General features: G+C 36.4%; 1 protein-coding gene across 4 annotated transcripts; it reads left to right on the plus strand.

The window, feature by feature from the left end:
- Positions 1-11,584: 11,584 nt before the first annotated feature.
- Positions 11,585-38,611, plus strand: LOC149829852 (uncharacterized). Of its 4 annotated transcripts, none has more exons than XR_016433756.1 (7): positions 11,619-11,888; positions 14,697-14,884; positions 16,359-16,475; positions 16,565-16,714; positions 33,600-33,658; positions 37,508-37,755; positions 38,120-38,611. XR_016433756.1 is itself a non-coding variant. In XM_090016121.1 (6 exons), the coding sequence occupies exons 1-6, from the start codon at positions 11,702-11,704 to the stop codon at positions 37,641-37,643; spliced, it is 837 nt and encodes a 278-aa protein (XP_089872247.1). In that variant the 5' UTR covers positions 11,585-11,701; the 3' UTR covers positions 37,644-37,840. The 4 variants fall into 4 exon arrangements, 2 of the variants coding, with proteins under 2 accessions (XP_089872247.1, XP_089872246.1); XR_016433755.1 differs by having other exon boundaries at positions 11,620-11,884; positions 14,687-14,884; XM_090016121.1 differs by lacking the exon at positions 38,120-38,611 and having other exon boundaries at positions 11,585-11,888; positions 37,508-37,840.
- The last annotated feature ends 33,478 nt before the right edge of the window (positions 38,612-72,089 follow it).

The following is a 72,089-nucleotide window of genomic DNA, read 5'->3' on the forward strand; positions in this document are numbered from 1 at the left end:
CTAATGCCTTTGTCTCTTGTCTTAGCACCTTAGAGTAACTTTAATGACTTCCCACACAAAACCCTAGGTGTGGAGAGAGGAAGAAGATAGAAAATAGAATATGAGAAGAAGAAGATGAGAGAGAAGTATAGAGGGAATAGGAGAGAAGGGCCTTAAATAAAGAAATTGGGGGGGGATCCCTTCTTTTTCTCTCATATTCTAGAGTTGTTTTCACAACTCTAGCCCCTCAAGAGGTGGGGCCCACTAGGTGGGATGTCCCACCTTGAAGACTCCCTTATGGAGTCTCTCAGTAGCTCTCAAATTCTCTCTAAATTGACTTTTTGACTTCCTAATCTCCTCGGTCCTTTAAGAGTTCTACCCATTTTTTTTTCTAACTAAATGTGAGGTCCACTAAGGGGGGCATCCCACCCTCTCTAGAACCCTCTCAATTGTTTGAAAGTCTCATTCATGAGGACTTTAGAACCTAAAGTGGCTCCCACCTAGGTGGCGTCCCACTTGGGTCCAATCCAGGCATACTGGATCTGAAAACCCTGAACTGTATCCAATCCCAATTGGGTTGGATTCAAGAACCATTTATTGTAATGCCCAAAAAAAAAATAACCTTAATTATAGTTCAAATATTGAAATTTTGAGACCATTTTTTTTATATAAGTAAATCAGATCTTATAATGTAGAGATGATTTTTAAAAACGGTTAAGACTTTGGGTGCGTTTACACTAAAAATAATAATCAAATCAAAATGTACGGGATATACACATTTCAAACCACGTATAATATAAGACTGAAATATGAAGAGTTTTAATTTCATTTCAAATTAGAGTATGAAAACAATACTTCAGTCTCTACATGATCAAGTACTTAAAACGAAAAGATCATGAATACCAAGATCGCAAGGTAAGAGTGGACCCTCGAGGATGCAGCTTGACCAGCCCTTCACACAAACTACGCATCATACTTTACCTGCATTACCTGTCCCCCATAAAATGGGGTTAGACTCGTTAAAGTCTGGTAAATCAACACAAACCCAAACTTAAAGAAAATACATCAAGCATTTAAAGGTAAAGATATATTATTCATCCATCGTCAAGTGATAGACAAGGGAACAACGTCCTATGAGTCATTCATTTCAAGCATTCAAACATAAAGCATTTAAAAGCATTTCATCACTTAATATTCTATTCAACCTTAACTCACGTAATTAAGCATAATCTATATGTATTCAAGTCATACAAGTCATCACATATATATATATATATATATATATATATATATATATATATATATATATATATATATAAGACATTCAGATCATTGCATCATTTTCATATGCATTCATAATTCTTATAAACAATAAATCAAATCACATTTGACAATTTCAACGTGAAATACACTCACATACCTTATAAGTAATTTAGTTAGATATTCATGATACACATCAATCATGATACATAGGTGTGATATATTTACTCAGACAATCATAATGCAATCATTTGCAATGAAACTATGTAGGTATGATGTATCATTCACCTAATAAGTCAAAACTAGTCATTTGTAGGTGTGATGTGTCATTCACCTATACGCTAACATAAGCGTCACAATCATAACCTTATATCAAGATCTAAAATTAATAAGGACCTGATTATCATATCTAAGTTCAATATATAATCATGCTATAATAGAAAAGCCAAATCTATAGATTCATAACTGGCTATCTCAATCAACTCAGAAGATCATCATAATTCATCATAACATTTCATTTATTCGTAATAAAGATTTACAAAATCTACGTCGGATCACCTGGTCTGGGAAATGTACAACCTTATAAGGAGTTACCGCTCTAGACGGATGGTCTGCCTGGTCTTGGACAATGCACTTCCTCACATGAATATACTGTCTTCGCGGGCTACCCGCTCTTGGATAATGCACTTCCTCACAGAGACTTACCGCTCTAGCCAGATTACCTGATCTGGTCATGCACACTCTCACCGAGAATCCTTTGTGAACAGTTCCTCAATGGGTACCATATCCAGTGAAAACTATTGTGATACATGCATTAATACAATTGACCACTCTCAAGGTCGATAGCCATCAACATGGGCATAAGCATGTATACAATCAAAGCATCACATCATACATCACTTTATATGACATTAAAATTATAAAACCACACATTTAACCAATAAGGCTTCATGAACCAAAGTTCACTATTAAACTTAAACATTTATCGCATGCATTCATAATTTCATTTCATGTGGCATTTAAATCATATCATACAAAAATATATTATCCTATGCATCATATCATCGCCACAAAGAACATTGCACTTCGTAAATTGAACCTCAAAGCATGCATAAACAAAACATGAGTTCTATGCATGCATATGTGAACATGCACATTTCATAATACGAAGCAACTAAACCTCAACATACATAACTCCTACGTAGTTCGAGATTTGCACACACGATAAAAGTGATATGCATTTTTCACCACATGAATCAATATATCACCTTAGATATAATTGTGTAAGGGTTGGTCAAAATCTCATTGACCATCTGTAAAGACCCCAAATTTTCACCCTCATCCAGTGTTTGTCCATTTCATGTGTCATTGCATATCATTGCATGCATTCGGCATACCATCTCATTGCATTGCATAGCATTGCATGACATTGCATCTCATTCTTGAGATCCAGCACTCCAGCTTTCAAAACATTCAATCCAGATTTGAATTTCAAAGCTTTTATTTCAAAAAAAAACAATTTCAAAACCTGGGTTTTTATTCAATACTCCGTCATTTTCCAACCCCAGGACTTTATATTTCGAAATATTTTCTCAGAAAACAATCTGGATTCATGTTAAATTCAAATTTCAATCGATTTCAATTCTCAGATGAGACCCATTGAGATGGTGTCGCTTCTGAATTTTTCTATTCATCAAATTTCTCAAATTTTTGAAAGTTTCAGTCCGATCAGGACTCTGTCTCAGAGTCCTAATCCGGTCAGGAGTCTGTTTTGAAGTCTGTTTTACTTCCATTTTCAATCTTTTCCGTTTGTTTTCGAAATTTAGGTCATTTTACAGAGTCCAGTTAGTTCAGGACTCTATTTTAGAGTTCGATCGAGTTAGGAGTCTAACCCTGACTGTGTTTTCTGACTTATTTCATCATTTCTTGATAAAATCTTTCAAAATTTTTTACATTTGAATTCTAAAATTTAAAATCTCAGAGTCCTAAGAGTTCAAGACTCTAACTCGGAGTTCCAGTTCGCTTGAGACCCTATTTTCAGAAATCTTGAAGTTCAAATATCGATTTTAACCCCTTTTCAAAGCCATTTTCAGTGTTATTTCAAAATTTCCAAAACTCGATGTGGGCTCACTCAGTTGGCACCATATCCAGAGAAATTCTAACTCAGTTAGAACCTTATGCCATTTCAAAAATTCTAGTTTTAAGATTGCTTTTAAAAAATCCTTTTGAAAACTCCTTCAATTTCAAGTTTTAAAATCGCTTTTTGAAAAAAACTCAAGTAGGGCCCACTCGGGGTGGTGCCATATTCGAGTCAGTCAGGGCTAGACTAGGGTTAGCTGATATCTTGGTTAGTGTTAGAGGTTTAGAAGAGTCAAAACCATTTTGAAAAACTCATTTTGAAAGTTAATTTTTAAAACTAGTGTTTTTAAAAGGTTTTTAAAGGTGTTTTAAAAAGCCAAATGTAGAAAATGCCAAGTGGCATTACATTTGGGGATCTTTTAGGAAAGTCTAGGGGTTAATTAGGCACTAGTTTAGATAATTTAGGCTAGGGGTAGTTAGGTCTTTCCACCCAAAAATCGCCCCCCCTTAGAAGAGTCCAATTTTTTTTAAAACATTTGATTTTTAACCTAAAATTTTTTTATAAATAGAAGGCCATAGGGTGTCGATTTTTCCAACTTGCTCTCCTTGGGATTCTTGGAGCTTCTCTTTCCTCTCCAGCCCTTCCTCCATTGCAGCCACCTCAAGGTAATTATTTTGTTTAATTTTTAGCTTTTATTTCATGTTTTTAATAGTTTTAAATCAATTTTAGCCATTAATACCTCCTACTTCATGGATTCAACCATGGTTTTCACCTCAAGAATCAGCAAGAACGATCCAAGAAGGTGATCTAACCCTGTTTTGGGTGATTTACAGGGATTTTAATCCATTAGAATTAATTTTAATATGATTCTTTACATTATTAACCAATAAAATACATGATTTACCCTTTTAATGGGTTAAATCTATGTTTTAAAGGTGATATCAAATTCCAGCCATTGATTCCCTGTTTTTATTTTATTTTTATGGTTTATTCATGTTTGTTTTACGTTATATAGCATAGAAATAATTTTTATTTACTATTTTATAGTTTATTTTATGGATTTACATTAGTTAATGCATGGTTTTTCAAGTTTCTTAAATTTCTGTGTGTTTTAGGTTTAGAACAGTAAAGATAATGTTATTTCGGATTGAAGTACTCATTGTTTATTTCTGATTTTTTTATATGTGATGCATGCATGAGTTATTGAGTTACTGTAGAAAAATTAGAGGTTTTGGATCTCGGAAACCCTGTCAAAAAAATCAGACATCAAATCGGGTTTTTAAAGCTTTAAAATCGTGGTTAAAATCAAGAAGGTAACTTGCTGTTATGATATTTCTCTCATATTATATCCGATTTTAGATCTGTAAAGTGCTATGGATTCACATTGAGTAGATCTATCTGCTGTGAAATTTTCGGATTTTTTTATCACTGTTTAGTATTTTTCCTCTTTCAGAGAATCTGTTTTTAAATTTAGAACTCGTTAGGGTTTACCAAAACCCTGATCAGACTTGTGTTAGTCATAAATCCCAAACCACAGATCCGATTCATGATCTGTATAAAGTGAGTATTGCAATTTTTCTGTCTACTGTTCACCACTAAAATTTCAGAGATTTTTGTTTAGGATTGTTATTTATGTCTGTATTTTCAATCTGAAGTAGTCGTTTTAATGCCTGTTGAAAGTGATATATTTTAGCTCAGATTGCCGGAAGGGTTTCTCCCTAACCGGAGATTATTTTTACGATCTGTAAATTGGGAAATTTCTGTTTTTCTTCTTAGTTAGTCTCTGTAAAATTTCATAAATTTTCATGGAGATTTGACCCCTGGTTCGGGTCTTGGATTGAAACTGGTTGATAAATTAGGTCAAAAATAGCATATTTTTAGGGTTTGATGAAATTTCCGGGTTAATTTAATGTCAAAAAATTATTTTTATAATTCTAAGTCAAAACTAGGGTTATAACAAGTGCAGGTACCAATTTTTATGGATTTTGGAATCCATTTGATGTCTGAATTAATAAAATTGTAAAACAGGGTACCCGAAGAATTCCAAAAACACTGTTAAAATCATATTTTTTGTGATATTCTTGGATTTTCGTGCATAAGCATATATTTTTAGGGTTTAATCATATTCATAATCATATTAGGATGCTTTAGGTTTAATTTTATGCTCATTTGATTTCATTTAGTGCATAAAACCTAAGTTTTTACCAAAATCTATTTCAGAAAACCCTGATTTCAAGGCCATAGTCTTGCTATCGGGGGCAATTTGGTCATTTGACCTCAATTTAGAAATCCCTAACCCTAATTTTCAAATATTTAATCATGTCACATCATATTTAGTTTAGCTTATTCCATTCAAATTTCAAAACTTGCATTTTATCAAAATATCTTTCTAAAAACCCTAATTTCAAGGCCATAGTCTTGTTATTAGGGGTATTTTGGTCATTTGGATCCCAATTTCAAAATTTCATATCTTATCTTCCTTATTTATTCAATTTTATTTCATACTTTATCATTTTGATTTAAGGGAATCATGACAAAAAGGCTTATATCTAGCAAAATCCAGCAATTTCCTGATATTGCTGGATAAATCTAGAAAAGCCAACATATTTTCATTAACCATGTTTTCTAGTTTTGCAGGTACATTGAAGACTTTATTTTTCATGTATTTAAATTTCAATAGTGATGTAAATTAAATTAAACTTTGGAATAAGAATTTACATTTCCTGCTTAGCTTAGGTTGCATTGCATATAGTTTATTTTTTTTATAATTTCAATGTGTGATGGATGATGATTCATGCATATTCAAACTCACTATGGTCTACACGAATGGCACATACACTAGCTTTTATGAAGTTTATAAACTTGGTGGAATTCGTATTTATGGCCATAGTCAGAATATGAAGGATATCTAGATTTATGATCTTCACATTAGCCACATTCAGCCTACACTCTTAGGCTAACTTCAAAATGCACTGCATTTCTCAAAAATACAAAAAGTATTTCTCAATTCCTCAAATCCATATTCATTCATTTCATGCATTTGCCAATTCCAATTCAAATTCCAAGTCAAAGAAATCAAATTCTTCAAATTTTCCTAAGTCTTATCAAAAATCGATTTTCTCAAAATATGGATTTGCCAATGATATTTCAAGTATTTCCCAATTCCAAATTCGATTTTTTAAGTTATATTTTCAATTTCAGAGTTTTGAATTCAAAGAAATCAAGTTTTTCAAAGTTATTTCATATTTCTCAAAATCGATTTTCACAAAATCCTTATATTTCTTCAGAAATCGATTTTCACTTTCTCAAATACAGTATCTCAATCATGATTCACGATTTTCAAAGAGTTCATTTTCCAAATATTTTCCAATCTTCAAAGCAAACATCATGTTTTCAAATATACATTTTCAGAAATTCATAGCACATGCCTGATTCTATGTGCATTTAAAAATTAGAATATGATTTAGACAAGTTAAATAGAGCAGAGCAGTAGATTGATCCTTGGTTCGATTACCCCTGTTAAAGGTGGCAGGAACGGTCGAACCTCGTACCGACAGGCGAGTCCCATTCTACGGAATTTTCCCGCATTTTAAAACGGAGGCGAGTTATTTTCAAAAAAATTTCAAAGGTCAGTTTGATTTGCAAAAGTTAAAAATTTTGCGATGATAACACCATCCTACCATACATCATACACATATATTTCTCAAGCAAATAAGACATACAAGTTCAAAATAATTTATAACATTCGCATGCATTCTTCATATAAGAATAAATGAGTCCATCATATGACAAGATAATATATATATAACATTCACATTATGCATCGAACACGACTTATACATATCCACAGTAGTTATATATGCACCATGTATCAAATTTATACAAACACACAAAGCAACATAGTATGTGCAAACCAAAGTATGATGGCACGCATTGCGTATATATTCTACATTCATAAGTGCACGGGCATTCAAACCCACACATAGGTGTATCTACAGCAAACACACTTCATATTCCGCTAACTACAATCATGACAAGTATGATCTCAGAATTACAATCACAAGAGTCCTATATATTTATATCTAAGTGAAATGTGTGCGCATAACTTATATTTATAATTCATTTAAATATTCAGTACAACGACATCATGCTTACACAATTAGTGACTAAACATGCCCTCTACAAATTCAATTAAGGTATCTTACCTTAATAATGTGAAGAACAATGAATCGAAACTCAAAAGACCGAGAAGTTTCAAAGTTTGCAAAGACCGCTACCTAAGCAATACAACAGACCCTTCGTGTGCGATTGCAAATGCCAAAAAACTCAAAAAATACCAATTATAACAAAATTAGCCAAAAATAGCAAATTACCCTATAAATTAACACACAAATACACTCCAATAATTTATAAATTCCATCACAAATATATTTATATATAATATATATATATATATAAATAGTGATTTCTAGCCCAAAATAATTCTATAAATGCAAATTATACCCTGATTGGCTTGAATGAACAAATGAATATGTAATAAATAAATAAATAAATTTCAAATGCTAGAAATACATTTCTAATTTGGAGATAAAAAATAAGTTCTTTATTTATTAATAATCCTTAAAAATTACAGGTTTTACATTTATTAATTTTAAATCCAACACTTAAATTGAAGGTCCATATCCTTTAATGAAGTCCAATTCAATATTGGATCCGAAGACTAAGGTTTGGATCTGAATATGACCCATCCAAGATCTATAAAAACCCTTGGCCACCTCCTGAAGCCCTGTCGACCACCACGTTAACAGATGGCACCCCATTGAGTTGGGCTTGACCCTCTGGGTCTCATAAGGAACTTGGCTTGAGTCCAAAACATAGCCCAGTTAATTTTGAAAAATCAAATTTTGAATCTGATCCAAGTTTGAAAACCTAAAATGGAAGTTAGTCTATTTCAAAAATTGCATTTTCTGAACCAACCCATACCCAAAATCGCCAAATCAGATCTTCTATGAGATCTACAGCTCATAATGGATTTAACTAGAGTTCTAGTTCAACTTAAACTCTTGAATTTTGCCTGAATTTAACCTGAATTTAACTTTAATTTTGCTCTAATTTAAAAGTTTAAATAAATAGAATTCATAGGTGTTACAGATTAGGGTCCCTAAGCTAGGTCTAATGTAGGCTCATACTAGGCTTAACCAATTGGTCCAAGTAGGCTAGGGGTTAATTGGAGTGGGCTTAGTTTCGGGGTTTATACAAAATAACAATGCTTAGGAATGGTGTCCAAATCTCCCATAAGGAGGGAAGGCCACCCTTATTTATAGGTTTTGAAGCGGATCTGAATATGTTCCTGCAAATCAGAGGTTTGATATAAGATCTAGGGTTATGGAGTTTGAATAGAAGAATGGATTTGATTTAGGAGAGTGGATTAGGGGATAAGATTTGGTCGTAATGAGTGTCATTAAGTGAGGGGATAGCATGAGCTGTAAAAAAATGGGTCTAAGGCTAGCAAGGATACGCCAATTTGAAGTTGCTGACATTAAAAAATGTGGGATGTTTTGAAAAGTAATAACGACAAATTGTTGACTAATAGCGATAATTAATTTATTGTTAAGTCTTCCATTAATGACAAATGATGGCATGAACCAAGGACGCTTTAAAACATGATATAACGACAAGATCATTTGTTGTTATATCTTATATATAATGACAAATGAAGGCATCATAAGACATAACAACAAAGATTTTTGAAAGACATAACGACACATGATGTCACGACTAAAATGATCCACTTTGAAAATATATATAACAACAAATTAAAGGGCAAAGACGATAATTCAAAGAGGTAATAACGATAACTGATTTGTCGTTATTACTCTGAATCAAGTTTTGGTCAGAACTTTTGATTCTCGTGCCGAATCGACCTAATTTATGGCTTGTTTGAAAGCTGAGAACCTTCTCTTCAACTTTTCTTTTGGTCAAAAACCTTGAAGAGCTAGTTTTTAAGGCTAAAAATCAGATTAAAATAAGCTTTATGAATTTTTGGTACAACAAAAAAATATTGATTTGAAATTGGGTGTCTACAGGGTGGTGCCAAGAACCAACTATTTTGAATGTGAGATTTATCTATGAATATTAAGACTTGTTAATTTGTTTTGATAAAATATTTACAAATAATTCATTTAATTGATGATTGATTAATTTGGTTCATAAATTATATGTCTTCTATCACGTATTCAGATTTTTTATTGTAACTGATTCACAATTTGGACCTAGACCCAAGTCCTATACATGGAATGATTTCAATATAATGTTGAGTTAGAATACCTGTAACCCATCCAAAATTCTAACCGGAACTTAAACAAATGTTTTCATTGTATTTAAAAATATATATAAAGGGTTCTTTTCCTTAGTTGTCTCATTCATGAACATAGTTCTATTGTACTAATATACGCTCACGCATGAGCTCAGGCGGCCCCCCTAATGCTGAATCTGGTTGGAGTATTGCCATCAATAAAGCCTTGCATCATTCACTTAAAAAAAAAGTTGGCTATATTTTTGGGTTAAAATTTTGGAGCATTGTAGGTTTACAAATTATTAAAAGGCAAAGTCAGTACACAAGTTTGGGTCAAGTTTGTTTTCAGGATTTGGGAAGAACAAGTTTTGTTGTCAAAATTAATTCTCCTAAATGAAAAAGAATCAAGATTTGATATTTGGTGGGTAGGTTAAGGACAGGTAGGGGTAATTGGGTTTAATTTTGGAGGTCTAGGTACAATTTAGGAGAAACGTTATTTTTAAGTTTGATTAATTTCAAAAAATTACAATAAAAGAATGTTTTTTGGTTTTGGGTATAACGAGTTTCTGGGAAGCTAAGATAGTGAGAGGCTTTAGAGAAAGGGTTCTAGAGACTTGCACGATTTAGGGAAGATGTCCTAAGGATGAGAGAGGGTCTGGTCCATTTAGGTATAACACAAAGACCATGTTTGGTGCATGGTTAGTTCGAGTCCATCGATGAGTTGATGCAATCCACATGATCACTACGTAGAATTGATTCTACATAGTACTTAGGCAATTTCATACCTTGAAAGGTTGATACTATCTTAGATAACCAATTGATGAGCCTTTATAAAAAGAATAGATGAGTTAAGGGGTAGGGACTCACAGAGGTAAGGAAAAGGGCTTAAGGGCCAAGGAGTAGAAGAGAGAGATAAAAAAGCATCCCACAAGAGGAAGGCAATTTCTTAACCAAGTGAGCCCCTTTTATAGGCCAATTATAAAAATTAAAGTAAATTAAAAGCATTCAAAAGAAAATACCCGCTACTCTAAGAAATAAGTAACCACTAATTATACGAAATTCTTGGGCTCTACGACCATAAAGGAGGGCAGCCCAAGGGTCACACCATTTTTAAGAGCCTTCAAGGACTCTTGGGTGGGGCCCACTAGCCAAGAGTAGCTCCCAGAGGAGACACCCCCGTGGTGCCTCCCACTTGGATGATGAGGTGGCAGCATGGCTGAGGTGCATATGGTCTGGGTGACTGGATCCTGTCTTGGTGGATCCAATCTATTTAGGTTCGCTTCTTGAAATGGATATTAATTGGGGAGACTTTGAATCTTAGAGCGGCTTGGTTGAGCTTCCATGACCTTGGTTTTGAATGTGTCCAGATCATGAAAAGTTTGAATAGGGTTCTAAAATGAGAACACATCATTTGGATCAGGTTCTAAATCCGCAAAAGTTGGGAATGCATCAACATCCTTACAGACATGTGCCATACATAGTAAAATAATAATTTTTATCCTTTTTTACATTAAAAAATACATATAGTTGTCGCAACTAAGTCAAGCCTGAGTTTGGTATAAAATATCACAAACCATACCCGGCTCCATATATTAATTAGACCTTTAGTTTGACTCAACCCTAACACTACAGGGTTTGGTTCCTAATAATATAGTGTTTGGTATGGGTCGTATCTGGGTCAAACCTTACATATTATTGACACCTCTAATTGCAAGTGTTTTTTTGAATAAGTGCGTGATCTTTGAACTAGTGCCTTAAGGTAGCCCAGCCCCCAGGTAGGTATTTGAAAACTAGTTTGCTAACTAAGCAAGAATGTATACTGTTTCGATGGTTGAGCCTGAATTGTAAATAGGTCTAAAGTTGGGCGTGTTTTGAAGGCGAGATAAAAAAGCAAGTAGGCTTTTTAGCTTTTGAACCTTTTCAGCACCTTTGTTGAATCGATAAAAAAGTAAAACAACCCAAAAGGCTGAAGGCCTTCACAGAGAGAGAGAGAGAGAGAGAGAGAGAGAGAGAGAGGCCGAAATATCTTTGGACTTGGAGGGAGGGTCATTCGTTGCTTTGGTTGCTGTTTGTGGGCATTGAACAGAATGACATCCCTTGGGCTCTGGCTGCCCGTAACAACAGCACCTTCCTCCTCCTCCACAATCAAGTCCCACTCCCTCGTCTCCGAAGTCCCCTGCTCCTTCAGAACCTTGGTTGGTGGCCCCAGAAGGGAGGTGAGGAGGACAATCAGGCACTCGCACTCCGCCGGATTCAATTCCACACATACTGTAGGTACTCTCGAGATGGGATTTTTTCCCGCTTCTTGCTTGTCACTTCCTTTTCTTTGTTGCGTTTTTTTTGTTCCCGTTGTTGGCAAAAAGTATGCTTCATGCCTAGATTAGCCTTTTCTCTGTGCATGTTCTGCTGATTTGCGTTGTGGGTTTTCTTTCTCTATATTCGCTGCATGACGTGATCTTTTTTTTTCCTTATTTGTTGATGAATCGACAACTATGGCAAAGTTACGATGCCCCAACATCTTATTCACCTTTTTTGGGTATTTGAAGCCATGAGACTTGATTGGTTTGCTTCATATGTGTAGATTCATGTACCCCATACATCTAAATAAGATTTATCATGTTTTGCCTTTGATTACTTGTTTTCTCGTATCTAGTGACCCAACAAAGATGCTAAGGGCGATGGATGGTACCTCGGTGTGCTTGGCCCCCATGGGCATGCTCTGTTGTGTAGGTTTCACCTTTTAATGCTCAAAACATGAGAAAATAGTGGGCCTTTACAAAGAAAGAAGAAAAAAGATTGAAATGAGAACAACAATCGGGTTTTTAAATCACAAAACCCTGTCAACACGTCCTCTTAGTCTGATGATACTTGATCCTATCATATCAGTTTCTCTACCTAAAATAATACTCTCAAAATCCTATATTCCAACTACTAGGGAACAGTTATTGTATTTTTTTTCGTATATATAAAAAGTTTTCAGCAGATCTGCTATTCTAATGCAATTCCTGTCTGCTGTATTGGTTCCCTTATATTATAAAACTAATAGACTTTCAAATCTTATATTTGAATTACTAAAAATAAAAGTAAAATTTGTAGTGCTTGTACGAAATAGAACTTCGGTATGTACGAGAGAAAACTGTGCATACTTCTGCATGAAAGAAGACATTCGTAAATGTGTGTTTCAACGTTCATAATGTTCAAACTTCAAAGAGGGTCATACTCTTTTTTTTTTTTTGGTTTCTTGCCACCTGTTTTTTTAGCATCATGTCATCACCTACTTTTTTTGCGGATATGATCTGCTGTCGCATCTGCAACGTTTAAGGTAACATATGTCACTAAATAACTTCTTTTTTACATATGTAAGTCATTGCCATCAAGGTTTCAAAAGAAAAAAAGAAAAAAAGAAAAAAAGAAAAAAAGAGAACATGGATGAGAAAAAAAATGAGAGAATAAGAATATGTAAATTCCTTAGTGCATTTTATGATAATAACCATACTCACAAATATTGGTATCGTCTATATCTTGTCAAGGCTATTTATCGCGATATTATAGGTTTGGTGATAAATTTCAGGGCTTAATTTTTTTTTAAAAATATATAAAAATAACAAAAATAACAAAAATAAATAAGAAAATATCATATTTAGATAATAAAATACATATATAATAAAAAACTAAGTAAAAAATGCAAAATAAAAAAGAAAGACACATTTAAGAGATAGAAAATAAATAAAACAGTAAAGATAATTGATAGTATTGCGAATCTGCGATATTAAAAAGCATGATAATTTGCTATATAATCAAATTGGTGATATTTTCAAAATATCACAATATTTTACCTATAGTATCGTTCGCTGAAAATACAGCGATAATATTGATATATTTTGAAATATGACCGATATCTGTGACAAAGTTAATAACAGTATTTGACAAACTTTTTAGTAGAAAAAGTGGGATAAAATAAGCAGTTTAAGATATAGCTCACTTTCAATTATTCGGATTTATTTTATAATTTTTACTGATTTTTCATTTATGGTTTTGGTTTTTCTCAATAACTGGTGGATTTCCATCATGATATTTCCTTTTTCTTATTATATGATATACTATGTCGCAGGGACTCTGCGAACTGGGTGCCGCACCCGCGTCGTGCGCGTGCGGGTGCAGCACCCGGTGCGGTCAACCTGACCCTGGGTGCGGTCAACGCACCCTGGGTCATTTATGTCCAACTTTTGGACTTTATATATATATATATATATAATCATTTATAAAATGGTTACCTTCCCAAGGAGATGAAATTAGATTGATGAGGTTCTTCACAAAGGATCATGCTAGTTGCTTCAGGTGTAAAAGTTCATTGTAATTATATATGCTTTTTGCTTAAACCTATGCATTATGTACTTTTTACTTTAAATAATGATGTAACTCATATTCTACTGTCCATATCCAAAATATGTGTTTTGTATTTTAGTCATTAAGGACAGGCAATGGGTTAGTGTCATTTAGAAAAGTTGTCTATGGAATAATTCTACTTGTACATTGTAAAACAGTAAAAAGAAAGAATGGATGAGAAATAGCTTGGAAGCAAAAGGACTTGCTAGTAGTACCAACTTGCAGCTTGTGTGTGGTTCTCCTATAGATGAGTGGCTGCAGGTGTTAGTGATCTGAAAGATACGAGCTCTTCATACAACAGAGGAGATGAAACAAAACAGCTAAATGTGATAGTGTGACAAGATCATGTATGTTATCTGTGATCAATTCTCTATGTACTTGTTTATTACGAAAGAGTGCAAGTTTTTAATAGTGTGAACAGTTCTTGTTTTAGGTGCTACATTAGCCTATGTTAAACGAAAGGGCTAACTGTGATAGTGTAACAATGTTGCGTGTGTTATGTGTTGAAGAGTTGTTTTGTTTCCTTTTGCAATGTGAAATATTTTTATTACCGAATATTTAATGAAGTGAATCGTGTATGCTCATGTTTATTGCAAAAGTATGCAAGTTTATGAATGATTCATTGTATTTTTGGTTGTCCACTTTTAATTTACTCCGGGGCCTATGCTTTTTATGTAATGGTATAGTGGGTCTCAGGATGCTGGAGGAGAGTTCAAATTTTGGATGTTAATGGAAGGGAAAGAGAGGATGGTGGAGCAAGGATGTTTGGATCTGATGAAGAAGTCACTCCTCAAGTACCAACCCAGCTCCAATCAGTTGTTGAAGGTTCTGGTGCAGTCCTTGTATCAGAAATGAAGCCAATTCCTGACCTTGATTACTTGCAGGTAATATTTCATGGAATACTATAGTCAAGTGATCTTATGGTTAGAAGTTCTAACATTTGGGATGAAATAACTCACCGTTATTACCATGGTTACTGGTTTCTCGTTTTGGGTCATGTCCTGGAAATATTGTACTATGGACGTCCAACAGATGTGCATGCCATGATCTCTGTGTGGCTTCCTAACTTGGAACACATGATCTAGGTCTTTAACCCTCCTGATGAATGGGGCTGTGAGTACCACAAATTTGTTATCAATAAGTAATATCTCATTGCTCATGCATTTCTAGGTAAATATGACCATATCATGGTTCATCTCTCTATAACATACTTTGAGCCAATAAATTTAAGTAATAAAGTATGATTTTAAATAAGGATAAAATGGTTGGTCCAGATTGCACCAAGATCTTTTTCACATTCAAATTAGATTAAATTTAAAAGCATGAGTTGTCATACCCGAACCAGGTAAACTCATCCATTAGGTCCAATCTACTTGAAAATGCGTGGGTAGGTCAATATGGTATGCGTATCCATGTCAGTTGCCACAAGTTGTCTCATTTTTTTCATGGGTGCACATTCATGTTATTTTGTAATATATATAATGGAATATCCTAATTCAGGGTTCTAGTACAGGTATCCGTTTTATTTAATTTGGTTTCTGCATGAACTCGACTAAAAGTCTACTCAGACCAAGTAGAGACACAGTAGCTTAAGCCTTAAACCTTAACTGAGGGGTCCTGGGTTTAAATCTAAGCTGGGGATGTCTCCTAGCTTGGAAAGCAGCAAAAGTGCAACTTGGCTTCATCTTAGGCTGCTAAGTTGAGGTCACTTGAGCCTCTGTGTCACCAAGTCATGCAATTTGCCTCCGTGTTGGGCTGCTAAGTCCAGGTTACTTGTGCATACTGTACCCTATTTTACAAAGTTGTAATTTTGCAATTTCGTATATTAAAATTTGCAGTCTTCTGAAGTGGATCAGTTCATGTGTGAATTACTGAAGTCTTCTGAAGTGGATCGTCATGTTTAGTTAGAGACCTATCTGGGTTGAAAATGTGGCGGATTCCAATGTGAGCAACTTATTGGAGTTTATGCGAGCAGCTCGAGTCACCTTAGCCCTTGTATCTGGGATCCAGGTTGGCTAAGTTGGTTTATCTGATCCCACATAAACGTTCTCAGATTTTTGAACAGTCATTACTTTTGGTGTTTATCAGTCCTAAATACCTAGTGCTTGCTTTATCTTAAGACCATCTTAGCTTTTATGTCATTTTTCCCAATGTAACCAGTTTAATGCTTGGAGTCCCAACATTCACTCAGTAAATTTGGTCATTGTGAAGGGATTCTTTTCCACCCTGGTGCATTTTATCATAAAATTACTTGTTTATCTTAGGAAAGTATAATGCATATTTTCTTCATAAAGTAGCATATGATGGTTATCTTGCTCTTTTATGGATTTCTCTTATACTCAATTTCAAACATTATAGGAACTGTTAGCCATTCAGCAGCAAGGACCGAGAGCAATTGGCTTTTTTGGGACAAGAAATATGGGTTTCATGCATCAACAGCTTATTGAGATTTTGAGCTATGCAATGGTTATAACTGTATGATGTTTAAACTCTATATTTTCACTATTTTTTCTGAATTCTTTGCATTTTGCATGTGTCCCTAAAAATGTGATTGTTCAATCCAGAAAAATCACATATTTACTTCAGGGGCATCGGGGACTAATGCAGCAGTCATCAGAGGTGCACTAAGAGCAGAGAAGCCAGAGCTACTAACTGTAATCTTGCCACAAAGTCTGAAGATGCAACCACCAGAGAGCCAGGAGTTGCTGTCTAAGGTATGTATTGACAATGTATCATTCAGATCTATCCAAACGGGGATCAGGTGCAATCACATTGCATCCAAAATATGTGCCACTGCACCTGGCCACCCTCCATCTGCTGTTGGGCCCCACAGCTGACAGGCTGTATCCCAAAGATGGAGGGCGGCCAGGTGTGGTAGCACACATTTTTTGTGCAATGTGATTGCACCTGATCCATCCCCGTTCTATCCTATGCACACCAAAGCCACATAGTTTTTTGTTGTATAACATCCATTCTAGAATATTATGATAGGTTGTTTACTGTGAGATTGTTCATGCATGTCCTAGATGCTAGAATTGTTCAAGTGCCTTCACTTATGAGTTGATTCAGCTAATATTGAGGACTAATCCCTTGAACTATAGTCTATAGAGTACTAGTTGTGAGAATTCGATTAAAGATGTGTATAAGAAATAAGAATGGTAATAGAGCATGGGAAAGAACGACGGTCCACATGGGTTAACCATGCTCCACCATTGTATTTTCATGTATGTCTGCAATTTCAAATGAATATTTTAAGAACCACTTTTTAGCAGTGCAGTGAAAACATAAAAATAAAATGAGATACTGAGAAAGATATAACCAGATGTTGAAGTACTTTTCGGTTCTATACTTTGGGTACGCTCTGCAATCCAGTGACTATTCTGTAATCTGTATGATGGGTCTTTGGCACACAGATGCAGAGAGAGCTTAAGTGTATTTGACTGTTAATTTCACTACATTAGTTTTTGGCCATGCCGTAAAGTCATAAAATCAGTGAGCTTGGTGTCAGGTGACCAGGCAGTTCTCTCACTTCCTACTGGTTTCACACCTGCAACTGAAAATCTCTAGGATTTCTGATGCTCCAAACCTTGGGATTTGAAAACCAATGTTTCTATTTTGACTTGCACCAGATTGGTTGGAAAACCATCGCTAGCACTGCCTATCAAAGGCAGTTTCTGGTCCAACAACAGAAACACTCTACCACATCTTTATGTGTATGTGTGTTGCTTGGAACATTGGATTTGGAATTTGGCTTCTGAAACTGTTGCACTGTTGGGTTTGTGGCTACGTAAGTTGCCTAAAATTAAGTTGACTTATTTGTCAATGTCTAAGGTCAGCAAATTGCATCTAATTCAAATTGGTGTCAGGTGACCAGGCAGTTCTCTCACTTCCTACTGGTTTCACACCTGCAACTGAAAATGTCTAGTATTTCTGATGCTCCAAACCTTGGGATTTGAAAACCAATGTTTCTACTTTGACTTGCACCAGATTGGTTGGAAAACCATCGCTAGCACTGCCTATTGTAGAAGGATAGATGAGATGCGCAGAACCCTAGGTAGAGAGAGAGAGAGAGAGAGAGAGAGAGAGAGAGAGAGAGAGAGAGAGAGAGAGAGACGGCTGCACAATAAGAGAACTCGTTTTAACATGATTAGGGCTAATCTCTACGTTAAATAGAGAGAGGCCAAAAAGAGTAATTACACATAAGTCTCTCATTAAACTAAAAATTCAAATAACCTCTAGTCTAGGAAAAACTTAAACATAAAACCTTTTAATCTCAAACACTCCCCCTCAAGCTGGAGCATAGATATCAATCATGCTCAGCTTGTTACAACATTTTGAGAAATTTGGTCTAGCAAGAGGTTTTGTAAACATATCTGCAACTTGGTCCTCCGACTTTAGATATTTGGTAGTGATATGACCAGCTTGAACTATATCTCTTACATAGTGGCAATCAACCTCAATGTGCTTTGTTCTCTCATGAAAGACAGGATTGTTCGATATATATGTGGCAGTCTTGTTATCACACATCATGGTCATAGGAGAAAAAACCTTCACCTGAAGGTCATGAAGAACAGTACGAACCCACATCAATTCAGCAGCTGTTTGGGCCATAGCCCTATATTCTGATTCTGCACTCGATCTAGAGACCACATTTTGCTTCTTACTTCTCCATGAAATCAGGTTGTCTCCTAGAAACACACAAAATCCTGTGGTAGATTTTCTATCTACTACAGATCCTGCATAGTCAGCATCAGAATAGGCCACTATCTCCAGAGTTCCACCTTTCCTGAACAATAACCCTTTTCCAGGAGAAGATTTTAAATACCTGAGAATCATTATAGCTGCATTCCAGTGTACCTCAGTTGGTTTGTCCATAAACTGACTAACTTTGCTTACTGCTAAAGAAATATCCGGCCTAGTCACAGTTACATACAGTAGCTTCCCTACTAGTGAGCGATAACTTTTGCTATCAACCGGTTTTGACCCTACTTCAAACAATTGAACTTTATGGTCCATGGGAATATTTGCTGGTTTAGATTCCAACATTCCTGTTTCCTTTAATAAGTCAAGAACATACTTTCGTTGAGACAAAACCATTCCTTCACGGCTCCTGGCAACTTCTATACCCAGAAAATATCTAAGTGAACCAAGGTCTTTTGTAACAAAGTGTTTTTGAAGATGAGCCTTTGTGGCTTCAATATCTTTCACATCGTCTCCTGTAAGAATGATGTCATCCACATATACCACCATAACAACTATGCCTGAGTTAGTTTTCTTGATAAATAGTGTATGATCTGCCGCTGACCTGTTGAAGCCAAAGCGTGACATCACTTCAAATAGCTTTTGAAACCATGCACGCGGACTTTGTTTCAAGCCATAAATCGCCTTTCTCAATCTACACACCTTCTGACACTCCCCCTCAACCTCGAATCCTGGAGATTGTTGCATGTAAACTGTCTCAGATAGATCCCCATATAGAAATGCATTTTTCACATTTAATTGACATAAGCTCCAACCATGATGAACAACTACTGAGAGAACAAGACGGATGGTGCCCATCCGGGCAACAAGAGAAAAGGTTTCAAAGAAATCAATACCATATGTCTGAGTATATCCTTTTGCTACTAATCTGGCCTTGTACCTTTCAATAGAACCATCCGATTTGTACTTTATTGTATATACCCATTTGCATCCAACAATGTCAGCATCTACTGGGGAATCAACTAGATCCCATGTATGCTGAGACACTAAAGCATCCATTTCTTCTTGCATAGCCAGCTTCCAGCGGTTATCTAGCTCTGCCTATTGATAGTTCAGAGGAATCGTTTCAGCAGATAAGGCTGAAATAAAAGTTTTCATTTGATTTCCAATTCTGACAACGGAGACAAAATGAGATATGGGATATAAGGTACATTGTCGTGTCCCCTTGCGTAGAGCGATAGGCCTGTTATCATCATCATGAAGATCACGATTGTCAGTAGTACTTACCTCAGGAGAAGAAGATGATGGAGGCACTGGCGGAGGTGGAGCTCTACGCATATATACCAATGGAGGATTATTAAATCGTGAAGAGGATGAAGTTTGGTTCAGTAATGAGGGCACAAATTCCAAAGGAAAAGGAGGTATAGGTAATGGAAATGAGTCAGCTGGATCAACCTGCAGCGGGGAACTGGTACTAGAGAAATATGGAGTGGACTCCAAGAAAGATACATCCACACTGACATACTCTCGGCGAGAAATAGGATCATAACATCGATATCCCTTTTGATTTTTTGGATAACCTATAAATATGCATTTTGTAGCTTGAACAAATAATTTATCACGGTCAGGGCCAAGTTTGTGAACAAAACAAACACATCCAAATATTTTTGGTGAGAAAGAGAAGAGTGGGGCATTAGGTTTTAGGATATGTAATGAAATTTGATCACCCACAGAAGATGAAGGCATGCGGTTGATCAGATAACAAGCAGTGGTAATCGCATCACCCCAGTATAACGCAAGAACATTGGATTGAATCATAATGGTCCGTGCAACATCAAGCAGGTGCCGATGTTTTCGCTCAGCCACCCCATTTTGTTGAGATGAATAGGCACAGGAAGTTTGGGGTTGAATGCCATGATCTTGGTAAAATTATAACAGAACTTTTGATTTAAACTCAAGAGCATTATCAGTGCGAACAATCTTGACAATAGATTCAAACTGAGTTTTTATTTCAAGAATTAAGGATTTGATAATACTTGGAACTTCAGATCGTTCTTTTATTAAAAACACCCATGACAACTTAGAGAAATCATAAAAAACAACAAGATAATATCGACACTGAGTCCTAGTAGGAATCTTACTAGGACCCCATACATTTGCATGAAGAAGTTCAAAAACTTTATGACTAGACTGACTCTGACTCGAAGGGAACGGACTTCGATGATGCTTGCCCAGTTGACATGCTTCACACTGAAATGATGTAGTGGAAGGAATTTGAGGAAAGACAGAGCGAAGCTTTGACAATGAAGGATGACCAAGACGACGATGCCACTGAACAGGACTAGATGAGTGTTCCACTGCAGCATGAACATTACCCACTGGATAATGTAGGTAGTAGACTCTATTTTCTTCATAGCCTCCACCAATCTTCTTCCCCGTCAGCAAATCCTGAAAATGACAACTCATCAGATCAAATATTACTCTACAGTTTTGTTCTTTTGTAAGGCAACTAACAGAGAGTAAACTTTGAGGAAAGTGTGGAGCATGAAGAACATTTTTCAACTGTAAAGAGGAGGATATAGAAATATTTCCCTGACCAACAACCGGGGAGGAACTCCCATCGGCTAATGAGACTCCTCGATGAGCAGTAATATCCTTTAGATATGAAAAAACAAGCGAATTTCCACACAAGTGTCTGGATGCACCAGAGTCAATAATCCACTTACTGTCAGTCAAATGAAGATGATTTTCTGTTGAGTAAGCAACACCAGCTACAGGAGGGGTGGAACTCAAAGGGCGAAGAGCTATCAACTCATCATATTCAGCACGACTGAGGGTGATACTGTCACTTGCAGAGATATTATCATGTACATTTGTTGCCTCGAGAGCAGTAACATTTGCTTTAGGAGCATATGACTTTGATGAAGAAGAGGTTGGCCGACCATGCTTATCCCAACAACGATCTTCTAAATGTCAAGATTTTTCACAGAATGTACATTGAAGCTTTCCTCTGCCTCCCATATCTCGTTCATATCTCGTCCTCTGATATTCTGAATATTTTCACGCCCATAACCAGATGAGACAACTAGAGCAGATGACTGGGTCACAGGTTGAGATTGTGGAAGAGAGATCACAAGTCTACTCAGACGATTGTATGCATCAGCAAGAGTAGGTACATCTGAGCCAGTCAACATTTGGACTTTTGCAACAGAGAATTCTGAAGATAAGCCTGTAAGAAACCGAACAACCATAGTCTGTTCTTGATGATCCTTTTGCTTCGAACAACAAAGAGGCCTGTGAGCATTGAGTCTTTCAAACGCAGCTTTGACAGATGCATAGTACTGGGCCAAGGTCTGATCTCCCTACTGTAAATTATATATCTCCTGTTTGACTTGCAGGACACGACTCACATTAGTCTCTTGTGAGTACGTATCTCGAAGATTGTCCCGCATCTGTTTGGCTGTATTATAGTAAATTAAACCATCTGCAATATGGGGTTCGACACTATTCATGATCCATGACATAACTGTCATTATCTTAATCCCAAGTAACGTATTTTCCCACCTTTTCATTGGGTTCGTCTTCCAACAAAATATGTTTTCTACGATGTCCAGACACCGACATCATAAAACAACTGGACCACCTGGCATAGTTAGTTTCATTCAACCTTACAGAAGAGCCGTACGAGAAGGGATTGGCAAAAGCCTTATACTCCCCAATATGTTCAATTTTGGAATCACATTTCGAAGTTTCACCCATACTGAATATTTAATTCAATTCCAACTAAAAAAAATCATATTCACTCACTTGAACAACAAGTTTTATAATCCCAGCAGCCACACCAAAGATAAAATCTTGACAGACTTCAAGCGACACAGAAAATAGCGTGTGTTACAATCACGCATCAGCCAGAAACGACGACCAACAACTATACTCAACACATAATCCCACGACAGTCATTAAAAAACTTCCACATAAACAGGATATTTTTCAACACAGCAGAGAATCACGCCTGCTGCTTCCACAACAGAACGACAGTCATTAAAAACTTCCACACAAACAGGATAATTTTCAACACAGCAGAGAATCACACCTGCTGCTTCCATGACAGAAACACAACTGATACTAACATGCTTCTTTCACAGCATGAAAAAAAAATCATGACACAACAGGGAATCACGACTGCTGATATCATATTGACAACTGCTGTAAATCACGACAGTTGCTGCTCCCAGACATATAAAGCACGACAGCCAAAAAAGAATTTCATTTCTTCAGGGCACGATTAAAAACCAAGACTATATCTCGATCACAAACAACAGCACATGAAATGAGATTGCCGCTGCTCCCAAACACAAAAATCACGGCAGCTGTTTCCAGGAAGAATTCCACAACTCAAGGGCTCAAGGGTTACGACTGCCAGACCTGAAGACATGCATCCACCGTGTCCCCTAGATCTGATGACTGATCTGGGTCATGACCATAGTCAGACACCAGATCTGTTATCAGATCTTACGCAAAAAAAAATACACACCTGGTTCCAACTGTTTTTTTTTTCTTCGTTGGTGTAGATCAATCACGCTCCCGAGATCAGTGGCTCTGATACCATGTAGAAGGATAGATGAGATGCGCAGAACCCTAGGTAGAGAGAGAGAGAGAGAGAGAGAGAGAGAGAGAGAGAGAGAGAGAGAGAGAGAGAGAGAGAGAGACGGCTGCACAATAAGAGAACTCGTTTTAACATGATTAGGGCTAATCTCTATGTTAAATAGAGAGAGGCCAAAAAGAGAAATTACACATAAGTCCCTCATTAAACTAAAAATTCAAATAACCTCTAGTCTAGGAAAAACTTAAACATAAAACCTTTTAATCTCAACACCTATCAAAGACAGTTTCTGGTCCAACAACAGAAACACTCTACCACATCTTTATGTGTATGTGTGTTGCTTGGAACATTGGAATTTGGCTTCTGAAACTGTTGCGCTGTTGGGTTTGTGGCTACGTAAGTTGCCTAAAAGGAAGTTGACTTATTTATCAATGTCTAAGGTCAGCAAATTGCATCTAATTCAAATTGTCATTGGTCATGCTTATTTAAACTTGGTCAAAGTAAGTGCACCTTTGATGACGTGGTACTGGTTTTGGGTCAATGGATGCCAGAAATTTCCATCTTTCTTTAGCAAAACTAGCAAAGTTTAACGGCCCATCCATATGGTCGGGCCCTAGACAAGTCATGTTTACATAAATTTTGTTATGGCAATAACATAAATCAGGACATTAAATATAGTTACCATGTTAAAAAGTAAAAAAATACCTACCATAGTTCAAAAAGTTGAAAAAGAGCACCATCTGAAATAATAGGTAGAAAGTAAAATAAGTATCATTTTAAAGAGAGAGAGAGAGAGAGAGAGAGAGAGAGAGAGAGAGAGAGAGAGATTTTAGATAAAAGAGTGGTTTATGAAGATAACTTAAAATGAAAGTTTATCATCAGTTTCCTCATGTTAGTATCTCTATTAAGAGAGAGAGAAAGAGAGATAGGTTTATGAAGATAATTTAAGAAAGAGAGAGATAGGTTACATCAGTTTCCTCATTTTAGTATGGCTATTGAGAGAGAGAGAGAGAGAGAGAGAGAGAGAGAGAGAGAGAGAGAGAGAGAGAGAGAGAGAGATGACACTTTCTTTTTGGACAACTATGTACACATGTACAAATTACCACAAATTTTTAGTTACATTCTCAAACTACATGGCATAAATGTCATAAAGCATCTAATTTTTTGGCACTTATTACCCTCATTTTTGCTTTTATAAGTAGTAATCCTTCTTACTCATTTGAACTACAGGGAGCTTGAGATCCCAATAAATAGAGTTTATCTGCCTTATCTCTTATGGGATTCTTTTCATGGCATGATGCATTTCCAAGATGGATGGAAATTGTTCAATGCCATAAAAATTGTATTGGAGGGCATATGGAAGGGTCTAATATATGGGCGTGTCGTGCCGTATTGTGAGATATATCACCCAAAGAATTAAAAAAATCCAAGAAACTTATAGAGAATAGAAAAACATGCATGATGCATTATTACCTAGTGGCTTTTAGTCTACTTGGCTTGATTTTGTTTGCTTATCTCAAATTTTAGTTAGACGAATTAAGCATATTTTCTCATATACACCTAACACACGGTGTCCCCTTAATGTTATTGAGTACAAAATTTGAATGTAATGCAAATGATTCTTAAGAACTTTAGTTGGACCAATGTTCTTAGCTTGCACCAGTTAAAAATCACCTACAGCGTTAAGAAGCTAGCTTGTTCCTAGGGTTCTCTAGAAGAAGAGGTGGTTGCTTGCATAGTTGGCTCAACCACTGTCTTAGGTAAAAACCATTTGGAGTCTGACTTTTGACTTGTCGTGACTTGGGAAGTCAACTCGGATGACTCGGTTGATTCAAGATTTTTTATTTGTTATATATATTAAAAAAATAAATTTGGAACTTTAGATGGATTTTTTTCATTTTTTATTTTCCAATATATATGTGAAAAACAGCTATACTCCCAACCACCTCAAAGATGGTATAAAAAGCTGTCACATGGATACGGCTGTGGGTATGGGGATACAGCCTTTTTTTTTTTTTGAAATTCCCAATATGACTTGTATATAAAGGGATATGGGACAGCAGTCAATATGACAGAGATAGAAAGTATACCTAGTTTTTGAAAAAAAATGCGACTTACGGTGGGGGTAAGGCATGTAAGAGCAGCAGGTTTGAGTGATGTATAGGACAATGAGCATATAGCGCTACAACCAATCACAACAATTTTCACGTTATGCAAGTGGCAATGGCACCTTGCCATTAAGGTGATAACAAAATATGAATTTCAGATCCACATCATCTTCAGATCTTGCAATCAATTTATTTGACTGCACTACCACACATTGTTGATCTAATAAACTCATCTTGCTTCTGTTAAAAAACCAATGGACTGAGTACATCATCCATGTCTAATATAGACTGGTTTCTCAAAAACGTGTAGAACTAATTAAAACTGATGACCGAGAGTTCAAGTAATGGCAATCCGCACATTATGGAACATGAGAGAAAGAGAGAAACAATGAAACTACTGGTGATGGCCATAATGCATCATTATTGAATATGGTGATGGCATAAAGGCATTTCAGATAATGATTGCACATCTTTATAAGTCAAATTTATTGAGATTTGAAGTCCCTTTGCATCCCTACTCAGGTGTGGCAGGCCACTTTGATGAAGTGGAGGTACAAGTACAACGAGTATCGCAAACCCTTACTCGTTTGGGTTCTCGATCAAACAGAGTTTCCCAGTAACTGGTTTAAACTGGAGTTGTCAGTCTAGGAAGTGGGAGTGGGAAGCGATTTGGGAGACTTAGAAGTGAACCGGGAATCGTCTTGAAAGTGAACCAAGATTCGAAGGGGGAACGAATAAGGAAACGACCTAGGATTCGAGTGAGAAGTGAAAGGGAAGCGTATAAGAATCAAAAGGGAAGCGGAAATGTAATTATGTTTTTTCTGATTTACCAAAATATAAGATTTATGTTATCATTGACAAAATAAACCATGAGTAGATAACATTAAAGCTGATATATTAATCTCAAAACTCAATCATATATGCAAGTGCAACCATTTAATAAATAACTTGAGAGTGATCGCACATGCACACAGAAAAAAACAACCAGGCCAAATAATAAGCAAATATTCCCAAGCATGCTAAAATTAAGACGAATTTAAAAGGTGCATGTCAGCTCCGTATAGTTGCCAAACACAAATACAATTACTTTGGAAGAGAAGGGTTTGGAAAATACCCTAAAATCCATATCCAAGAGAGAGACATAGAAAGAGTGTGAGACAGAGAGAGCGAGAAGGAGAAAGGGTGTGTGTGTGTGAGAGAGAGAGAGAGAGAGAGAGAGAGAGAGAGAGAGAGAGAGAGAGAGAGAGAGAGAGAGGGCATACCTGAAGGCCCTGAAGAAGTCCATGGTCACGGAGGTTGTCGGAGCCCACTGAAAGTTGTCGGAGGTCGCCAAAAGCTGCTAGAGACAATCGTTGCAAGTGGAGAATAAGAGAGAGTCAAAAACCTATTGGACTTTCCCTTTTTATAAGGGATAATGACCATTATACCCTTAAGAAAAAGGGTATTTTACTATTCTTTTATTTTTTTGGTAAAAAAAACTTGAGGCTAAACATGGAATCTCGCTTCCCATTATTGGGAAGCTCGCTTCCTTATTTAGGGGAAGCACACTTTCCTATTTAGGAGAAGCACGCTTTCCAAATTTAAAGGCCACTTCCCTTGACGTTTCAGAAGCATGACATTTTGTGCTTCTGAAGCGCGTCTCGGGGAAGCGTGCTTCCCCACTCCTTGTAACACTTCTGGTAATAGTGGTTTGAACTGGTGAATTGACCAATCATGGTTGCTTGTTCAAATTTTCTGTACTTTGTTTGCAATCATCTTTTGAAGTCTTGGTGAACAATTCAACGAACTCAACCAGCTCAAATGTTTTAGTCCAATGTTCGTTCTAGTGGTCTTCCATGCCAGTGATGAGCTTACCTGAGGCCATCAGTACTTGCGTCTAGTTTGGACTGATCATGTCAGTATCTTGCAGTGACCAACTTAATAATTTTCTGAAGCATGGTGTTGTCTTTTCAATAATAGATTAGCAAGTCTACCTTCTGCCGTTTCTAGTTTAGATGTCAAATGCTGTCTGAATGACTTTGATGCACTGTAAACCTAATCTTCTGTTGCAACTGTAAGTTTTCTCCAAAATCAATGATCAGGAAACTGCAGAGAGGAAAGAGAATGAGGCTGCAACTAATCACGTTTTTCCATAATGGAAAAATCATGATCTCTTCCTTTAATATATGAAACAAAACCTAATACATGGTCTTTTACAAGTAACCCTAATAAGTTACAAGTATTTACAAGTATGTCCAATATATGCGGGACATGTTACACAAAAGTAGTTTGGATCCGAATCCGGATCCAAACTTAAATACAAATACAAATGCCCGATATCTGCCCTGTCTAATGGTCCCCTTCAAGTTGTGCATGATTTTGAATCATGGACAACTTGCTCTTTAGGAACCAAAAAATGACACTTTGTGAGTCCCTTAGTAAACAAATCAGTCACTTGGTCTTCTGTTCTAACATAATGAGGCTCAATCTCTTTTTCCTCAATCTTCTGTTCCTGATAAAATGCTGATCAATCTCAATGTGTTTGGTCTTGCTGTGATGAATAGAATTAAGAGATATTTGAATAATACTTTGGTTGTCACAAAGGAGAAAACAACTAGCAATCGGCTCCTTTAACTCTGTTAACAAATGTCTAGTCCATGTTACTTCTGCCGTAGCAGCAACCATCGCCTTATATTCGGCTTCCGTGCTAGATCTAGCCACTGCCTTCTGTTTTCTACTACTCCAGAAAACAAGATTGGCACCAATGAAAACCCCGTATCCTTAAACTGACTTTCGATCATCAGGATCTCCGGCCCAGTCTGCATCTGAATAAGCAATGATGTCATAAGCAGTACTTATGGATCTGCTTTTAGTGTATAAAAGTCCATCTCTAACAGTACTCTTCAAGTATCTCAGTATCCTTTTTACTGCATCCATGTGTCCCGTTCTTGGCTCATGCATGAATTGAGAAACTCGATTGATTGAATATGTGATATCAGGCCTGGTAAATGTGAGATATTGAAGCATCCCCACTAAACTCCGATATTTTGGTGGGATCATGATACAAGTCTCCGTCTTGCGTACTTAATTTCTGGTTAAGCACACTAGGAGTTGCAAGAGGTTTAGAGTCCTTCATTCCAGCCTTTTTAACAGATCCAGGGTGTATTTATGTTGGGTCAAAGTAAGTTTATTTTCTTGATTATCCACCTCTACTCCAAGAAAGTACCGAAGATTTCCAAGGTCCTTCATTTTGAATCTTTGGCTCAGAAGATCTTTAGTCTCTTGGACATAGTTCTCACTACTTCCTGTAATAATTATATCATTGACATATATCATTACCTCGATGAATAAAAAGAGAATGATCCAATTGCGATTAATAAAAGCCATGTCTTTGAATTTCTAGGGAGAAACTCTCAAACCAAGATCGAGACGCTTGTTTCAGGCCATAGAGTGCTCAATTTAATCTGCAGACATACTCCTTTGAATCTCCTTCTGTATATTCTGGCGGTTGTTCCATGTATACTTCTTCCTTCAAATCTCCATGAAGAAAAGCATTCTTCACATCTAGTTGGCTTATTCTCCAACCATAATCTACAGCCAATGAAAGAACAATGCGAATTGTGCCCGTTTTCACGACTAAACTAAAGGTTTCATCATAATCCTGTCCAAATTCTTAGGTGAATCCCTTTGCTACGAGACGAGCTTTGTATCGCTCAACACTCCCATCCGGTTTGTATTTGATCTTGTAACCCCATCGCGACCCAACAACATTCTTATCTGAAGGTCGAGGAACAACTGTCCATGTTTGCATTGGTATAAAGCTTCCATCTCTTCATTCATGGCTTGAATCCATTTCTCGGAGTTAATAGCTTGATGAAAATGTCTAGGCTCAGTCTCTTTCTCAATCTGTGACAAAAATAACTGAAAATCCATGGTGAAATTCAAATAACTAACCCACCTTTCAATAGGATGCCAGGCTCTTTCTGATCGTCTGATCGGGAGTGACACTGTATTAGAAACTGGAGAAGTAGTGGTGTCATTGGGCGAATAAGACGTAAGAGCTTCTTGTTCAATATCTTTCGGGGTCAAAAGGGACCTTTCTCTTCTCCTATAAACTTGCCCAACAAACTTATTAATCTCTAGAGGATTGTCTATTTCAAGTTCCTATTTTCTACTGTTTCCATCTTGACAGGATATCTCTTGAGCACAGGAGAAAGAGCACTCATTGCTTGTTTCAGGGAAAAGCTCTGCACTAAGCCATGGATCATAGAAAAGCGCATTCATATTGGTTTAGGCAGAAACATATTCTCCATTTCCAAAATCATTTTCATCAAAAACTACATTTCTAGATATCTTGATTCGCCTGCTGTCAGGATGACAACATCATAACATCTGTACCCTTTATGGTGATATGCATATCCAACAAATCTGCACTTTGATGCCTTAGCTTGAAACTTATTTCGCAGAGAAGAGTCAATATGAACATAACACATGCAGCCAAAATTTTTTAGTTCATCATAATTAGAATGCTTCCCAAATAAAACGAAATAAGGTGATTTATTTTCTAAAATCTTCATGGGCAGGCGATTAATAATGTGAACAACAGAATGAAAAGCCTCTGTCCAGAATCCTATGGGAACACGACTTCTGTGCATCATGCTCATAGCGCTCTCCACAATGTGACAGTGTTTACGATTTATTCCACTGTCTTGGAGGTAATTGATAAATTCCCTAGAGGAGTATCCACCCCCCCCCCCCACCATCACATTGAAAATGTAAAATATTACAAGAAAAATGAGTTTTAATAAACGCATGAAAACAACAGAAAATAGAGAAGACTTCCGATTTATTCTTCATGAAGTATATCTAGGTGAAATGAGAGAAATTATCAATAAAAATAACATAATATCTGCTGCCAGAATTAGAGGAATCAGGGGCCGGTCCTCACACATCAGAACAAACGATTTCAAAAGGCCTTGAAGCTCTCATTTATTGAATGTAAATGAAGAACATGACTCTTACACAGTTGATAACTGGAACATATTTTATCATCTGATCTAGGAATCAAGCTAAATTCAGGAATAAGCCCATTAGATATCAGTCGTTCAACAAAGACTTGACCACAATGACCAAGACGAGAATGCCAAAAATCAGGCTTATTACATTTATTTGAAGATTGCAAACTAAACACACGAATACTCTTTGACGACATAGACTGAGGAGACTTCAAGGTAGGTCAGACACAAGTAGAAGGATCCTCCTGAAAGACATACATATTTCCTCGGCGTTCCCCTCTAGCGAACGCTTTTTTCGTTTGTAGATCCTTGACATAAACAAAAGACGGAGTAAATTCAACGTAAGAATTGATATGATCAATAAGCTTAGAAACAGAAACCATATTTTTCTTAATATCTGGGGCATGAAGGACATTGGAAAAATGAAGTGGGGATTTAGACAAGGGAATAGAGACATTTCCAATGTGAGTGATAGGATGGTGTGACCCATCTTTAGTGACGATGTTACTTTTTCCAAAATAGGGGGTTAAAGTAGAGAATTTACCCGCATTACCTGTGACATGAGTAGCTGCCCCTGAATCAATGTACCACACTCCTTTATCATAGCGCTTCAGATCAAGTTCAGACAACGTGGCCAAGAGAAGCTCTTTCACATCTCCACCAAACTTTGAAGGGTTCTCTTTTCGTCCTGACGAGCTCTCACCCTTTTGGAACTTTCCTTTGTTCTGTGGATTGTGCCAACAATTGGCTTTGATGTGACCTTGCTTGTTACAGAGATAACATGTGGGTACATTTTTCACATTATAAATAGGTGTAACATTCAGAGTAGGAAGTAACCCACGCCCCCCCTGGAGTACCACGTTCTCGTCCTTTGCCGCTTCCAAAATTACTATCCCCACGTTCTTGACCAAAAGAAATGCCAGTAGCAATAACCTGTCCACCAGTCTCATGTGACATCCCCTTCAAAGTCATCTCATATTGAAGTAGTTTTGTTTGCGAGTCCTCAAATGATGGTAAGTCGGATAGACATAGCAGTGAAGTCGAAAATACATGAAATTCCGGTCCTTCAAGTTTGCCTGACTTTGTCTTTATCTGTCACTTCATACCCTACAATGGCTAGTTGATCACTGATGCTCTTAACCTTGTTCAAGTATTCCATGACGGACATGGAGCCCTTAGTCAGGAGTTGAAATTCACGCTGAAGAAAAGAAATTCTAGCCTCTGATATCTGAGAAGTATGTCTTTACCAGCCTGTCCCACAATTCCTTTGCTGAACACTCGTCTGTAATTCCCACCAATACTTCTTGAGAGATAGTAGAAATAATAAAAGCAACTGCAGCTTAATCACGCTTCATCCAAATCTCGTATTGGGGATTTGGAATTTGTTGTATAAAATCAGCCTCATTTCCATCCTTAGTTTCTTGTATGATAAATTCTGGAGGAGCTGAAATTGATCCATTTAGATGTCCAGAGAGACCTTGGCTTTTAATGAATGGAAGAATTTGTCTTTTCCAGATCAAAAAATTAGAATTGGTAAGTTTTTCAGAAATGAGTTGGCCAAGGAAATTAGATGAGAGAAATGAATGAGAAGAAGAATCCATGACTTAAATTTTTTTTTTTGGCGTGTGCAATCAGTATATAAAATTGTCACGGATCAAGCTGCAACAAATAAGACTCATCTCCTTTTTTTTTAAAGGAGAAAGCTCGAGTATTCAACGTGAATGTGAAAAGTCAGATATGATACACAGATCTAATTTGATTGCATCAAGGAAGTGACAAATACGAAGATTTTTTTTATATGTGAGATTGCATACAACAGTAATGAATATGAAGAGTAACAGGTGAAACCGAGACTGCAGACTGATTCTAACCAATCGTCAGATTTAATGCACAGATCTGGGAAATACCGTGAGGTGTCAGATCTGTCACACAGATCCGATGAACAACGAGAATGAGTTTGACGCAAAACTGAAAAGGAATATCGTGAAACTGGTTTGGGTAAAAAAGAACTCTACCCAAATCAGTTTGACACAAATCTGATACCAAAAATGTCGTGAAACTGATTTGGGAATAAAAAGGGTTGTCGTGAAACTGATTTGACGCAAACCCAAATCAGTTTCAGGAAAAGAGGAAGATCTGAACCTGATTTGACGCAAACCAGATGGCTGAAAAATACTAGTCAGACGTTTGATCTGTGTATCAGATCTGAATGGAAAATGTCAGACGTCAGATCTGATCTGTGTATCAGATCTGAATGAAAAGATTAATAAGAACGAGAATCTAGAGAAGAAGAAATAGAAAACAGAATATTAAAGATGAGGTGCAGAATGAAAAAACGCAGAACAGTAGAAGATTAGAGAGGAGATAGAAAAGAGAATAAGATCTCTTAGAGACACACCTGCTAACTTTCAGCCTTCGGATCAGACTTGTTCTGATACCGTGTAAGTTTTCTCCAAAATTAATGACCAGGAAACTGCAGAGAGGAAAGAGAATGAGGCTGCAACTAATCACATTTTTCCATAATGAAAAAATCGTGATCTCTTCCTTTTAATATCTGAAACAAAACCTAATACATGGTCTTTTACAAGTAACCCTAATAAGTTACAAGTATGTCCAATATATGCTGGACATGTTACACAAAAGTAGTTTGGATCCAGATCCGGATCCAAACTTAAATACAAATACAAATACAAATGCCCGATATCTGCCCTGTCTAACAGCAACATCAGTAGAAAACCTGAGCGTGCTCATATCTATCTAAAGACTGGTATGGTATATTTAAGATATTCAACTCATCTATCATGGAATTTTCTTTCACCTAACAGGTGAGGTTTTGAGCCCCAGTTCATTGATGCTGCATTGAAAGCTCCAGGTTGTCTTGGCTGTGTGTCAGCCTGAAATCATTCATTGATTGTAGAATATTTGTCTCTTTTAACCGATTTTCTATTTTTGTATGAGTTTGAGGAGCAACTGAACTTGAGATATATCTCCAAGTCAACTGGGCTGCTTTTTCAAACTTCTTGCAATCAATTGCTTGCCTAATAAGTTTGTGTTGTTTTTAATAAAACTTGCTATCTCATCCTTGGAAATCATTATTAATCTACTAAATGTGCATTGTTTTTTATGCCTTGAACTGATTATGGTGCCTAATCATCAATTCCTCTGTCCTCACCTCCTTTTTGTTATTTTTCAGGTCAACAATGTGATCGAGAAACCGCAAAATGATCATTTACCTTTGATTGAAGCTAGCCGGTTAGAAATCTCCCTCTGGCATTCTCATCCAGTTTCTGGTTTTTGACAGTTGCTGCATTCTGCACATATGTTGTAGGGGTGCACACGAGCCTATCCAAATCCGATCCCTGCATGATTGAGCTTGGCTTGATGGGCTTGGAACTAGTTCAGGCTCTGCTTGAGATTGTTATGAACTTCAAAAATGATGTTCAAGCTCGGCTCAGCTTGTTTGACTTAAAGTCAGGCAGAAAAGGATCATCTGATGAGCCCCCTTTTTGGTGTGTCCGCAAGAGAGAGAGAGAGAGAGAGAGAGAGAGAGAGAGAGAGAGAGAGGCAGTGATGGACAGATGCTGATAGAGTTCTTTTTTAATAAAAGGTCTCCCTAACATGATTAAAATCTGGGCCATTGATTTAAATAAAATCAATGGTCCAGATTAAACACTAATATAAGCTTTAAAGTTTGCCCTGATGGGACACTGATTTAAATAAAATCAATGGCCAAGATTAATGCTAATATATATCTATATATATATATATATATATATATATATATATATATATATATATATATATATATAGAGAGAGAGAGAGAGAGAGAGAGAGAGAGAGAGAGAGAGAGAGAGAGAGAGAGAGAGAGAGAGAGAGAGAGACCCATATCTTCGAATGGGTTTCTCTTCGAACGCACACGTCGCTTTTTTTCAAAAACGGAACTTTTAGCAGTAATGAAAACCCAAAAGCGCATACAAAAATGATGAGGCGTCACCCTTAGTTGTCAAAAGCTGCGCTTAGGCCGCCTAGACTGTCTAGGCACAGGGGCCACTGCCTAGGCTTATGGGTCTAGGCGGTAGGGCCCTGTTTTTTACCTAGGCTGTTCATGCCTAAGCCGCAAGGACACAGTTGTCATGTTTTTTTAATTTTTTTTCTTCTTTTCTTCTTCCTCCCAACCCAAAAGCTTCTTTTTTTATTCTCTCATTTTCTTTTGTTTTTCTTTTCTTCTTCCTCCCGACCCAAAAGCTTCTTTTTTTATTCTCTCATTTTCTTTTGTTTTTCTTTTTTACCTTATTTTTTTCTTCTTCTTCCTTTCACCCCTCCGCTTAGTTGTCAAGGGCGGAGCCTAGGTGCCACCTAGGCAGCCTGGCCGAGGTAGTCTCTCGGTCAGATGCATAGTTGCACACATATTGAAATTGGATGATTAAAGAGTCGATTCTTATAAAATCAAGCATGTAGATAAAACACATTTTGGATGATTAAAGAGTCGATTCTTATAAAATCAAGCATGTAGACAAAACACCTGTACAGTCAGATTTAAGGAAAACATGGAAAAAAACAGTGAGATGGAGGTTAGCAGATACCACCTTCTCATATATATATATATATATATATATATATATATATATATATATATATATGGGGAGAGGGGAGGGGGGAGGGAGACAATGAGTAATGAGTAGATCCTAAACTGTCTTCGAAGGACAAAAGTATCATGTGTTTGCTTATCAGTGTGAAAATAGTGAGTAGGGTATTTCTTTGGGACATAGTTTGTATTTTGGTAATTGATTTATTTTTTTTGTATATAAAATTTTTATTGTTTCTTTCTTGTTCTTATCTTTTAGGCGCATTTTAGTCTTTGTAATGTCTCCTTGTAATGTAAGCCCAATAAAGAGGGTATACTCTCTTTTCTATCTTTTTGTTTAATGAAATAAGACAATTTAGAGTTTTGTCCTCCACTGTAGTGTGTGTTTGTGCTTCCTTCATATTGCAGCCAATGAAAGATGATATCAGAGTTAACAAAGATCATAGATTTGAGGCTTGTGTGAAGGAAGATAGTGGAAGTTGCTATAGTAATGCTGCTATCTGCTGTTGGTAAAGCATTTGAAAACAAGATTTTAGAGGCAAGTTTCATTTGAGTTAGAGTTGTCTAGAGGAAGTTATGATTTTAATTTTTTTTTAAACTAAAGTTCCCAGTCGAGGAAGCGGGAAGCGAGGCACTTCTAGAATTTTAGGAAGCGAACCAAGAAGCGCCTCAGAAGTGAGAAAAGAAACGAATCAGAATCGAACGAGAAACGAAGAGGGAAACAACCTAAGATTCCAGTGGAAAGCGAATAGGAATTGAGCTTTCTCGATATTCAGATAATTTTTTTTTTATTAAAAGATAAAACTGTCTAAGCCCCCCCCAAAAAAGAAACTCACTTCCCGATATTGGGAGGCGAGTGAAAAGCGAGCTTCTCATTATTGGGAAGCTTCCCAATTAAAATGGTGGATTTCCCGCACGTTTCAAAAGCACCGCGTTTCACGCTTCCGAAACGCGTACGATTCACACTCGCATCATGATACGAGTGTGTATCGTATCGCAAAACCAAAAAGTAACGATACGGTTTGATACTTACAGCATTGCTATAGATATCTTTTCCTGGTAGAAAACATATATGAGATTAGACACCTTTCATGTTTAGATATGCTTTTAGAGCCGTAAAAAAAAACAATGGCTAATATTGCACCAAAAACTTTATGAAATAGAAATCTGGGTTTCTCGTTAAATCGATTCGACCCAAACTGTGGTTTTCATTGAATAAGCAATGATGAACATATCTACATGTTTAGATTAAGGAAAAAGCACATGCAACTATGTTTTTAGGATTGTTTATCACATAAATTGTTTGGGATTTTATATATATATATATATATATATATATATATATATATATATATATATATATATATATATATATATTTGCTACTGTTGCTATTACCTACAAATGCCTCTTTTTTATTTTTTTCATTTGTTGGTTGTTTTTCATAAACTAACCTTATGGATATGATCTACATGTTTCACTTAGTGGGAATAGACTCTTGAATCGTCCTATTAAGACATGTAGGTAGGATTTAATCGATGACCTACAATGTGCAATACCTTCCTGGGTCATAAAAACATGTTTTTTCATCAAAAAAACATGATCCGAAAGCTGGTTTCCACTATTTTGAACATGTTGAATCCATCCATGAGGTTGGATTGGATCAAAACAACCTGTGCATGAGAGATCCAGAGGCGTTTGTACGTAATGGCTTCGTTACAAAAACATTACCACATATATATATATATATATATATATATATATATATATATATATATATATATATATATATATATATATATGAACTAAGATTTGCTGCAGTCGTTTGTTGGTGCAAACGACCTATCCGAGGATGCGGTACTCCTTTATTTGTTTTTTTTCTCACATCTGACACCTAGATGGATCTACATGTTTTGTTTAGTGGCAACCAGCTTTTGGATTGCCGGAATCCGACCTATATACAGGTTTCCGTCAATCCAAAAATCGACAGCAGGCCTTATCTGGTTTTGCCTGATCCAAGTAGGCCTGAAGCCACGTGCATTAGGTATGGGCCCAGCTTGCTGATGCTTGTTTATTTTGTGTGGCGAACCAAATTACACTTAGTGTATGGTAACATATTTATGTAATCTTTCATGTTGAAGCATTGATGCATTGGCAAGCATTGATGCATATACATACGCATACTTCTAAGTTTCCTTTATGTGCAAATAGCCATGTGCAAAAGATCCTTAGGTGACTTTTTTTTTTATGCGAACAGGACATGTAACATGGACATTCTATATTTATGCAATTCAATTATGCAGTTCATGTATGCATTTATCAATTATGCATACATGCTTGTTTATTTTGCCTTAGTGAACCAAATTACACTTCGTGTACGGTGACATTTATGTAATCTTACATGTACAGTTGATGCACTAGTAAGGGTTGATACTTATGCATATACATCTAAGTTTCATTTATGTGCACATAGCCATGAGCGAAAGATCCTCTTGAGGTGACTTTTTTTTGTGAACAGGCTATGTAACATGGACATTCTATCACATATACAGCAAGTCATTTGCTTTGCCTTCCATGACAGCAAGCTTCTTATGGAAACATGTCAAGAAGCAAAAAGTCTTCGAAAGATAGTTACCTTGTTTTACCTGGATTAGTTCAACGACAGACATAAGAATACAAGGACAGGAAGTACCGGAAATCCTCTTGTAAAAATGCTGATGTTTTTTCTGGTTTAGCCATTGCTCTGCTCGAGGCTGCTTGAATCATGTGAGTGCTGTTATAATCCCATTCTTTTGTCATTGTACACTTGAAATTTATATTGCTTAATAAAGCTGCCCTTTTGTTTCTGGCATTCCGGGTTCATCATCTACATGACCATCTATTTACTTATCCAGAGAAATTTGTTGCTTGAGAGTGGCATGGCACTTGGGCAAGTGCCTTGTATTGTGTCTAACTACAAGAAGGATGTGTGGAGCCTGAACAACTTGAATGTTATCTGATTTGTGAATCTTGGTTTCTTGTTTAAACTCATGCGGTGGTCGTATTCCTTGTGTGTCTAGTTGCTATACACGAAAAAGAGATGTAAGATATCAAAGCTGCAAGGTTCAAGCACTTTCTCTTTCTGTTGCAGCATTTTCAATCTTCTCTAATTGAGCCAAGCGTTGAATCATGCAAATGGTGTAAGATGCCATCTCATGCACATGCTTAGTGAGCTCCAGCCCCATCTTGATCCAATTTTTGTGCAGAAGCGTACTGCCCAAGCTTCACATGAATACGTTGCGATGTGGTGGACAACCACTGTTGCTTCCTGAACTGTGTATGCTCATTTCAAACTCTTGATTGTTTTGTATGCTTGCCGATATATGTTGAATGTTTCATCTTCTAACCACCCTTTGGAAATGTGGCAATTCCAATTGACTCCCAAAGGATGAGGGCAACGATCTGGTAGACTGGGAAGGGAGATATTAAGACTTTTTAAGTAGTGAGTGCTAGTGTTTCAGTTTTCAGGCTGGCACATGCGCTCTCTCTGTTGAATCCAAGTTGTTGGACCTGTGACTTGGGATCGTTAAATTCTGCCTTGCAACTCGGTTGTTGAAACTGTAGAGGAAAACGAAGTTTGATTTGCATCAGCAAGTTTCTTGTTAAAGATCACTCTGAGAATCCTGTATGAAAGGTTCCTTGATCAACGAGGAGCATGAGTGAAAGCTTGCATCAGACGTGGCACTAGATTGCTATTAAAAAAGGAAAATTTAATTACATGGTGTAATCAGGCCCCTCATCGATATCATCACCTTAAACTTCACATGGTATGGCTGTCTATACTGTCACCATTGCCTGTCATTGTTCAATATGATCAACTGCAAAAATCTCCCTGTTCTTTAGCAAAAGGCAAAGGCATCTGCCTGCAAGTATAAGCCTGTGCTCATCTGCCAAAAGTGTTTTCGTGAAGGTATTACCGGACCATTGGAGTTGATGATGTAGGTTGTGCACAGGGTTTGAGGTCCGAACAATCGATACAAGTGAGGCCACAGATGCGACTCAGATGACATTTCCGTGATCAGTACCCTTTCTCACAACACTTCAGTGAAGGAATTCTTGATTCAGTCACTTGCTTAGAACATATCTGACAACAGGGCCCACCCAAAAGACATCTGGCAGGAGAGTCGTCTTTTCACAATTTTTTGGCCAAATTTTTTCACGCCACACAATCCAAGAAAAAGGTTGTTTGCATGAAAAATTTTCTTTCCTAACAAAGGAAAAGTCTTCATAACGGTTAACATGAAAAATTTTCTTTCCCAACAATAGAAAAGTCATGAAAGGTTCGTATGAAAAAATTTCTTTGCTGTGGAAGTTTTTTACCCTTCTAGAAGTCTTGCCTTCCCTGTATAGGGGTCTCCATCTTACAGAGCAGCAGTGCAATATCCACCCAGGAATAAAGGAAGCAATCGAGGTTCACGATTTTCTGTTCAACTTTTGCTAGAGCAGGTCAGGTCAGGTCAGGTCACAGGTACCAATGGTGGTAGTATACCTCCAGGAGTTCTTGAGGGTGTGTTTGACTGCACATCCTGGCCATCGTGCGGGATGCCACAGATGCACTTGCAGTCAAACAATGGATGCACGCCTCAGCGCATCCTAAAGAACGGGAAAATGCAGTTCCACCCCTTCCCCTGGAATGTTTTGAACAGGAACACCGAGGACAGGGCTTGATTGTTGTGAATGAGGCATTCTGAATTTAATATCACTGCTGCCAGCCCAATCTGGTGGGAATACGATTTGTTTAAATTTGGAGTTTTTGCATGATTTTTTTCCATTGATTTTATGGTTTATTTGATGTGAATGAGATGCATTTTAAAATATCATTGTTGCCGCCTCAATGTAGTCAGATTTTGTCTGATTTTAGAGTTTAAATTTAAGAATTATTGTATGATTCAGTTTTTTTATTTTATTTTATGGTTTGTTTGATGTGAATGACATACCTTTTGGTTTGAATATTACAATTTTTTAATATTTGGATCCAGTTTGAAATTTATATTATGCCGTAAGCCCATATTCTGACATATTTTCATAATTGGATCTAATATCATTCTCAAATGACCCAAGTTTCAAACATTTTTTGATATTTGGATCTAATATAAGATCTATATCCATGAATAAAATCCAATCCGAACTTGTTTAAACATTGATTTAGTAGGGTGGATCGAGTCTAGCAATTCAAAATGAAGCTATTTGACCCATTTTACATGTGTCCAAGCTGTCCTCAATATACAAATCAAACAAATGATACAAGAAACACTCTATCCTTGTCGCGTCGAAGCAAACATTGGACTCAAGTTTTTTATTTCAAGTTTTTTATTCCATAGTTGGTAGTTTGTAAATGGTGTCTTTCTAGTTTACATCAATTTGGTATTAGAACCGGGAATAACACTCCTGGTCTTATTTAAGGAACGATCCTGTCAGACTTCAGTGCATTGATCAATCATGTCCTATGATTGTAGGATCAACGACAATCATGACCGTCGACAAGCAATGTTGCATCATCGTATGACCCATCTCAACATTCTCCCGTAATGGCCACCACAACTAGTTGTACTATTTCGTCATTGGGTTGGCATTAACTAGCGGCGATCCAACATTCACTCGCCACCAAACAGCCACCGATTGCAATAGATCGGATCGACCCTTGGTCGATGGTGTGTCCAATGAAACTAGTTGTCGAAGCTCTCTTTCCCCTACCGGGACCCTTTATCGTCACAATCAAAACACATCCAACATAAATAATGTTGCCTGCAGGGCCACAACCAACCAACAACAGATGATCGATCTGCTGGCCGGGAGTTGGTTGGAGGGTGGCCGCCAGGAGCACCTGATCCACAGTCGCCCTTAACAGCCACCATGGGAGCCATAATGAGTTGACGGTGGCCTGAAACCAACTGCCGGTCCCTCTTCTTCTCTGTCGCTAAGTCTAGTTGGCTGAGGGCCAACCACCAGCCGGATCCCATCTGGCAGTCATCTGTCGGATGAGTCCGCCTAGCGGAATAGCCAGCCGCCAGTGACGAGCCTCCCCTGCTCACACTTCCCCCCCCCCCCCCCCCCCCCCCCCACACACACACACACAACTCCTCCTTATGCCTCCTTCCTTCCCACCATTACCATATTCCTTTCTGCCTCTTCCACCCACCTTGTCCGACATGCTGCCGACCGGGCCAGACCAGTGGCACACCCTCCTGCCGACCGAAACCCCTGCCCATGCCGTTTCTGTGGTGGCAGTGGGGGTGGGCGGTTCAGGCAGCCCTCACATGGGCGATTTGTTGCGAGCTTTCTCTGGTCGACAACAGACATGGACGTCGATGACCAACCTCGCTGGAGAGCCACCACAGGAGGCGGGTGGAGTGGGGTTTCCAAACCCTAATTCCATCCCACCACCCCACCTACATGATCGAAGCAGGTTATATGTCCCCACCCCCCCCGAACAGGGCATCTCATGCTCGGGGGTCCCAAAAAGCACCACATATTTAAGCCTGTGCGTCTCATATCCCCATGTTTGTCAGCATTAATTAGCATTGGAGTTTGATGCGATTGCAAAGACTTAAGTACCCTCTCCTCTATTGGTGCCAAAAAAAAATAACGATTCTAGAAAAGGAGTGATCGTGGGTAGCATCATTCAACTAAATGAGTTGTGGATCCTGATTCAGAGTTTTTATCCTTACAAGAGAAGGGTCTAAAGGCTCTTCCCAGCGTGAGTAGCATCATTCAACTTGAAGAGTTGTGGATTCTGATTCAGAGTTTTTACCCTTACAGAAGGGGGGTCTGAGGGCTCCTCCTAGCGTGGGTAGCATCATTCAACTTGATGAGTTGTGGAGCTTGATTAAGAGTTTTTGCCCTTATAGGAGGAGGGTTTGGGGCCTCCTCCTAGCGTGGATAGCATCGTTCAACTTGATTCGTTATGGAGCCTGATTCAAAGTTTTTGCCCTTACAGGAGGGGGGTTTGGGGGCTCCTCTCAGCGTGGGTAGCATCGTTCAACTTGATTCGTTGTGGAGCCTGATTTAGAGTTTTTGCCCTTACAGGAGGGGAGTTCGGGGGGGGCAGCGCCCCCCTAACCAAAATTTTTTGGGGCCTTGTATAATTTTTTTCTTTCCCTCTTTTAACTATCGAAAAAGAGCAATAAAGCATTTTGTTTAATCGTGGGGCTCATGTTTCCTTCGGTTGTTTCTTGCTTGAGGTTTTCGTAACACCCCTCCCCACGATTTTTCTATTTTTCTTTTTCTGTTTCTTTCCCACAATTTTTTCAATGACTCCCCTACAATGATTTTTAGTGTTGTCGGGTCTCTAACGAGCCCCACAACGATTTATAGTGTTTTTGGGTCTCCAACGAGCCCCATAAGGATTTATAGTGTTATCCGACCTTCCAACAACGATTTGCAGTATTTTTGGGCTTTCTTACAGTGATTTGTAGTATTTTCGGGTCTCCAACGAGCCTCACAACGATTTATAGTGTTATCCGGCCTTTCAACAACGATTTGTAGTGTCTTCCACAAATCACTATAGCGATTTATAATATTTTTGGGTCTCCAACAAGCCCCACAGCGATTTATAGTATTGTTGGATCTCACTATAGTAATTTGTAGTGTCTTTCGCAAATCACTATAGCGATTTGTAGTGTTATTCAGTAAGCAAATCACTGTAAATCGCTACCCGAATTAGGATCAACTTGTCAGGGTCATATCTTTCTAACCGGAGGTTATATTCCAAATCCGTAAAAAGTGATGTCTTTGTTATTGAGTCTAGTTTATTCCTGTAAATTTTTAGTGATTTATATTGTCATTTCATTCCCCATTTTAACTAAAAACCAGACCCCTATTATTCTGTATTGTAACTCAAATAATACAGAATAATAGGGGTCTGGTTTTTAGTTAAAATAAGGAATGAAATGATAATACAAATTGCTGAAAATTTACAGGAATAAACTAGACTCAATAACGAAGACATCACTTTTTACGGATTTGGAATATGACCTCCGGTTACGGAGATATGACCCTGACAAGTTGATCCTAATTCGGGTAGCGATTTACAACGATTTGGTTACTGAATAACACTACAAATCACTATAGTGATTTGCGGAAGACACTACAAATCACTATAGTGAGATCCAACAACACTATAAATTGCTGTGGGGCTCGTTGGAGACCCAAAAACACTATAAATCGCTATAGTGATTTGCGGAAGACACTACAAATCGCTGTTGAAAGACCGGATAACACTATAAATCGTTGTGGGGCTCGTTGAAGACTCGAAAATACTACAATCGTTGTAAGAAAGCCCAAAAATACTACAAATCGCTGTTGGAAGGCCGAATAACACTATAAATTGTTATGGGGCTTGTTGGAGACCCGAAAACACTATAAATCGCTCTGGGGATCGTTGGAGACCCGACAACACTAAAAATCGGATTGTCGGATGACCATCAGATGGCCGACTCACCATCAGATCGTCGGCTCACCATCGTTTCGCCGGATCACCATCGGATTGTTGGCTAAGGTTCGTTTCGCTCTGTAGACTTTGAAGAGTCAACATCATCCTCGACTTTCTGGATGAAGGACATGTTTGTCCTTTTTTTGAACCGTTTGTTTTCCTTTTTTGAATAAAGGACATTTTTGTCATTTTATGGCAAGAATAGAAAGAAAGGGTACTTAAGTCTTTGCAACCAAACCAGACTCCAATGCTGAGTGATGTCAACATACACGGGAATACGAACCCCATGTGCTTATATACGCGGTGCTTTTTGGGACTTCTGAACACAGACGTGGGATTCAGTGAATCATTGGGGGTGAACATACACCACCCTCTCCCTACATGATGAGATGGATGAGAAGTTCGAGCAAGCGAACTAATTTATTTTCGAGCCGGTTCATCGTTGTTCCATTAACCCCAACCCGATTCATATGCTAGCCAGAACCGGTTTTCAGCCCAAACCTGTATAGTATCCTTTGTATTAGGCCCAAAACCGATCCAAAATTCTTCAAATCCGCCTCATCTTCATTCAAAACCTTGTTTGAACCAAATGGGTCAAGACCAGATCCAAACTCTACAAAAAGCTGCAGAGCAATGGTTAGAATATTGGATTTGTGTTGAGTACGGTGATGAATTGGATATTTCAGAGTTCATAAGCAGCCACAATCCAAATGCATTCTTTGATTGAATTCAAGCAATGAAGTCAACTTTCAATGTGAACCAGATCTTGGAGCATCAAAATGTCCTCCTAACCATTATTGTATTTAGTGAGATTTCTAGATGGTAGTGGATGAACATGCAATTCAATCACGAGAACAAAGGAATGAACAAAAAAAAAATCAAGATGAAGCAATTGATGTATGTCAGGTTACGGATCAACTACCTCTTACCTTTGGCTCAAAAAATATCCAAATGCAGATAGGTAATTTAAATCCATTCAAGACCTATCTAAAGTCTTACATCTAATTAAAGATGATTTAAATCTAGAATTCCTTGATGGATCCAAGCCTCTTTTAGTGGATCTGCTTGAACCCACCTTAGGTCCCAAAGATCTAGCCTTAGATGCACTTGACCCAATCTAGAATGGCCTTTCTCAAACCCCACCCATGCCCAAATATATTCCAGATCCAAACCCTAATAGCCATATCCAAGACTGTCCTATATTCATATTCTACAACCCACACACACATTTAAGACCTTGAACTTTCTCAAACAGGATCCGTATGAGCTTCTACAAGCAGCTATAGATGAGGTTTCATCAGAGTGGATCCAAGTTTTGTCTCAACCTTATGCTTCAAACTCATTTTACATTGGAGGCATCTCACATGACTTTGGTTGGTTTGAAAAGAATGCTTATGGTTTCATTATGCATATTGAGGTAGATCTTGCTTGGCTTGTTTAGTTTAAACAACATCGAGATTCAGTGCCATATGGGCCTATAACCCACAAGGTCAAATCAAAATGAAAAAAACACAAGTGAGATTCAAACTTGAGGAAAAGTCTTATCCAACATGGGGAGAATGATGCAAGAGCATAGCAGAAGACTCGGGTCCATTTGGATCTATTATAGATAGTTTTTTTTTGATATTTGTGTTTAGATATTGTGTCATTATATCTTATTCATATTGTTAGGTGTGAACACCCCAAATTTTCCCAAAATTCCCTTTTTGCCCCCGACTCACCTTCTCTGAATAATCGGGTCAATTTTTAACAAGAAATTCCATTCATTTCTCGGATTCGCTGGGATCCAAACTCACTTTTCCTAATCCATTTTCTGAAGAAATTTTCCAAAAATAAACTCAAATTCTCAGTAAAGCCTTCTTTGGTAAATATTTGTGAAATTTTATAAATGGTCTAGAAATCCCATAAGTTTTTAGAGTTTTGTTTTCAAAAAATACAAAAAATAGAAAATTTCAAAGAAAAAGAGCAAAAAATCAAAATCTCAATAAAAGAACAAAAAAAAGATAGGAAAATAAAAAAGAAAATACAAAAAGTTCTTAAAAAAACCACCTTTTTGAAAAATCATTCTTTTGATAAAATCCATTTTTTTTGAAAAGGCTCGTTTTGAAAAAATCAATAAAATTGAAGGGGGTTTTGAAAAGGGAAGAAAACCCTAAATCGTGTTTTCAGAAGAGAGGAGGCCTCTCTCGAAACCCTCCCTTTCTTTCTCTCTCTCTCTCCCCCTCTCGGCTTCCCTTCATGAGCCATCCCCGAACCCCCCTTCCATCGCCCTTCATCTTCAACCGTCTTCCCTTTCACGAACCTTCCTCTCCTTCCTTAAAAGGAGGCACGTAGGGCTCTTTCCATCCATCCATTTTCACCCCTCCACTTGCTTTTACTTCCACATCTTCTTCCTTTCCTCTGGAACAATCTTCTCTCACCCCCGCACCCCTATCTTTCCTTCAACGATTATCTTCACTTCCCCTTTGCATTTTCTATTGGCGTTTTCCCTTTCAAGCAAAGACTGAAGGTAATCCCAGGTAAGTAATCGTTGCCCTCTTCTTTGATTCCTTGTATTTTTCTTCATTTCTTTTATTTCTTCCTTTTAATCTATGCTCTTTATCACTTCCTTCTCTTAATCACAAGGAAAAAGAGGGGATCGACCTGCATATAGCAGGACCGATACCCCTATAGCTACAGCAATGGAACTGCTTTGTTCCAACATGGTTTCTTTTCCCCCCCTTTTTTTTTCTTTCAAAGTCGTTAACGTATCTGCTTCAAGAAGGGAGCTCATTCCCCTAATCAGTTTCTTAAGCCTACCCCCCTCCATAGCATATCATATCCGTCTATGGTTGTATTCATTCATATCCCATTTCCCTGATTCATAAGCATCGAATATACCAATAAGAGTATTGGTCCCGATATAGTAAAAGCCATCCATATATGTGCCTCATTTGCTGAAGAAAATGGTTTAACATCGGTTTTGGGTGAACATTTTTTTTATGAATCTCCTTATTATTGGGTTATATCTGACTTGATTTTCAATCTATGGTTGAATTGGGTATTGACTGCTAATATGCCCGGATTTCCAACTTACTTGAGTTCATTCTATGCTTGGCTTCTCTGATTGAATAATGGCAGGGGATTGGGTATTTATGTGCACTGATTGCATGAGAAACTTAATTCACTAAATCTGTTTTATCTTCTGTTGTTGACGCATGTATGGGTATATTTTTGTTCTAGGCCATGAATGTGCTCTATCTCTTAAAAACTAACATATGCAGGACGGGTGATAAACCCAAATGTTTAGAATAAGGTTCATTGGACAGATACTCTATCCCCTACAAATCCATTCTGTATTTTCTCTGCTGGACTCATTGAGTTTTTTTTTTTAGCATGATGTGTTGTGCTCAGATTTTCCTGCTGGAATGGGGACAACCGATGATCACTGCCCTGGTTCATCCCATGTTCAAAGTCTATTTACCTTTGTTATCGAAATAATTTTTTTTTGTTCTCCATTTAAACAGGATGTCATGCTGCTCACCTGAATGTATTCATGTTTCCTGATATCTGCATTCACCAGGCCGTGTTATCATCCTCTAAGCTAAGATGTCCAAGACATCAACTGAGTTGATATGTGGCCTCTTAAATAATAGTAATATCTGACGTTTCTGCATCAGAGATTATACTATCAATTCACAACCTATCATTTCTCAGTGAAAGTAGTATTGATTCTTGCACGCCCCTTTCTTGCAAATTCCTATTCTAGAGCTTTGAGATGGATGGGACAAGTTTATACTGATAATAGACAAAGAGGAGGGATCTCGTTGACTCATGCTTTAACTTCTGGAATGTTGTGAGGTAAGTCCACCGCTGCAAATGTTTATAATAAGATTGTGATTATTGTGTGTATTTATAACATTGATAATGGAGCATCAGGATGTAATTTTGCAAGAGAATTGCCTAGAAATTTAGAGGTGAGTCTCAAAATTTCAATTAGTATTGCAAATCTACCTTCTCTGTTCCTGCAATCGGCTTCATCCTTTTCTATTGTTGGTTGTAGTCATCTATACAGGTCGTTAATGCTTTCCAACATCCCCTTCCTTCATGCCACAACATGCCATCAGCATCCTCCAATACCTGATGTAGCAACACTTTGCATATGCTCCCAGCAGACTTCCCCTCCCCTTTAATTTAGTTGCTTGATGTAGTATGTCATTGATTATTACTGTGAAAACGATTGGCTTACACACAGCATTACACGCAACACCCACTGTATTTTCAATCCCCTGGCCTGATATTGCTTTAATCCATGATGGTTACTTGTCTTTTACATTAACTAATGTTGCATTGATGTATTTTTTGAAATCTCTGTGCACTGCTTGCATTGTATTTTACACACAGCACCCATCATTTCTACTCACTGCAGAGCACATCCCAACATCAATATCAATGCCTTTTCTTCAGTAGGTATTCTCATGTACATGCCGTAAGTTGGAAATCCAAAGGTTGAAAGTTGCAACCTGAATATGTGAAAAGTTGCCTCTTGAGCTTGTCCTTCAGGCTTTGGAATAACCAGGCAATTTGAGTTTCGCAGGGTGGAGCTGCGGTGTGCCATGTGGCAATATCATATATCCCTGTAGAGCATTCATTTCGTTGTGTGGTTTTACTTGCAAAATCTATTAATGTCATTTTTTTTGGCTCGATATTAATATTACGGCCTGTGCTCGATGTGGCTGATTCTTGCCGAACTGGAGCTGCAACGAGTATAACTTTTTGGCTGGCTCTGGGTTGTAAATCAAAATAACTGGAGTGAGCTGCGAAATCTGCCAAGGTATTGATGTTCTTGATGCAACTGGGAACACCACTGCTGTCATTGGAAAGGACTTTTCTATTGCATCAGCTGCACTCGTGCCCCTTGCTCTGTTTAGAGCCTTTGTTTAATTATGGATATTATGCTTCCCTACTGGTTCTCATCAATGACAATGAAAGGTTGGATCCAATACTGTCCTTTACATCATCTTAGCAAATGCGCTTTCATTACATTATCACAACACAAAATCTTCCCTCTACACTTCATTACCACCTGTGCATTTTCAGCCATCTGCATATTGACATCATTCCCTGTACATCCAACATCATAATGTTCATCACTGCTTCTCATTTACCATGATATACTTGATAGAATTTATATTAATCTCAACATGCTTAATAGTTAGCATTTGCATTTATTGTGGGTTAGTATTGGTCTTTAGCTTAGGTGTCCACTGTGCAGAACATTAGCCTTTAGTAGTAGCACCTACCTTTACCTTCAGTAGCAGTACCTGAATACTGGTATATCATTTGCATTTTTAGCACTCACTGCCTAGACCTCTCACTTCATCAACCGAACCCAACATGTTGTAGTCTCTTTTCCTCTACATCAGCCTCAGGAACGCTGGAGCTTCTATCATTTCATCATATATCTTCATCACCTCTAGGCAAGCATGCATATGCCCCCTTCCTTTCATATAATCCATAGATATTACATGCACATTTTCCCATTAGTTCAAGCATGACATTTGAATATTATGTATATATTCTTCACTCAGAGTAAATATAAGCATTTGTATTAAAAATATAACATCCCCTATCATCTTTACTTTGTGCTAACTCTCTTCTTGCAGGGAATATATGGAAAAGATCATTATTTGGAGTTGTAAATTCAATTTCATGTATTGTAATAGTTAGATCTTAATGAGAATTTACATTTCCTGTTTTAGCTATAATGAATGATCATTGTAAATATTATGAATTGCTTATTTTCATGCTTTTCGCCTTTATTTTTCAAAATCTCACAATGGTGAAACACGAATGGCACGTGCACCATTTCGTAAGAGGTAATTAATCCTAAGTTGATGATTTACATCAATGGCCATAGTTAGGATGTAAACAAAACTTAGTATTTTTATCTTTTATAAAATAACACTGGATCCACACTGGATCATTTTTCAAAATTCATCATGTTCTCTTTAAATATTTTTCTCTTTTATCAGAGTTTAGTTTAAAAATTAATTCAATACGTATATCAATGGCCATAGTCAGAGTATACTGAGAGTTAATTTCTTTCTAAACTCTATAAAAGCACCAAAATATGTTTGATTCTTCATTTGAATTTAGATATGATCATTATATAATACATTCAATGAGCATAGTCAGGAGTGTATTATATCATTAATCTTATTTACATTCATTTAAAGAATGAAATATGATTTTCAAAATCCAATTTCAAATCCTTTAAATTCATTTCATTATTTAGGATGGAATTGCATCATATTTTCAAAATTCCCTTTTCAGAAATTCCAAGTGATTCTTTTCCTTCATTTCTCAGATCAAATCTTATTTATAAATTCAAATTCAATTCTATCTCATGTCAAAATTCAATTTCAAAATCTAATTTGACTTTGAAATTTCAAAATCATTTTGTATTCAAATTCCAATTTCCAAATCAAAATCCAAACTTCAAAGTTCAATTTAACTTTGAAGTCATCTTCTGTTTTAAAATCAAGTTTATTCTTCTCATCTTCAAATTCAAAACCAAAGTTTGAGATTGATTCTGAATCTCAAAACTTGACCCTTCTTAAATTTTAAATTCAATATGGGTTTTCAAAACCCAGATTCATCTTCAAAAATCCCATTTGGACTTTCAGAATCCCAATACAGATTTCAGATCCAAAACCCATCTTAGGATCCAGAATCCAATTCCACCTTGGATCTTAGACTTCAGATCCAAATTCCATTCCAGGATCCAGAATCCAATTTCATTTTGGATCTCAGACTTCAGATCCAAAATTCCATTTAGGATCCAAAATTCAATTCCATCTTAGGATCCAGAATCCAACCCCATCTTGGATCTCAGATTTTAGATCCAAATTCCATTTTAGGATCCAGAATTCAGCTTCATATCGGATCTCAGACTTTAGATCCGAATTCCATTTTTAGGATACAGAATCCAACTTCATCTTGGATCTCAGACTTTAGATCCAATTCCCATTTTAGAATCCAGAATTCAACTTCATCTTGGATCTCAAGCCCCAGATCCAAATCCATTTAGGATATCAGATTTCAAATCCCAATCTATCTTTGATTCCAAAAACTAATTCCATTTTCATATCCCATCTTGATCCAAGTCTATCTTTTCAAAACTCAATTTGAATTTATTAAGTCCCGTCTTGATTTCAAATTTCGAAATTGGAATCCAATTCCATTTCAAATATTCATCCAAGTTTAAAATTCAAATATAAATTCAAAATCCATTTTCTGACTTTGAAGCTTCATTTCCTTTTCACTCACCTTCCAATCATTCTCTTCAAATTCAAAGATTTATTTTTCCAACTCTGATTATTCCAAAAACTTAGAACTTCAAATATCCTCTTTGATCTATCTCAAGTTCTAAGCTAGATTCAACCATTTCTTCATTCTATTACCAAATTTATCTCAGAAAAGCTTAGAAATTTCCAAAATCATTTTTTAAGAAAGCATACATCCTTGCATTGCACAAGCATGATTATTTATGCATTTAGACTTAGGATAAATTCTTAGATAATATTTAGGCAAAGCAAAAAGGCATAAATTCGATCCTTGGTTCGATTACCCCTGGTAAAGGCGTCAGGAACGGTCGAACCTCGTACCGACGAGCGTATCCCGTCTCCCAATTTTCCCGCAAATATTTCAAAACGGAGGCGAGTTATTTTCTAAATATTTTTTTTCAAATAAAGGTCAAGTGAGACCCTGCAAAGGAGTTCCTCTCTCTCTCTCTTCTCTTTCTTTTCTTTTCTCTTCTCTCTTCTTTTCTGTCTTTTATTTCCCCCCTTCAAAAAGGAGGAAATAGAGGCTAGAAAGGAAAAGAGAAAGGAAGAGAGAGAAACTACAAGAGAGGAAAATTTTTGCGATGATCACATTAGGATATCTTTTTTGAAAGTTATGTAAATAAGTTAATTAATTTGATTTTAATTAAGAAACTCTCATCTAGAAAAAGACAAGAAATCTAGGGGGTTATTCAAAGTTGATATGAGAATCTTAGTTAATTTTCTTTGTTTAAATTTTCAATTGTTTCTAGTTTTTCCTTTTCTTTGCTTTTTTTAGCTTTCCTAGATAATTAGTAGAGATAATTCATAATTGGTAGTTTTCTCATAAATTAGGCCTTTCTAGTTTACATCAACATGTGTTTCGTTTTTGCTAGACATGTATTCTGTCCAAGAATGGACAAGCAGTCAAACATAAGGGGTATTTGATTTGGAATTCCCATTCACCCATGGGACCCCCAACTCATGGAGCCCACACATTGCAATGCTCCCACCCAAATGCGAGACAATGCTGATGTGCTTCCCATAGACACTTTTTCAAGCACCTGACACTGCTCTGCCCCTCCCCACAGAACAAAGTGAGGCGGTCCTCCAAAGTTTTTGGTAGAGAGAGAGAAAGAATGCACCGGTATCCCCTTTGAAGTTTCCAGCAGCTCCTAGAGGTTCAACTGACAGTGCGTTCTCTCTCTTTCACATGCACACACAAAATTGATGTCTTTATTTTTCTCTCTTGGTTGTTGTAGGAATAAAGTTCTCTCTCTCTCTCGTGATTAGAGTTAACTCTACTACAATTTTAGAGTTAGGGTATTGGGGGTAATGTGGCTTTATCTTGCCACACAAGACATCAAACCCACTTAGAGTCACTCTCCTAAGTTACCAAGGAAACCCCAATGTATTGGGAGTTTCCCTCTTTGTTTTAAAAGCTAAGTGTTAGAAATCTATATAAGAGGTACATAGAGTGATTTCAAGAGAGCTCTTTGAGAGTTCTTGTTCACAAGGGTGAAGGGTAGCTTGTTTAGGTTGCAATAAGGGAGGAGAAAATAGGTGGTGCATTTTATTGACTTGTGTGTATGCATGACACTAAGGGTGTATGTGCATGCTGGAATAAATTTCAGATCTATATTTTTGGGTGATATCAGTCTTAGCCACGTGTTTGGGCTGATAACCCATGGTTTCAGATGGCTACGATCCTTCGAATAGGCTTTTACCAAAAACATTCTGAGAAAAACACTAAATCATGTTTGTTGTTCATAAAAATCTTGTTCAATATTTCTAAAGCATGATGGATGTGTATTTGATATGATCAACATGCATAAACCCTATTTAAATTGATATTTATGGTTTAAAATCAAAACAAAATAAAAAAAAGAACTTGAATAGTGAAAATCGATTTTGGGGATTCAGGGTTTATGTTTTGGAAAAATTTGGTTTCAAGGATTTATTGTTGTTATGTTTCATATTATGATTTATGTACTGTATGATCTGAACCATATTCATGTTGGATGCATGGATTACGTATAGTTGAATTTAAATATCATAAATAAATTCATATAGGCTGCGAGTTGCAGAGATGCAGGGACAAGGAGAACCCTGTCATGGCCGCTCATATGGGTGGTGAAAACAGAGGGGGTTTCCTCTATGATCACAACCGACAACTAGCGGGTTGCCAGCGATGGGAAATCAAGGAAAAATGGCAGGGCCAGGGGGGCGAACACTGTTGCTTGCCATTCGTAGTAAGGAGGTGCAAAAGGGTCTGACCCCTTTGCCCTCACTGCTGGCTAGTTGCCAACGGCCTGTAAAAACAAAAAAAACCGCAGAGAGAGATGGAGTTGACCCTGTGTGGTAGGCAAACTTGGTCTGCACATAATGGCAGACCGAGTCGACTATGCCGCTCGGTCTTGGCATGACCCAAACCGAGCCGGGTCAGAGGATGACTAGGGTGACTCGGTCTGGGTGTGCCCAGACCATGTCAGTAGAAAAAAAGGTGTTAATGTACAGACCGACTTGGTTTGGACAGATCAAGTCAGACCAGAGTGTATTAGATAAGACTGACTCAATTTGAACAGACCGAGTCAGATCTATTTCCTTGGCAGATCAGCTCGGTTTGGATAGACCGAGTTGGGTCTATTTTTGGTGGAACGACTCGGTGTAAACCGAGTTAGGCTCATGATTAGGTTAGACCGACTCAGTCTAGACCAAGTCAACCATATTTTTAGAATATATATATATATATATATATATATATATATATATATATATATATATATATATATATATATATATATATATATATATATATGCATAAGTGGAGTTGGACGAGTACATAGAGCAGAGTGAGAATCGAGATAGAGAAGACCTCAATTTTTTCAATACGACTCGAATCCGGGTTTAGATCCAAGCTCAAATCGGATAGCGTGTACCTAAAGTGAATACAAAACTAATTGGATCTAGTTGGGTTTAATCCAAATCTAAGTATTTTTCATCATTGATACCAGACTTGTGCCAAACTATCATAAAAAGGTTTGCACCGAGCATATCGAATCCAAGATTCAGTCACAATTATAGTTGAGACTTTAATGATCCGCTTTAAAGAGTAGATTTGGATCCAGAATTTAATCGAAAGATCCAATTAAACTATATCTGAACTATAATGGATGCAGATTCGATATGGTGTAAAGATAAAACTGTAATGTATGTGAATTCAGTATGATGTAAAGATACAATAAATCAAGAAAAAATTATAGGAACCCAAGAGTGGTCGAAGACTAAAAAGACTATTTTGCCCTTGGTATGGCCTATTAGTAAACAAGGCATAACTTGGTATCTCGATGTCAGATTCAAGTAATTTTTGGATCCTTGGATTATTCTCTTCAAGTAAAATCCATTAGCAAGGAATGAGATGGCAAACTTTGAAAGAATAGAGTCAGAGTTTGACATTAAAACCCAGGAGTATTTTCATAATTTTTTACAAAGATGAGATTTTACATGATGATATATGATATTCATCTATTTAATATCAAAACTTACGAGAAGGCTAAGGTTATTCCTTAGAGTTAAAATTTAATCATTCCAAGTAAGTGAACATTTGCAAATTCCTCCTTAGTTAAATAAAATACATGTTAGTTGGTTTAGGCATCCTTCAATGTGATTCCGCGTGTTTTAAGTATGTTAGTTTTATTTTATTTTGAATAGAATAATTGTTTAGCATGATTAGGAATCCATAACTTTGATGTTCTGTATGATGCTTAAATATGATGATACATGTTGCATGTTTCTTGATTTATGACATGATTTAATTATGAATATATTTTGTGTAAAGAAAATCATGACATTATTGCATGCAAAAGTTTGATGTATGATTTTGAGATATGAGTGTAGAGTTCTAGAGTTTTAGGATAGGGTCTGTCCTAAAAATGTCATGCTTATGCCTTGGGAGGGGCATTGTAAGTGTCATAATTTAATAAGTGGACTCTATGGTGGTTCGTTATCCTTAAGTATATGACATATGAATATGTGATAAAAGTAGTTAGTGGGCATACATTAATGATTGTATAACACACTAACTTTAAGAAATGGATGTTGAAAGAATAATGTGCATAGGATAATCACCTAGAGCATAATAAGGAACTCTACTAGGAGACATAGTCTAGGGCATTGCTGATGTGTGTGCCTCGTGTGTACTTGAGAATTTCTGAGACATTCTTAGGTGACCCTCAGGAGTTAAAACATTGCCCACTAGATACATGTAGGATGTAGCATGAATCACAAAACCTTGGGAGTAGGTATAGCTTCTCGACACCTTGAGGGCAGGTATAGCTCCTTGAGTACCTTCAGGGCAGGTATAGCCACCCGAGATTTTTGGCTAGCTACCGATGAGCACTTTGTGGCTCTCGACTTGCAACCGGCGATCAACTGTAGCTTTTGTGTCCATAGTCTAGGCCGGTTTGGACTATGCTGTTGTGAGTGATTCATATGTCTGGCCAACGCCATAGACTCTGAGTTGTCTACACGGGTTGCTACGCCCAATGCGGCTATTTCTGAAATAGTTGATTAGAGTAAAATGTGAATGTCTACTTTGAGAATGATGATATGGAGAATGACAAAGAGGGTAAAATTCATAAACAACATGTATGCTTAGTTAGCAAACTAAACTAAGATTAGGAGCTTAGAGCTCACTACAATTATAACGATCGTGTCTAATTTGTAAATAAAAACTTACTGAGTTGTAGATTCACCCTCCTCTTGGTTGCAACTGTAAGTTCAGGGACTGCTGACAACCGAATGAACTAGTCGAGGACGTTGACTCAGCTACCACCAAACTTCATCACACTAGAAGTATTGTTTATTTTATATTTTTTATTATTCCACTTATGTAATTATGACACTTTTATTTGGATGAAAATAGTTATTATGTATGGACCTTCAGTTATGATTTTTTTTTGGCATGGTTTTGAGGTTATTTTGATAATTTTTCTCTGAGCACTAACGTCCATGAACCTGGGCTCGAGATGACCCAGTTTGGGTCGTTATAATCCTCCTTCAAATAGCAACTTCTTCAAAGTAGGGCTACAAAACTCTGGTTTTGCCCTCCTCTGCAATGGTTGCACCATCGATGGGTTCTTCCAAGGTTGCGTGAAGAAGGATGAAGTGTAAGAAAAGGAAACTATGAATAGGAAAAATAGGAGATAAGATAAGGACATGAGAGGGACGATCTTGAGGGCTCTCACACTCTTATAACCTGCACGCCCTCCCCCTCGTCATGATGGTCGAATAAGGAGATCCATCCATTTCAAAATCCCATGAACAATGGCAACTTCGCTAAATGGGGAGAGCCACCTACATCATATGCCTCTTTTGAATCTCCTTTCCATCTTTATTTTATTTATCCTTTTCTGGATCCCAATCTATTTGGGGGATCCAAATGTCATAGTGGGTCCCACCCAATGTCGATCTTATTTAAACTAAATCTATTTACTGATTAAATTTTATTTACTGCATATTTAATTAATAGTAAAATGCATATTTTTAATCTATCATAAAATACACTTTTACCAAACCAAAATACACTTTTGGTCAAGGAGACCTTAACAAAACAAAATCTCCCACACCAGTACTTGCTCAGTATAATACTATAACACGACTAACGAATTTGTCGTTCGCTTACCAACCTCGTCCTAATATACTGGTGACATACAAGGCCTTCTATATAGAGCCTCAAAAGGAGCCATCCTTATTCTCGAGTGATAGCTATTGTTGTACGTGAATTCAGTTAATACAACATATAAATCCCAATCACCCTTCCAGTCTAGCATGCAGGCTCATAACATGTCCTCTAGTATCTGTATCATCCTTTTAGACGGACCATCAGTCTGAGGATGAAAAGTTGTGTTGAACTTCAACTTCGTTCTCAAGGCTTGCTGAAGTTGATCCCCAAATCAAGATGTAAATCGTTAGTCATGATCAGAGATGATCGAGACAGGAACTTCATGTAGTTATATAATCTCTCTGACGTATAAGTTAGCCAAACTCTCCAGTGATTGGCTAATCCATATCGGTAGGAAGTGAGTCGATTTTGTGAGCCTATCTACGATAACCCAGATAGCATCATGGTGTCTGGCAGTTCAAGGTAAACCCAATATGAAGTCTATTGTAACATCTTTCCACTTCCACTAGGGAATCTCTATTCGTTGCATGGTTCCACCATGTCTTTGGTGCTCAGTCTTGACTTGCTGACAAGTCAAGTACTTTGAGACATACCTAATAAGTCAAAATAGGTATTTGAATGTTACTTTGGGTCACAAAAATAGTGAACCTTTAAATAGTAAATAATTACTCTATTTTAGCTTACCTAGCAACTTCTAGTTTTATGTCATTCCACTAATACCTGTGTTGTAGGTCATTGAACATCTTTATACTACCTGAGTGAATGGTGTACTTAGTCTTGTGTGCTTTATCTAACAATTTTTCCACAACTTATGATCATTAGACACCCAAAATTGCTCATGCATCCATATGCTACCATCCTCTTTTAATAAAAAAGATGTTCTCCTGCTAGGTTAGTGCCTTCAGCTTCTTGTATTAAGGGTCTTCCTTCTATCCAACAATAATCCTCTCTAGGATTTCAGGTTGAGCTATCAAACTAGATACCCTCGTAACGCCCTGGTCATTAGAAAATGGCTTCCACTCAATAACGTCTTTTAGCAAGTTCCATCCTATACTCACCAAACTGGACAATGCACCATCAACCTTGTAACTGAGAATGTCTGCTACCATATTCGCCTTTCCTGGGTGATATAAAATTATGATCTCATAATCTTTTATGAATTTTAGCCACCGTCTTTGTAATATATTTAGCTCCTTTTGTGAGAACATATATTTCAGACTCTTATGGTTGGTGAATACCTCAAACTATTCTCCATATAGGTAGTGCCTCCATATCATTAGAGTAAAGACTATTGTCGCCAATTCCAAATCACGAGTCAAATAATTCTGCTCGTGTCTTTAACTGGCATAATGCATATGCAATAATCTTGTCATACAGCATCAAAATACACCTCAGGCTTATACCTGAGGTATCCGTATATACAACAAAACCACCACTACTTCATCGCAAAGTGAGTACAGGTGTTGTCGTGAGCTTCAAGCTCTCTTCGCACTTTTTGCTCAACTCAAATTTAACCCCTTTTCTTAGGAGCTTAGTCATGGAAAGGACAATCCATGAAAAATCTTGAGTAAATCGCCTGTAATAGCCCACTAGTCTGAGAAAACTCTTGATATCACTGATATTCCTTGGCTGCTCCCAATTCATTATAGCCTTAACCTATCAAGATGTTCAACATCCACTTATCATAATCCATTTCAAAGTAAAACTAGGGAAAATTTATCAGAAGAGTTCATGACAGAAAAGTATTTACCTTAGCCGGGTCCACATAGACTCCATTCTTCGAGATGACATGTCCCAAGAACATACCTCGTCAAGCCAAAATTCACATTTTGAGAACTTGGCATATAACGGATGCTCTCAAAGAGTCCCCAACATAACCCTTAGGAAGTCCCGATGCTGCTCAATATTCTCATAATATACCAGGATGTCATTAATAAATACAATTATAAATGAATCCAAGTATGGTCGGAACACTCGATTCATTAAATCCATGAATGAAACTAGTGCATTTGTAAGTCCAAAGGGCATAACTATAAACTCACAGTGACTCGTAGTGCCCGTATTGTGTTTGGAAAGTCATTTTTGGAATGTCAACATCCTTGATTCTGAGTTGATGGTACCTAGATCTAAGGTCGATTTTAAAAAATACCTTAGCCTTTTTGCAGTTGATTGAATAAATCCTATCCGGCATAAGGGGTACTTGTTCTTGATAGTATCTTGGTTAAGTATCTAGTAATCAATGCATAACCTCATAAATTCATTCTTCTTCTTGATGAACAATACTGTTGCTCTCCAAGGTGACATGCTCGGTCTCACAAATCCGCACTCCTGCAGCTGCTTTTTCAGCTCCTTAAGCTCAATTGGTGCCATGCGGTAGAGTGCTTTGAAAATGGGTGCACTTCTAGGCACCAATTCAATCCCAAACTCCACCTTATGAAGTAGAGGGAGTCCCAGCAGCTCCTCCAAGAATATGTCCAAAAACTCACAAATAATCTCTAAGTCGTCGATCAACACTGACTTAGACTCGATCGATGTCAGATTGACTAAGAACGCAATGTCACCCCTCTACAGGTACTTCTGAGCCTTGAGTGTAGAGATCACCCGATCCTTCAATACAATTCTAGAAAGTCTGAATTCGACCTTTAAAATACTTGGTCGAGACAAAATAACCTTTCCTTATCAACATAAATGAAATTCCACTAGAGGGGGGGGGGGTGAATAGTAAAATATGATATAGATCGATAAAATAAAATTAAAGACAATAAGACACAACACAATAAACACAAGATTTATATTGGTTCGGTCGAGTTACTGACCTACATCCAGTCTCCAAGTAAAACACTTGAGCCTTTCACTATAAAATCCGTGTTACGGGATAAATAGTACAACACCCTCTTTCCCAGAGGTCTACTTCTCTCAACAGAGAAGATAAAAACCCTCTTTCACAGAGGTCTACTTCTCTCAACAGAGAAGGGAAACACCCTCTTTCTTAGAGGTCTACTTCTCTCAATAGAGAAGGGAAACACCCTCTTTCACAGATGTCTATTTCTCTCAACAGAGAAGGGATACAGAAAATAACAGAAAGTTACAACACTTTCCTAAAGAACCTTCAGAATGATATGAATGCACATATGAAGATTCTCGGAATGTTCTCTCTTTAAAAAGTGGATAGAATAATCTCTCAGAGGAATAAAAAGTTCTTTTCTTTTCACACACAGTTGATTCTTTTGTCAAAGAGCTTTTCTTGACTTTTTCTCTTTCTTTTCTCTTTATTTTTCTAAGCTCTTTTTCAGAATATCGAATAGGAGTTTTTCTCTTTGAAAGCTCACATGTGTCTTGTGAAAATACTATTTTGTTTGTATATATAGTCTTAAGAAAATAGTCGTTGCTTTTTGAAATGATTGTCCTTTTGAGATGTGAGGTGTTAGGTCATCTCAAAAACAACTTTATGTGAAATAAAATGTGTACTATATTGCTTTTTCAAAAAGTCATCATTCATAAATTAACTATTTGAGGTACACTATACGTTATTAAAAATGATATTTAATTTGTAATGAGTCTTTTCTTAAAATAAATGCTTTGTAGTACATTGAACGTTGAAGTGTAATTTTGTCTTTATTCAATTTAATGATTTGTAGTATATTAATAATTTTCTTACAAATCGTCACTTCTTTGGTTAAATGTATGTAAGTACAATAAATGCTTGTTAAGTACTTTATTTATAAATGGTCATTTTTCAAATGCTTTTTGAGATGGCATTTAATGTTTATAGAAAGAATGATGGCTTTAAATATAAGTCGACATTCTTGAGTGTGGATTTTATTAATAAATAAATGGTCATTTCTCAAATACTTTTTGAGGTGACATTTAATGTTTACAGAAAGAATGATGGCTTCAAATATAAGTCGACATTCTTGAGTGTGTATTAAAAAATAAATAAAGTCTTTTTCAAACTTAATTGTCTTGTTTAAACAATAAGTAATTTTGTATATAAAACAATATTTGTTTTCTCAAATTGTCAATTCAAGATAGACGATTGTGTATTGTGAGTAAATTCATTTTGTCTTTTTCTTTCATATTTGAAATCATTAGCTTTTATATCTTTTTAAGTTGTCTTTTTCATAAATGCTTGTTAGAAGGTACAATTAATGCTTTTGAAATCATGAGCTATTATATCTTGTCAAAATGTCTTTTTCATAAATGCTTGTTAGAAGGTACAATTAATGCTTTTGAAATCATGAGCTATTATATCTTGTCAAAATGTCTTTTTCATAAATGCTTGTAAGGAAGTACAATCATTTGTTTCAAAAAAGTGTTTTTGAAATATCATATCCTTTTATGAAAAGCTTAGCTTTTTGTAAATAGATGGCTTGTATGATGTTTAAAGCATATAATGTAACATGAGATATGCAATATGCATGCTTCTGAAGGTTCTGTTACATATGACTCTAAAGAAAAAAAAAGTCTTCATCTTGAAGTAGCCGATCTTCTTGGATAATCTTTATGAATGTATGGCCCATCAAGCTTTTTCTTCAAAGTAGTATGATTGCATCAAATAGTTGTACTTGATCAGGTTGTCTTCATTCTTCTTAGGTGAAATAACCTTGCATCAAATACTCGTTAAATGCATGACAAATCATATCCAGTCATAATATAACATATTCATGAAGACATATCATATTTATCATATTATATTAAAGCATATCATATATTTATCATGTATGACAGCATATCATATTATGTATCATCAAAACATAGTTTCTCAACATTCTCCCCCTTTTTGATGATGACAATATATGCTCCCCCTGTCAATAAGCCATATGCATAATAATAATTTGAATATGATATCATAAAAAATGCATAAAAAATAAGTAAAAGTTAAGTTTAAGAAAACAAGTTTAAGAAAATGAATTTCTCCAACATAGGAGAGACATGTTTTTCTCCCCCTTTGTCATAGACAAAAAGGAGGGATCAGAGTAGGAAAGTATTATTACAGACCAAAAAAAATAGTTCATTCAGAATCAGATGAGTGATTAAATTTTCGAAGTAGAACATCTTGGCCAATCTTCAGTGATTGAAAGGCTTGGTGCAGAGAAGCTTGATTCTTCAGTAGGAGATCCTGAGTGTTCTGGACATCGACAAGAGCTGAGAATATGTCTAGTTCAGATTGCGAAGCTGGATCTGCCTCAGCAGGGCCTTCGTCGTCAGAATGTTGTGGAGGTGACCCTTCTTCGGGAAAGTAGGTGTCATCAATTGCATGTATTGAATAAGAGACGCCATCATTTTGAAGTGGCACATTGAAGTACTTGAGAATATGAGTGATAAAATATCCGAATGGAAGTGAACGAAAAGCAAGAAAATTAATCATGTTATTGAATATGATGCTCGACCAATTGATTGAGAAGGAACAAAAGATTGTATAGATTAGAAAAGAGATTTCGTTTGGCACGAATCCCTTGGATGATTGTTTGGGGAAGACATTGTGGGAGAGGATTTGTGACAAAAGCAAAGCATGAGGTTTCAGATTGCTCATATGCCACGAAAAGTGGGTGGATCGAGTGGAGTGAAGTACCTTTTTAAACACAATACGATCAATAGGTACTATGTTTGGTAGTTCGATTCCATAGGATGAAAGGTTAAGAATGCAGCCTAACGAGTGAATGTCAAAGGAAATTATTTTATCATGGACCATGGTGGTGATAGTCGATTGGTCATTGTTTACAGAGAGATTGGTATAAAAAATTTTGATGAGATGGGGGTAATAAGACATAGTGTTGGATGATCCTAAGATTTGAACAAAGTTTTGTAGGGAAGTTTCAAGATTGAAGGAGGTGAAGTCTTGAAAGTTGACTAACTTACCTGTTTGGATTGGAAGAGAGCTAATGTAGTGGAAGTTATGAATGAGATCAGGATATCTCAATTCTGCAGACTCAATCATGTTGACATCATCTGAGAAAGATTTTGAAGAGGAGGCCATGGCAAGTAACTTGAGAGACTAAGAAATGAACTTGGAGAGAATGTAGGTTGATAGAAGTTTTTGAATGAATTCGTGAAGAGTGAATCATTTAATTAAATAGAAGGATGAGATTTATTATAATAACAAGTGAATGACAATTGAAGTGAAAGAAGTTTGGATTTTAGTTGAGTGGATCACTCGTGAATATCAATTTGTATCTTAAGGCACACATGAATGAGATATCAAATCACTCTTTGGAAGAGTGTGAGGATAAAAATTTATTATATTATGCTAGATGACAAAAGGAACATAGTTTCGAAAATTATTTTTCATTATAAGGAAACCTTGATATAGGAGAGACCATCGTATTGAGAGAGTAGTCATGGTTTGAGTATGGAGTGCTCTTTGGAATTATAGTGTGTGATTGAAAACAGATGGACAAAAGAGGAGAAAAGAATAGAACCAAAGAGGTGTGTTGCACGATATAAATAATGACCCACGGATTTGAAGATTTCCATTAAAGAGGTGATGAGATGTGAAGAGCCTTGGAATGAAAAAAATATCGTGAAAAGGAAGTGTGTAAGAAAGTTATAAAGTAATATCATGTGAGATAGAAGATGAATAATGGCCTAATAAGACAAACAACAAGTTGATATATAAAAAATGATTTTTACTTAAAGAGGATGGATTCAATATTCGTAAGGAATGCATTGAGAAAGAGACAAAAGAGACTTATGAGAGAAGAGTTATGATTGCTTATGTAAAAGTGGTTTTTATGGATAGGCGTGAAAGTCAAAGAAAAGAGTGATGACATATATGAATTTTTAAATAAGACATGGATAGAGAAGAGGACAAAAATAATTAATGAGTGACATGAGATGAAAGACATAAAGAAATGTCATGATTGTCTTGAATTAATGTTTATAGCTCATATATTGTTGAAAGACAGTTTTAAAGACAAAAGAAACTCGACATGAGAGAGTCCATTGTTTTGGAGAACAAAAAATGAAGTTTTAAAATCTTGTCATAGGGCCAAATCCACGGTTTTGAGATGACAAAAGGACAACTAAACTTAATTGAATTGCTATGTAAAAAAATATAAGAAGAAATACATGATTGCCGAAAATGAGTTTTGTATAGATTCTTATAGAGATGTATAAAAGAGGTGATTAGACATAAAGTTGAGTGTACTTTGAAAGATATGACATTTTGAGATAAAAGAGTGACATAAAGCAATTGTTTTGTATTAAAAAGCTTGTGGTGTACGTGAATATGTGAATTACTCTTTTTGACTTTGAAAAGAGGTAAAAGAGATGATGAGACACGAAAAGTAAAAATGATAAGAATAGATGAAAGAGAAAAAGAATGGGAATCGACAAGAAGGAATCAGATTCAAACAAAACTTAAAATATATAAATGAAAAAAAAATCATAAGATATTGTAAAGTTTTATTTAGTTAAAACTATAAATAAGTGTGATTAATTATAAGTCACTTAGTTTACAGATTCCTAATTCTCGTCTAATTCTTATAAAGTCTTCATTTTTTAAAGGTTTAGTAAAAATATCAGCTAATTGTTTAGTAGTGGGTATAAATTTCAGTTTGATTATGATGTTTAAGACTTGTTCTCTTAAAAAGTGGTGTCGAATTTGAATGTGCTTTGTACGTGAGTGAAGAATAGGATTTTTAGACAAATTTATAGCACTAGTATTATCACACAAAATAGTTGTATTTTCAAATTTTAAACCAAAATCTTTTAATGTCTGTTTCATCCAGATGACTTGTGTACATGCTAGGCTTGCAACTATATATTCACCTTCAGTAGTTGATAATGATACGCAATTTTGTTTCTTACTGAACCATGAAACTAGTGAGTGCCCTAGCATATGACATGTTTCACTTGTGCTTTTTCTGTCAGATTTACTTCCAGTGAAGTCAACATCACTGTATGAGATTAAATCAAATGTAGATGATTTTGAATAAAATAACCCAAAATCAACTGTTCCTTTTAGATATCTCATTATTCTTTTTACAGCTTTAAGATGTGATTCCTTTGAATTTGATTGATATCTAGCACACAAGCAAACACTGAACATGATATTTGGACGGCTAGCAGTTAAATAAAGTAGTGATCCTATCATACCTCTGAATAACTTTGTATCCACAATCTTACCATCTTCATCTCTGTCCAATACAGTAGTTGTGCTCATAGGGGTATTCTTTGAAACAATTGAGTTCATGTTGAACCTCTTCAGAAGTTCATGAGCATATTTAGACTGATCGATGAAGACTCCATCCTTGGTTTGCTTAATATGCAGTCCAAGAAAGTAGGTGAGTTCTCCCATCATACTCATTTCGAATTCTTTCTGCATGGACTTAGAAAAATCTTCACAAAGACTGTTGTTAGTAGATCCAAAGATGATATCGTCCACATATATTTGAACGATTAAGGTATGATCATTCACTATTTTTACAAATAAAGTTGAATCTGCTTTGCCTACAGAAAATTCGTTTTTTAATAGAAAGGTTTTAAGTCTATCATACCAAGCACAAGGTGCTTGTTTTAAACCATATAAAGCAGGTTTTAGTTTGAAAACATGATTAGGAAATTGTTCATTTTCAAAACCTGTAGGTTGTTTTATATAAACTTCTTCATTTATAAAACCATTTAAAAAAGCACTTTTAACATCCATTTGGTATAATTTGAAATCCATATAGCTTGCATATGCCAAAAACATTCTTATGGATTCAAGTCTAGCAACAGGAGCAAATATTTCATCAAAATCAATACCTTCCTCCTGATTGTATCCTTGAGCCACTAGCCTTGCCTTGTTTCTTATAACATTACCTGTTTCATCCAGCTGGTTTCTGAAGATCCATCTTGTCCCAATGATTTGATGATCTTTTGGTCTTGGTACAAGATCCCATACATCATTTCTTTGGAACTGATTTAGTTCTTCAGTCATGGCTAGCATCCAAAACTCGTCAATGATGACTTCATCAATCTTTTTTGGTTCAAGTTGAGAAATGAATGCCATATTTGCAATACGTTCCAGCTGAGCTCTAGTTTGAACCCCCTTAGTCAGGTCTCCCAATATTTGCTTTTGAGGATGATCTCTGATTTCAGCAAATGTTCTTTGAAGATCATCTTCATTAGGTTTAGTTGTGTTATCTAAGAAAAAATCTGTACTTTCAAGATCATCATCGTTAGTCTGTTTATGAACAGATTGATCAATAGATTCAAAAAAACTGACATGCATAGATTCTTCAATAGTATATGTACTCTTATTCAAAACTCTGTATGCTTTACTATGACTTGAATATCCTAAGAATATGCCTTCAACAGATTTAACATCAAATTTATCAAGGATATCTTTTGTGTTAAGGATAAAGCATTTACACCCAAAGACTTTGAAGTAGTCTATTCTTGGAGTTCTGTTATAGAATAGTTCATATGGAGTTTTATTCAATAAGGGCCTGATAAGAACTCTATTTGAGATATAACATGCAGTGTTAACAGCTTCAGCCCAAAAATATTTAACAAGATTATTATGTTGGAGCATAGTTCTAGCATATTCTTGAAGGGTTCTATTCTTTCTTTCTACTACACCATTTTGAGGTGTAGCTCTAGGAAAGGCAAAGTTATGAGAGATACCATGCAAGTTACAAAAATTTACAAAAAGATCATTATCAAATTCTCCGCCATGGTCACTACGAATTTTGATAATTGTAGAAGATATTTCATTCTGTAACTTTTTACATAAAATTTCAAATTCATAAAATGTATCACTTTTATTTTTCAAAAATATTACACAAGTAAATCTTGAGTAATCATCTACAATGACAAAAGCATATTTATTATGATTAAGACTAGCTACCCTAGAAGGACCAAAAAGATCCAGGTGGAGAAGCTCTAAAGGTCTTTTACTTGTCACAATATTTTTTGATTTGAAAGATGATTTTGACAATTTTCCTAATTGACAAGCATCACAAAAATAGTCCTTTTTAAATGAAATTTTAGGTAACCCACCTACCAAGTTGTTCTTAGCTAATTTAGACATATATTTAGAGTTAACATGTCCCATTCTCATATGCCATAAATTTTGAGAGCCATTATTAGCTATAAGACAGCGTTCAATAATATTCTCTAGGTATAATTCATATATATTATTTTTTCTTAAACCTTTTAAAATAATATTTTCGTTGGTGTCTGCTATGAGGCATGCATCATGTTTGAAGCTAACATTATAACCTGTGCCACACATTTGACTGATGCTTAAGAGGTTGTGTTTTAAACCTTTAACAAGGAGAACATCTTTGATAAGAGGTTTATCGATATTACCAATATTGCCAATACCAATTATCAAACCTTTATTGTTGTCTCCAAAGGTGACGGTTCCTTCTTCTTTATGATGAAGAACAACAAAAAGATGTAGATGTCCTGTCATATGTTTTGAACATCCACTGTCTAATATCCATCTGTTCTTCTTTTTTAGAGCCTGCAAAAGATCAAGTAAAACTTCTTTTTGGTACCCGATCGGGTCCCTTTTTGTTAGACTTTGGAACCCATATCCATTTTGATTTGGGTTTGTCTACAGATTTAGAGGAGTACAAGGTATTAAAATTGAAGTTGTAATACTTCTGTTTAGGCTCAGTAGAATCTTTGACAAATGTAGTCTTTTGATTCATACAAGAAGGTTTATTTAGATGAGAGTAACCAATACCATTCTTGTAAAAAAAGAATTTTTAAGAGGATAGGAGTTTGTCCAGGTTCTCTTTCCCTTTGGTAAACTTGAAAACCGTTTTTATAAGGTTTTTAGTTTTGCTTTTTAGTTCTGAAATTTCTACTTGAAGATTTTTCGTCTTGGAACTAGTAGTACTAATTTCACAAGTAAGAATAAAATTTTTCTTTTTCAACTCAGAATTTTCAACACTGAGTTTTTCATTTTTCTGAAAAAGCTCTAAATTTTCGGATTTTAAAATTTTGTTTTTGAGAATCATTTTCCTAGATTCTTCAAAGAGTTCTTGAAAAGCATTTAGAAGTTCATCAAAAGAAAATTAAGAAGATTCACTTATAGAGCTTTCTTCTGCCATGAAGCACATATTTGTAGTTTCAGCTTCATCGTCACTTGACTCTTCACTGGTGGATGGTTCTGAATCATCCCATTGAGCATGTAGAACCTTTTCTTTGGTTCCTCGATTTTGGATTTTTTTTTTAGAAGAGGATAGTCACGTCTCATGTGACCTGGCTTATTACATTGATAGCACAGGGTATCTTCCTTAAAATCTTTCTTTTCCTTGTGCTTATTTGATAGCTTGTTCTTTCTTATGAAGTGCTGAAATTTTCAAGTAAGCAGCGCAATTTCAGATTCCTTTTCTGAGTCCTCATTCTCAGAAATGACTGGGAAGGCTAGATTTTTCTTTGTAGGTTATTTCTCTTCCCTTCTTTACTTCATATGAACTTCATAGGCCATAAGATTTCCTATTAAGTCATCCAGAGTAAGCTTAGATAAATCTTGAGCTTCTTCAATAGCTGTGGTCTTTTTCTACCAATCAGTTGTAAGTGATCTCAAGATCTTCTTCACCTTATCGGTCTGGGAATAGGTTTCTCCCAGAGATTTAAGATCGTTGGTGAATCTGGTAAACATCTCTGTGATGGGCTCATCTTTATTCATTTTGAATATCTCATATTTTCGAACCAGAGATGAGATCTTAGCTTCTTTTACTCTGTTAGTTCCTTCATGAATAACCTCCAAAGAGTGCCAAATATCATATGCAGATTCACAAACTGATATTCTGTCAAATTCATTTTGATCAATGGCGCAATATAAAGTATTCATAGCCTTTGCATTTAGATTGACCATCTTCTTTTCTTCATCAAACCATAAGCTATAGTTTAAAGATGGAGATGTGTATGGACATTCAACAATTTTCCATACAACAAAGTCTATAGATTTTAGGAATATGGCCATCCTGCATTTCCAATATCCGTAGTTGGTGCCATTGAAGAAAGGAGGGCGAGATGCGTGTTGACCTTCGATGTCACGAGCATAAGATGTTGATGCCATTTGTGCTGGAAGACTTGTTATGTTGAAACCAGCAAAACCTGCTCTAATACCAAATGAAATTCCACTAGAGGGGGGGGGGTGAATAGTGAAATTTGATATAGATCGATAAAATAAAATTAAAGACAATAAGGCACAACACAATAAACACAGGATTTATACTGGTTCGGTCGAGTTACTGACCTACATCCAGTCTCCAAGTAAAACACTTGAGCCTTTCACTATAAAATCTGTGTTACGGGATAAATAGTACAATACCCTCTTCCTCAAAGGTCTACTTCTCTCAACAGAGAAGGGAAACACCCTCTTTCCCAGAGGTCTACTTCTCTCAACAGAGAAGGGAAACACCCTCTTTCATAGAGGTCTACTTTTCTTAACAGAGAAGAGAAACACCCTCTTTCACAGAGGTCTACTTCTCTCAATAGAGAAGGGAAACACCCTCTTTCACAGAGGTCTACTTCTCTCAACAAAGAAGGGATACAGAAGATAACAGAAAGTTACAACACTTTCCTAAAGAACCTTCAGAATGATATGAATGCACGTATGAAGATTCTCAGAAAGTTCTCTCTTTGAAAAGTGAATAGAATAATGTCTCAGAGGAACAGAAAGTTCTTTTCTTTTCACACGCAATTGATTCTTTTGTCAAAGAGCTTTTCTTGACTTTTTCTCTTTCTTTTCTCTTCCTTTTTCTAAGCTCTTTTTCATAATATCGAATAAGAGTTTTTTTCTTTGAAAGCTCACATGTGTCTTGTGAAAATACTATTTTGTTTGTATATATATAGTCTTAAGAAAATAGTCGTTGCTTTTTGAAATGATTGTCCTTTTGAGATGTGAGGTGTCAGGTCATCTCAAAAACAACTTTATGTGAAATGAAATGTGTACTATATTGCTTTTTCAAAAAGTCGTCATTCATAAATTAACTATTTGAGGTACACTATATGCTATTAAAAATGATATTTAATTTGTAATGAGTCTTTTCTTAAAATAAATGCTTTATAGTACATTGAACGTTGAAGTGTAATTTTGTCTTTATTCAATTTAATGATTTGTAGTATATTAATAGTTTTCTTACAAATCGTCACTTCTTTGGTTAAATGTATGTAAGTACAATAAATGCTTGTTAAGTACTTTATTTATAAATGGTCATTTCTCAAATGCTTTTTGAGATGACATTTAATGTTTACAGAAAGAATGATGACTTTAAATATAAGTCGACATTTTTTAGTGTGGATTTTATTAATAAATAAATGGTCATTTCTCAAATGCTTTTTGAGGTGGCATTTAATGTTTACAGAAAGAATGATGGCTTCAAGTATAAGTCGACATTCTTGAGTGTGTATTAAAAAATAAATAAAGTCTTTTTCAAACTTAATTGTCTTGTTTAAACAATAAGTAATTTTGTATATAAAACAATATTTGTTTTCTCAAATTGTCAATTCAAGATAGACGATTGTGTATTGTGAGTAAATTCATTTTGTCTTTTTCTTTCATATTTGAAATCATTAGCTTTTATATCTTTTTAAGTTGTCTTTTTCATAAATGCTTGTTAGAAGGTACAATTAATGCTTTTGAAATCATGAGCTATTATATCTTGTCAAAATGTCTTTTTCATAAATGCTTGTTAGAAGGTACAATTAATGCTTTTGAAATCATGAGCTATTATATCTTGTCAAAATGTCTTTTTCATAAATGCTTGTAAGAAAGTACAATCATTTGTTTCAAAAAAGTGTTTTTGAAATATCATATCCTTTTATGAAAAGCTTAGCTTTTTGTAAATAGATGGCTTGTATGATGTTTAAAGCATATAATGTAACATGAGATATGCAATATGCATGCTTCTGAAGGTTCTGTTACATATGACTCTAAAGAAAAAAAAAGTCTTCATCTTGAAGTAGCCGATCTTCTTGGATAATCTTTATGAATGTATGGCCCATCAAGCTTTTTCTTCAAAGTAGTATGATTGCATCAAATAGTTGTACTTGATCAGGTTGTCTTCATTCTTCTTAGGTGAAATAACCTTGCATCAAATACTCGTTAAATGCATGACAAATCATATCCAGTCATAATATAACATATTCATGAAGACATATCATATTTATCATATTATATTAAAGCATATCATATATTTATCATGTATGACAGCATATCATATTATGTATCATCAAAACATAGTTTCTCAACAATAAAATCCTTGTATAATACTCAAACAACCAGTTCATACCTATTATAACATCATACTCAATAATATCGACTAGGATGAGATTAGTAGGTAAATGGAATCATCCTAACTCTATGTCTAGTTCAGACTTGTAATTGACACACAAGGAATTGTGGCCAACAGGGTTATACACGTCTAATATATACTTTAAGGGTTCGACATTAACATCCAGTTGTTTGACAAAATTTATCGGTATAAAAGAATATGTAATGCCATAATCAAACAAGACTAAAGCAGCCTAACTACTGACTAGTATGGTACCTTGCACCATGTCGCCCTTTTGGAGTTGCTCGATTGTGGCAATGTAGATCCGACCTGCTACCTTCTTCTAGGCATTCTTCTATGGCTATTGCGGTTGTTGTTGTCCCCTAGATGCTTGCTTCTTCTCATCGTTCTGCTTCACCGTCGGGCATGGTGATTGGTCTTCTCACAATAGAAGCATGCGCCAGTCTCAAGGAGGCACGATTGTCCCTGATGCTAGAGGTTGTACTTTTGGCACCACTGGTAATGCGTCTGTTGTGGCTTGGCACTATCATCCCTCTTTTGTTTCTTTGCTGGTGGGGGTGATTTTTTCTAGCCAAACTTCTTCTTGAATATTGGCTTCAAGCCATCAGTCTTGTTCTTCTAGGACTTCTGTCCCTTAATCCAGTCATCATTAATCAACGCCGCCACCTGGATGGCCTCATCAAGGGTTTTTAGCCCAAATGTGTATAGACAGTTCTTCAGCCTTACCTTTAAACCATAAGTGAACTTTATCGCCTAGTCCTCCTTGATGATGTACACGTGAAGGCAGTACCACTCCAGTTTGTGGAACTTTGTAATGTAGTTTGCCAGTGTCATCGATTCCTATTACAGGTCAAGGAACTCTTGCATTTTTTTCGTCTGTTGGTACTTTGAAAAGTAAGCCTCCTTGAAGACCTCTACAGATTCCTCTAAAGACACATAACTGCTCTGAAATTTGACTTCATGGATCGTGTCCCACTATCTCTCAACATCCTTCTTCAGTCGGTAGGAACCAAAATCAACCTTCCGGTCCCCCAAGATAGCCAGCATGCGAAAGATCCGCTCAATCTTCTTGATTCAACTTTCTACATCATTCAAGTCTGTCTTACTGACAAACTTTGGTGGGTCCATATCCATGAATTTCTTATAGGTTAAGCCCATACTTAGAACCTGTCGTTCTAGGGCCACCTGTTACAAATTATGACCCATGGCCTACGTTTTGGCCACCTGCTAGTATATGACCCCAGTGAGGTCATTTAGAGCATCTATAACATTTGAGAATTTAGTATTCCACAACATCTAATCAAACAAAAAAATACAAATAAGTTCCTAAGTCTGGTGAGACCAAAAGACTTATTGAGTGGTGTCCTTAGCATATTTCTAGATTCTCGATGTCACACAAA

The sequence above is a fragment of the Nuphar pumila genome, chromosome 8 (assembly GCF_984573655.1).
Source record: "Nuphar pumila chromosome 8, dmNupPumi1.hap1.1, whole genome shotgun sequence".
Taxonomy (NCBI): domain Eukaryota; kingdom Viridiplantae; phylum Streptophyta; class Magnoliopsida; order Nymphaeales; family Nymphaeaceae; genus Nuphar; species Nuphar pumila.

What these genes read in the sequence shown, in the direction of transcription:
- LOC149829852 (XM_090016120.1), top strand. Translation starts at nt 11,702, where the DNA reads ATGACATCCCTTGGGCTCTGGCTGCCCGTAACAACAGCACCTTCCTCC. An exon ending in GCTATGCAATGGTTATAACT is followed by an intron (nt 16,476 to 16,564) that starts GTATGATGTTTA and finishes TGTTCAATCCAG; the next exon opens with AAAAATCACATATTTACTTC. An exon ending in GCCAGGAGTTGCTGTCTAAG is followed by an intron (nt 16,715 to 33,599) that starts GTATGTATTGAC and finishes GTTATTTTTCAG; the next exon opens with GTCAACAATGTGATCGAGAA.